We start from the raw sequence: 72,089 nt of genomic DNA on the forward strand, positions 1-72,089 counted from the left end.
CCCCGACGATGCTGTGGGCAGGGTGGAGAGACATAAATTAATCAGACAGCTGTACACATCAGTCACATGAGTCCAATCGACATAGGTAACATTGCATAGCCTGAAAAGGAAGATCCCTAACATCTTCAAAACAAGGTACCGATGTAGGGCATGAAACACACAGTTGGTTGAGCCACCATGCCACTGAAATACCATGGAGAGCATGAGACAATAGCTAAAGACAGGAAACGGAGTCTGACATAGCACCCAGGCCCTGGGGACAATCCAGCACTGCATCTGCACCACACAGCATTGGCGAAAATACCGATGACCAGGGACCATATCCATGAACTTGAGACACATGCTGCATAGGTAATGCTGCAAACATGCCCAACATGACTCGGTCACTGCACCTTGCGTGTGTATCCAGTAACATCACACACTGGCCAGACCCAGCAAGTAGAAATCCGGATTTGACACATAGGCATTGCCCGCCCCAACAAACCCCCACACGAGGCAAATTGTTGAGACACAGGTGGCACCAACATCTCATAGTCTGGGTGATAAACACAGGGGCAGGCAAAAAGCAAGATTGGACGCCAAACAGCCAAGGTGCGCCTGTACAAATAATGAGGTACCAGTTCCCATCCTCAGATGAGTATAACAAGACACACAGGCACTGCCAACTGTGAGTATGAAGAAGGACAATCAGGTCAGGCTGCACAGTGGACACCTGTACATAATAGCACGTCTATATACATGGTGACAGGGGACAATGGCACAGAGCACAACCTACGCTGTAGACAGTGAGAGTGTCCACGTGTGTTGGACCTGGCCCTTTTTGAAGGGTCATCCCTAAACTTTTTGCCTTCCTCCTGTATTTTTTCTGACCTGGTGTTGGCTGATTTATGACTCTGGGCACCTTACCACTGCTGACCAGTGCTAAGGTGCATATGCTCTCCCTATGGTAAAATGTATACATTGATTGGTGTCCATGATTGGTTTATTTGGTTTACTGTCAGCCCCTAGTAAAGTGCACCAGGAGTGCCAGGGCTTGTAAATACAAATGCTGCTGGTGGGCTTGCAGCACTGGTTGTGCCACCCACAGAAGCGGCCTAGTAAAATGTGTCTAGGATCTGCCACTGCAGAACCTGCGCGCAGTCTGGTACTGTCGCGCTGACTGCGCAAGTGCACCCACTTGCCAGTCGCTAAACCTTCCCTTAACTACATATTAGTCACCCCTCTGGTAGGCCCAAGGGCAGGGTGCATTATAGGCATAAGGTAGGACATGCCCTGATGTGTGTGGCATGTCTTAATAGTGAATTACAGCCATTTTCGTTTTTCACTATTGAAGGCTACCTGCTCTCCATAGGCCAGAATGGGCTACTGGAATTACTACACCCTGTAATCCCAGTGGACTCATAGAGCATGGTAGAAAGTTATGTTTAGTATGCCTGAACTCAGAATAATAAAATACTTCTTTTAGTAAAGTTTATTTTAATATCCTGCGTTTGTAAATACTACTTTTAGAAAGTTAGTATTTACTGATCTGACCATTCAGTCCGCCTCTGCGCTGTGTGTGTGTGTGTTCTGCCTAGCAACAGTAAGGAGCAGGGTTGGGGAAACCCCAGAGACAGGTTGGCTGCCAGGTGGTGGGTAGAGAGATTACACCAGGATGGGTGGGAGGAGTACACCCTGACTCTTGAATAGACCTGTGCTCTGCCAGCACAAAGCCGGCGCCGCCCCCTGTGGAGCGGCTGATGTCTCTGCCCTGCTGCTGAAAGGAAAGCGCAGAGTCATCCACAACACAGTGCTCCAAAAACTGGACTGAGCCAGGCCCAGGCCCCCTGGCGCTAAAGAACAAAAGAATTGGTGTATAAAAGTAGGAGCCTGGCTCCTAAGAAATCAGATCCTGTTGACGCCAAGACGAACCTCTGCCTGAAGGAGAAGGACCTGGAGAAGCTGAAGGAGGAATACTGTCTCTCTGCCTAAGAGACTGGCCTGCAGTGGGTGCCTGCTGCTGGAAGGAGAGGAAGAAAAGACTACAGAAAAGACTTTTAATCAACTTGTGCTGAAAACAATCTCCAAGGGCTTGCTAGTGAACTTGCCCCCTGATCTGCGCCCCAGGAACAGTGGGCGCTACCTTCCTGAAGAAGAGGAGAAGTGCCAAGGAGTGATTCTGCCAGCTGACCCCTGAGAACCTGAGCATCCCCTGACCCCACTGAGCAATGCGACTTCTGCTGCTGGTGTGGCTGCAAACAAAGTAAAGGCCTGACAGCCTGAGCACCGTGAACAGCTGCCCCCTCGAGCCGTAGCTCACAAAGTAAGGAGGAGAGTCCTGCGTCTGAGCGCCGAGCCCCCTGTGACCCCGCCGGGTTGTGGAGGCTCTTGTGAGGACCGTGCCCTGGTTCGCCGTGCGAAGCTGACAGCGCGCTGCGCTGTGAAATCACCCCCGAGACTGCCCTCCTGCTTCTGACCCCCCTTCGCGGCGACCTGCATCCTGCCCGAGCGCCCCACGAAGCTCCGCTGTCCCCTGGACACTTGGGACGCCAGCGCGACGTGGGACACCCCTGGACTGGACCGCGAGGCCGCCACGCACCTTTGCCGTGAATTCTACAAGGTATTGTGCCAGCGCGTGAAAAGTAGTACCCGTACTTGCTTTCGTACGGACCGTACCGATCGTCCCAGGGTTGAGTCCAAGTGTTAGTTTGAAGCGTACTGCCTTTAAGTTTGAGCGTATTTACTGCCTGGAAGCAAGTTTGCACCGTACTGACGCCGGGAATCACCTGGTTCGCCTCGTACATTTGCCCCGTACTGACTGTACCAATATCCTGGTTCGCGCTGTAATAATAGCTTGGTTCGCACTGTACTGCCTTTTGACCCGCTCTGAGTTCGCACCTTACTGAGGAAGCCGTGTTCGCACCGTACCGGTGCTTCCCTCCAGGTACGGAGCGTCCCTGACAGTCCGAACCGTACCCGCATAGAAAACCATTGCCGGTGCTCACGCGAGAAGCGTGAGGTACGGCAAGCGTACTCGTGCTCACGCGAGAAGCGTGAGAAACGGCAAGGTACTGACAAAAACCTTGCCCAGAGCATCCCAAAGGCGCTACGAAGTGCGCAGAAGACCCAAAGAACTGATTTTAATTATAACTGTGCCATTTTTACAACTGTGGACTGCCCTTAAAGCATTTTGAGAGTAACTGGATTATTTTACCAAGAGAACTGTATTTATGCAACCTGCCTGAAAGAAAACCTTTTATATAAAGAATCATATTTTTGATAAATACAGCCTTGTGTCTTTGTGTGGTGGGGAGGTGATTATTGTGTGGGACAATTTGAACGCTTAACCTATATGCCCTCTGGAAGTTTAGCCTGACTGCTCGCGCCACGTTACCTAGAGGGTGAGCAGGGGTTATTTTTAAAGAGGTGATCCTTTGCCCTGACTTAGAGGAAAGGGTCCCTGCTTGTCGCAAGTGCATACCTGCGCCAACCAGAGACCCCGGATTCTAACATTGGTGGCAGCGGTGCGGATTTACGGATTTGCGTTCTTATTGTCTGCGCAGTGATTGCTAACCATTGCACAGTGGACAGTCCAGTAGCTTAAGCCACAGAACTTTTAGAATTTGAATTTCACTTGCCAAAGATCCCTTGCGTTTGAAGCCATGCCGGGCTCAAACAGCATAGAGAAAACCGCGTCTGAAGCCTCGGAGGCTGGAGAGGTTGAATGGGATGAGTCAAAACTGGATAGCTACAAGAGAACTGAACTCAAGTACTTCTGCAGGAAGCTCAAGGTTCCACATGCAGGATGCAAGAACAGATCAGATCTCTACAAGGCGCTCAAAGCCTGGATTGATTCAAGGGGTGCAACTAAGGAAGTTACACCATGGAAACCAGCGGAAAGCGTTCGCAGTTTTGGCAGAGGCCTGTCGCCAGAGGAGCTGGCAGACAGACAGGCCGCCCGGGATCATGAATTGAAGTTGGCAGAGCTGGAAGTAAATGTCCAATTGGAGCTAGAAAGCAAGAAGCTGGCTCTGGAAGAAAAGAAAATGCAAATGAAGCATGACTTCCTAATGAAGAAATATGACATGGAGCTCGAGAGGCTTGAGGCCATGAGTGTCTCAGCCCAGCAGCAAGAAAGGTGCGTAGCTCAGAGGTTGAGCTTTTCTGAGTGGGAGGAGGAACCCAGCTCAGATGGTGGCAGCAATAGTGAATATTTTAGTGCTGAAAGAGTAGTACGCACACCCAGAGATGTGGCGCCTGACTTGAAGGAGGGGGTTAATATACACCAGGAGGTTCAAGGGCATGAGGTAGCTGCAGTAGTGCGCAGTATCCCTGAAGGGAATAGGGTGACTGGCGCAGGGGTTCATGGTCCTAGTGGCGGGAGGGACACTCTACTGACTCTAGATGAGAGGTGCAGGGAGAGGGGTTCCCCCAAAATTGAAGTCCTGGTAGGTGAGTGTGAAGACCGCCCAGAAGAGTGTGGGTTGTGTGAAAGAGACAGTCAGATACTGTCTTGCCAGTCTCAGGAGAGTGGTGTGGAGTACGTGTGTGAGGCACTGGATGGTAAGGTGAAGGCTAGTTTGGTTAACCCTGCTAGGGGGCTGTGTGATCCAATTGTGGGAGAGCATATTTTAAGTCCCTGTTTTCCAGAGCTATGTCAACGCCTGTTGGGGAGTGAGTTCTCTGACCGCAGAGAACTAACATTGGAGGCAGACCTTTTGGTGGATTCCAGAGGGTCTGGAGAGGCATTGGGGAGTGACCCCGTGGGGAGTGGCTCAGGTATCTTCCAACCCAGAGTGGTGGAAGTGGTGCAGAGTAGCCCAGCTAGGTCCCATGGTAGTGGGAGGGATGTAGGGCCTCACGTCCTGTCTCAGTGGAGAAGGAGTGAGTGTGGGGCTGCGGGCCCCCAGGTGCCCGAAACCCGGTCTCAGAGCCTGGATGGTTCTTTAAGAGAACACCAGGCAGGGAGCCTAGGCTGTCCTGATGGGCCGCCCGTCGAGGTGGATCCCCTAGTGGCTGGTGAACAGGGAGTGTCTGTAAGCCGGCCTCCCTCGGTTCTGGTGTCTGGCAGTACCGCTCCAGTAGGGAGGGTGCAGAGGTCCAGATTGAGGGGTGAGAGGGGGAAAGAGTCCCCAGTGGAAGAACCAGTGGGTCAGGGGCCAGCCAGAAGGGCTGCGTCACCAGTGAATGACCATGGTGAAACCACTTCTGTCCTGGGGGATCTTCAGGCACTGTCAGATGGACAGGGGTCGGGAGATCAGCGCCAGGCAGACTGTCACACGACACATGAGTTATGTGTCACCCTCAGGGGGGGAATGCATGCTCCCCGGGAAGTCCTGGTGCGCCAGGCGAGTGTTCAACCGCATGGGTTGGTCCCAGGGTTGGGAAGCCAGGTTCAGGTGTTGTCTGACCTGGAGGGTGGGACTACTGTAATCAGTGTCCTGACCCATGTTGCTTCTGGGGGTACCACGCCAGTTGGGAGTGGGCAGTACTCTGGAAGGGGGTGCAGAGGGAGGGAGTCCTCGCCTCTGACCCCGGCTCAACTGAAGGGTTTAGACCCTAGGTTGGAGGGCCAGGTTCAGGGTGTCCCCCCTGACCTGGACGCCCAGTTGCAGGATAGAACACCTGAACTGGTGGGCGAATTGCGCAGGACACCTGCCCCAGGTGCCCTGGCAATTCTGGAAGGGGGTACCACTCCAGGTGGGAGGGTACAGAGCCCCAAGGAGAAGGACCGGGTGTGGGAGAGGCCACCCCAGTCTTGGGTCCAGCCGCCGGGTACAGTCCTGGGGCTGGTGGGTCAGTGCCAGTATGTCATACCTGACCTGACAAGGGGGAGAATGGACAAAGGGTGCCAAGCACCTGGGGCTACTGCCCCCCGCTCCCTGGCGCCACAGAGGATTGAGAGCCCTGAGAGGCATACGGCCTGGGTCTCATCCCTGACTACTGTCAGTGGCCACTGTAGTATTTTGCTGTCTGTCTGTTGGGACACCCCTGTGGGCCAGTTAAGGTTAGGTGCTGCACAGGTGGTGTCCACAGGTGAGGAAAAGGGTTCCCCATGGATTGGTTTGGTGGGCCCTGAGAGTATGGACAGAGGGAGTCCAATAGGTTCAGATTGGCATAGAACTGGAGTCTGCCCCTGCAGTTGCGGGCCAGGTCCTTGTTCTATCGCCCCAAGCAGGGAAGACCATCACGGTGGTGATTGGTCTACCCTGCGTTTTGGCTGGAAGGGGGTTGTGTTGGACCTGGCCCTTTTTGAAGGGTCATCCCTAAACTTTTTGCCTTCCTCCTGTATTTTTTCTGACCTGGTGTTGGCTGATTTATGACTCTGGGCACCTTACCACTGCTGACCAGTGCTAAGGTGCATATGCTCTCCCTATGGTAAAATGTATACATTGATTGGTGTCCATGATTGGTTTATTTGGTTTACTGTCAGCCCCTAGTAAAGTGAACCAGGAGTGCCAGGGCTTGTAAATACAAATGCTGCTGGTGGGCTTGCAGCACTGGTTGTGCCACCCACAGAAGCGGCCTAGTAAAATGTGTCTAGGATCTGCCACTGCAGAACCTGCGCGCAGTCTGGTACTGTCGCGCTGACTGCGCAAGTGCACCCACTTGCCAGTCGCTAAACCTTCCCTTAACTACATATTAGTCACCCCTCTGGTAGGCCCAAGGGCAGGGTGCATTATAGGCATAAGGTAGGACATGCCCTGATGTGTGTGGCATGTCTTAATAGTGAATTACAGCCATTTTCGTTTTTCACTATTGAAGGCTACCTGCTCTCCATAGGCCAGAATGGGCTACTGGAATTACTACACCCTGTAATCCCAGTGGACTCATAGAGCATGGTAGAAAGTTATGTTTAGTATGCCTGAACTCAGAATAATAAAATACTTCTTTTAGTAAAGTTTATTTTAATATCCTGCGTTTGTAAATACTACTTTTAGAAAGTTAGTATTTACTGATCTGGCCATTCAGTCCGCCTCTGCGCTGTGTGTGTGTGTGTTCTGCCTAGCAACAGTAAGGAGCAGGGTTGGGGAAACCCCAGAGACAGGTTGGCTGCCAGGTGGTGGGTAGAGAGATTACACCAGGATGGGTGGGAGGAGTACACCCTGACTCTTGAATAGACCTATGCTCTGCCAGCACAAAGCCGGCGCCGCCCCCTGTGGAGCGGCTGATGTCTCTGCCCTGCTGCTGAAAGGAAAGCGCAGAGTCATCCACAACACAGTGCTCCAAAAACTGGACTGAGCCAGGCCCAGGCCCCCTGGCGCTAAAGAACAAAAGAATTGGTGTATAAAAGTAGGAGCCTGGCTCCTAAGAAATCAGATCCTGTTGACGCCAAGACGAACCTCTGCCTGAAGGAGAAGGACCTGGAGAAGCTGAAGGAGGAATACTGTCTCTCTGCCTAAGAGACTGGCCTGCAGTGGGTGCCTGCTGCTGGAAGGAGAGGAAGAAAAGACTACAGAAAAGACTTTTAATCAACTTGTGCTGAAAACAATCTCCAAGGGCTTGCTAGTGAACTTGCCCCCTGATCTGCGCCCCAGGAACAGTGGGCGCTACCTTCCTGAAGAAGAGGAGAAGTGCCAAGGAGTGATTCTGCCAGCTGACCCCTGAGAACCTGAGCATCCCCTGACCCCACTGAGCAATGCGACTTCTGCTGCTGGTGTGGCTGCAAACAAAGTAAAGGCCTGACAGCCCGAGCACCGTGAACAGCTGCCCCCTCGAGCCGTAGCTCGCAAAGTAAGGAGGAGAGTCCTGCGTCTGAGCGCCGAGCCCCCTGTGACCCCGCCGGGTTGTGGAGGCTCTTGTGAGGACCGTGCCCTGGTTCGCCGTGCGAAGCTGACAGCGCGCTGCGCTGTGAAATCACCCCCGAGACTGCCCTCCTGCTTCTGACCCCCCTTCGCGGCGACCTGCATCCTGCCCGAGCGCCCCACGAAGCTCCGCTGTCCCCTGGACACTTGGGACGCCAGCGCGACGTGGGACACCCCTGGACTGGACCGCGAGGCCGCCACGCACCTTTGCCGTGAATTCTACAAGGTATTGTGCCAGCGCGTGAAAAGTAGTACCCGTACTTGCTTTCATACGGACCGTACCGATCGTCCCAGGGTTGAGTCCAAGTGTTAGTTTGAAGCGTACTGCCTTTTAAGTTTGAGCGTATTTACTGCCTGGAAGCAAGTTTGCACCGTACTGACGCCGGGAATCACCTGGTTCGCCTCGTACATTTGCCCCGTACTGACTGTACCAATATCCTGGTTCGCGCTGTAATAATAGCTTGGTTCGCACTGTACTGCCTTTTGACCCGCTCTGAGTTCGCACCGTACTGAGGAAGCCGTGTTCGCACCGTACCGGTGCTTCCCTCCAGGTACGGAGCGTCCCTGACAGTCCGAACCGTACCCGCATAGAAAACCATTGCCGGTGCTCACGCGAGAAGCGTGAGGTACGGCAAGCGTACTCGTGCTCACGCGAGAAGCGTGAGAAACGGCAAGGTACTGACAAAAACCTTGCCCAGAGCATCCCAAAGGCGCTACGAAGTGCGCAGAAGACCCAAAGAACTGATTTTAATTATAACTGTGCCATTTTTACAACTGTGGACTGCCCTTAAAGCATTTTGAGAGTAACTGGATTATTTTACCAAGAGAACTGTATTTATGCAACCTGCCTGAAAGAAAACCTTTTATATAAAGAATCATATTTTTGATAAATACAGCCTTGTGTCTTTGTGTGGTGGGGAGGTGATTATTGTGTGGGACAATTTGAACGCTTCACCTATATGCCCTCTGGAAGTTTAGCCTGACTGCTCGCGCCACGTTACCTAGAGGGTGAGCAGGGGTTATTTTTAAAGAGGTGATCCTTTGCCCTGACTTAGAGGAAAGGGTCCCTGCTTGTCGCAAGTGCATACCTGCGCCAACCAGAGACCCCGGATTCTAACAACGTTGATGATGACACATACAACACTGAGGATAAGGTGCCCCAGGGGACAGTAGTGGGCACGCAACTACATGCTACTGAATGGTAATGACTGCAACACACGTCACCATCCCTGCACTATGCGTATCGCACACTCATGCACATCATGTCACAGGCCACTACATAGGACATGCGCGCTGTGAGGCATGACACATGAGAGACCAACTCCCATGTCTGGAGTCAGCATCAGTGCCAACTGACATGGAACCCACATGCAGTGAACTTGACAGTGCACAGCCAAGGTCCCACAACCTGTTACACACCACCCCCAGACATGATGCTACAGTCATTGTTCTCGTGGACAAAGCGCCAGCCTACATTACCTTGTGAAGGAGTGACTATACACAGACCAGGGAACACAATGCAAGGAGGGGAAGGGTGGCAGGGGCGCAGCGCTATACTGGGGCAAACTGGATCTGCACAGCACCTTTAAACCCTGCCAGTGAATTCATGCCACTGTGCCCTTACAAATGCCGGTGACACACAACAAACGCACATGTACCTACCCCCTTCCGGCTGCTGCATCGCCTGTAAGCGCCTCTCCAGGTCTGGAAAGACCACCGGCAGCACACGCCTGTGGAGGTGGCTCAGACGGCGGCGGCCGCGGTTCTTGTGGCTCTCAGGTGAGTCCCCCAGCAGGAGCCGTGCAATCCTCCGCGTCCAGCACCGGATATCCTGCCAGCGTTTCCTCACCTGGGACAGGCTCCGCCTCCGACCATCCACACCCCTCACGGCACTGACGGCGGTCAGCCAGATCTGCTCCTTGTCAGTGGCACCTACCTGTGAGGAAGAACAAGTGACACCACATCAATACACCAGCCACATGTCACAGAAAGACATATGAGAACAAATTAGCTGGTTACAACAAGGCATGTCATGCAGCCAACGCATTGCACCTTTGTCATATGGACATCATCCTCTGGTGAGGGAAAAGGCAGTACGTGCAATAGTGGGTACACAGGTGGAATGATGGCAATGTCACAATCAATGATCAAGGCTCACACTGTGCATCACACCCACCCCTCCTGTCTCTGGGCACTGCTGTTAGTGATAGGCACACACCCCTCCTGTCTCAGGGCACTGCTGTGAGGACTCCACACCCACCCCTCCTGTCTCAGGGCACTGCTGGGAGGACTCCACACCCACCCCTCCTGTCTCAGGGCACTGCTGGGAGGACTCCACACCCACCCCTCCTGTCTCAGGGCACTGCTGTGAGGACTCCACACCCACCCCTCCTGTCTCAGGGCACTGCTGGGAGGACTCCACACCCACCCCTCCTGTCTCAGGGCACTGCTGGTAGTGATAGGCACACACCCCTCCTGTCTCAGGGCACTGCTGGTAGTGATAGGCACACACCCCTCCTGTATCAGGGCACTGCTGGGAGACATCAGGCATCCCCCCCCTGGGACCCCCCCTACAGTACATGGCATGTGTGTCACACCAGGACACAATGCCTGAAGTCACAGTCACAACATAGGGACAGTCTGTGGCAGTGGCCTATGCACTCACCTGATACCCTGGTCGCCCATACAGCATGGAGTACTGTGGGAGGATCACATCCAGCAGAGCCATGTTCTCCTCCAGGGTGAATGGCTGTGTCCTCTCCACAGCCCTTGACATGGTTCCAGGGAATCAGTAGCAGCAGCTTGGTCGACAAATGCAAAGATGTGCAGGCAAGTACTCCCTCATGGGACCTGGCTGCCTTATATGTGCCCTTCTGCCCAGTCTCATGCACAGGAGTACAGAGTGATTGGTCACTCACATTTGCATCCTATGTTTCCACCAATCCCTTCAAACCTAGCAGTCTGTGGGTTCTCTATCGGTTTCATTCTCCTGCATGATGTCAGCCCCACAAACACATTGCAACAAAGTAGAAGAATTCCAACTGACTTCTGCTGTGCACCTTCCAGAACAATTTCGAAATTTGAACTTGGTCGCCATGACAACCAGCATGCATGTAGGCCTTAATACTTGTCCCCTATGTAATTTGGAGAATCACACACAGGTACGGTGCGTTTCGGGGCCCTAGGGCACCCCAAATGCATGGCAACGGCCCGTACATGCATGCCTACGTTCACTATCACTATGGGTCTGCACGCGTATGCGTACCCGTAGTGGTACGGACCGTACACACGCATGTACGCTCACTATCACTATGGGTCTGCACGCTTATGCGTACACGTAGTGGTACGGACCGTACACTCGCATGTACGCTCACTATCACTACGAGTACGCATACGCGTGCAGACCCATAGTGATAGTGAGCGTACATGCGTGTGTACGGTCCGTACCACTACGGGTACGCATACGCGTGCAGACCCATAGTGATAGTGAGCGTACATGCGTGTGTACGGTCCGTACCACTACGGGTACGCATACGCGTGCAGACCCATAGTGATAGTGAGCGTACATGCGTGTGTACGGTCCGTACCACTACGGGTACGCATACGCGTGCAGACCCATAGTGATAGTGAGCGTACATGCGTGTGTACGGTCCGTACCACTACGGGTACGCATAAACGTGCAGACCCATAGTGATAGTGAGTGTACATGCGTGTGTACGGCCCTATCACTATGGGTCTGCACGCGTATGCGTACTCGTAGTGGTACGGACCGTACAAATGCCTGTACGCTCGCCATCACAATGGGTACACATACGGCAGCACTCCCACAGTGATTTGGGAACATACACAGCCCCTCTTAGCAGCAGTACGGCGGTTTTTACACATCACTGTGGTGATAGGCGACACACAGGTAGGAATAGGGCGGACATACTTGTCCATGGATGGACATACTTGTCCAGGAATGGACATCAAGGCATCGTCTGTGCATTACTACATGTGTGGGGCACAGGTGTGACAGGCTGTGATGTGGAACATGCCTCCTGAGTGGAGAAGGCACCAGATGTATGATGAGATGTGTACAGGTGTACTGTGTGAGGGTGCAATGTGTGCCAGGCATGCCCTTGACTCCTTTGACATGTGTGCATGTCGGACTGCGCACTTGGGGTGAGCGTCACTGGCATGGCACGGACACCAACACACGGAAGTGTCCCATGATGCCCGGTACAGGGGTCATGACACATGACTTGTCACTACCTACAGTGCACAATGTGACTATGTCATTTATGTGTCCGGGATTTACATCAGGTTGATGTTGTAGCACCCTCAAAAGCTGCAGCTGTTGCAGCAACCAACATGTGTCTGTGTGTAGATTGTCATTGCACACTGTTACGCACACCATGCCACATGTGTTATCGGATGTGAGGTGCACATGTATGCATGGGACACGGAGTACCGTGACAAGGCCATGTCAGCATCCTCACAAGGAATGTGTGGTGAGTCATGACATGTGCACCTTCATGGCAAGGTGTGTGGGCTGGACTAGTGTAATGTCATGTGACCTGTGGCTCCAGTGTTCCGCTACCAGTCTCTGCAATCGGCATCCCACTTCTGCTGATGTGTGGGTGTATGTCACTCCTGTCTTGCGTCGGGCTGTTCACTTGCACTGGGACACAGCTATTCCCATGGCGTGGCATGGGGAGGTTCTAGATCACCGTGTGTAGCTGGGTCTTGGAAGGAGTGTCACCTTGCATCCATACGTGTCCTGGGCATGTAGCACATACCTGACTCCATATGTAGCATATGTGTATTGACAGATTAACATGTGCTCAGTACATATGAATTGTTGTCGTAGTGCACTCACTCTTCCTTGTCACTTCCTCATTACTGCAGAGCACCGCCTCTTGCCCGGATAATTCCAGACTTGGCTGCCATGCAGGAGAATGACAGCATCCGGCTCTACCGCTTCACCCAACCGTTGATTCTGGAGTTGACGGCGAGACTGACACCACACCTGCAACCGCTGCACAGGTATCCCACGGCACTGACACCCCAGCTGAAGGTAATGGCTGCCCTACATTTCCTTGCCACGGGTACCTTTCAATATACCATAGCTCATGTTGGTGGCATGTCCCAGAGCATGTTCAGCGGTGTGCTGCATGATTTCTTAGAGGCCATGTTGATTCACCTGGATGACTTCATCAAGTTCCCAACCTCTGAACAGATGACAGAGGTCAAGCGTGGATTCTATGCCCTGGGAGGGATGCCCCATGTCATTGGGTCCATAGATGGGACACATGTAGCTTTGGTACCACCACACGCACGGGAGGTGGCGTACCGAAATCGGAAGCACTACCACTCCATCAATGCCCTTGTGGTGTGTCTGTCCAACATGGTGATTTCACATGTCTGTGCTCGTTTCCCAGGATCAGCACACGATGCCTACATCATGAGGCGTAGCGGGATGCCTGATATGATGATGCAGCTGCGCAACGAACGGGCATGTGTTGTTGGTGGGTACAGTCTGTCTGTCCTGTATTCTGTTTGGCCGAGCAGCACGACCGCTTCGCCAGTTCTAACGATATCCATGTGCTTTCCATGTAGGGGACGCTGGCTATCCCAACATGCCTTGGCTGCTGACACCTCTCCGCAACCCCATCACGCCGGCCCAGCTCCGCTACAACACCGCCCATGGCCGGACAAGGCGAGTGATAGAGAGGACGTTTGGCATGCTGAAGAGCCGATTCCGGTGCCTCCACAAGACCGGCGGCGCACTCCCATATGCCCCGGCGAAGGTTTGCAAGATCTTCATGGTCTGCTGCATGCTGCACAACATGGCAGTTGAAAGAGCTGTGCCACTCATCCTGAATCAACATGACGAGGACCATCCACCCGTGGAGGACGAAGGGCTTGGCAATGGGGCTAGTGATGTGGAGGATGTGGAGCCGCAAGAGGACATCCGGACTCGGCTCATACGCGACTTCTTTGCTTAGTGGTGAGTACCAGTGTCTGAGTGTGCACGCCTCGGTCCCCGTGTGGCATGTGTTGTGATGTGTGTCTCCACCTGCATGTATGGCACGTGAGTCAGAGGTGTGTGTGGGTGTGTCACTGGAGTGATGGTGGCAGTGATGGTAGTATTTCCCCACTCATAATTGTGACCTAGCATGTTGTCATCCATACATGTGTCGAGTCAATGCACATGCAAGTGGCTGTGCTTTTTGTGGCTGACTTCTTGTGTGTCTCTCTTCCCCAGGTACCTGCGCATGCCATCTTCTGGTTGCATTGTTGTGGCACTGCTATTCCTCATGGACATGGCATCGTGGGCTGACTCAGCGTTACAGGCACGGACACGTTTGGAAGTCTCCATGGGGTAAGGGATGCATCTGGGGTGTATTGGGTGTGGCAGTTGTTCACGATGTGTGCACACTGCCCCGGTCGGGGTTTGGTTCCTCTGCAGACATGTGGCATCCCCATGGGACACGACATGCAGCTGGGTACACCTGGATAGATGGGCTGCCTGGTTGTCAGTCATCAGTGATGGGATAGTGGATTGTGATGATGGCATCAATGTGTGTGACACTGCCCTCGGACACATACGGTTAACATTGGCTTGACATGGCGTGGGACTTCCACATCAGCGGATCTATGGTGTATGGCAGGCTCTCCGTGTGCAGCTGTGGGTATTTAGCTGTTAGCCGACGCTTGTGTGCCAGTACCATGGCTATCACGCATTTGTGCTGCAGAAGGGGGGTGCCAGTGTTGGACCCACATGTTACTCCACATGTGTTCATGTGTACTTCAAGTTGCCTCTGCAATCCCAAAAACATGACTAATAAAGGTGTCCCTATGCCTCCAAGGTGCCTCTTCTCAGTCAATGCTGGTGTGTTGGCACGGTGCATCCTGCATGTCTGGCATGGTATTCCCTGATTGTGGCTATGTGTCAATGTGTCGAGTGGCAAGATGCAAGCTGTGTGTGTGTGCTGAGACTGTGTATTGGGCATGATGTCCATGACTGTGTTGGTATTGTGACATGTGCCATCCCCATGCATCCAACGTTGTCCATGACCCCATTCTCTGCATCCACCGGACTCAAGCTTGCAGGACATGGTTCTGCCACCTGTCTACACATACCTGGGTGCCCCCCAGGACACTGGCCAGGATCCCTGACCTCTGCGCATGACTGTTGCTGTACTCAATGTGTCTGTCAGCACGGTTGTTCGGCCACCCCCTCAGCTGGTTGTGCCCATCACGGGTGTGTATGGTGCTCCATGTCTGTCTTGCCTAATAAACTGTGACCCATGTGTCCTGTGCCAGACTCAGGCCCCAGGGTGTGGATGGTTGAAGAGAACAGATGACTCAGGCATGTTTAGACTGTACAAGACACATGTTAGGTAATAATGCTACCAGCAGGCATCTACTCTTAATAGTGTGATTTATTATTGGGGGGGGGGGACAAAGTGAGGGGCTTTCCGGGATTAGGGAATCCAAAGTTCAGTAGGGGAGTTGGTGTCCTTGCCATTGGAAATCCTCAGAGTCCATGCCACAGTCTTTGTCAACATTGGTCAGCCAGTGACCAGCAGGGCCATGTGGCAGAGAATGTCTCTTGATGCTGTGATGCTGTTGCTCCAGTGGGCCAGGTGCCAGGCCAGGTGTCCTGGGAGATGGTGATGTAGCAGCCACCCTCACGGTCCTTTCCGTGGACGACCCGGCTTCCTGCGGGGAACCTCAGCAGCAGGCCGTGACGACGTCTGGGATGCTCCGTCGGATGTTTCCTCCTCCTCCTCCTGATCCCTCCCTGTGGGTGGTGATGTTCTCCGCCTTCTGGCACAGGGAGGGTCGGCCATGGTGTCGGCCATCCGACGGAGTGTAGCGTGAATCCCCTGGAACGCCGTCACTTGCTCAGCCTGTCTGTCCTCCATCCTCCGTTGGTGTACCAGTAGACAGGCTATTAGCTCCGCATGTTGCTGGGCCTGCTGGACCTTGATCCCCTCGAGGACGGACACAACCTGGGCCATGCCCGTGGTGTCCTGCCGGTATGAGTCCAGGATGTTACGGACATGGGAAAATACCGGATCCCCAGCCAACTGGTCAGGCTCGCGCCTCCGCCGTCCTCCACTCCCACCACCCCTGCCCACTTGCGCCTGGCCTGCACTTGTGGGCACATCGGGTCTCCGGGACCCCTGAGGGGTGGCATTGGCGTTGTCGCCTGCATCCTCCTGGATGCCCGGGACACCGTGTCCCTCCTGGCGAGCCTGGCTGCATTGTGGTGTTGGGGCAGGGATCCTGGGTGTCTCCTGGGATGTGGCAGGAGTGGGGGTGGTGGTTGGCACGGTTGTACCTGACGCAGGTGCTGCAGGTGGTTGGACACCAGAGGGGCCAGGTCGGTCGGGGTCGTTCGCAGAGTGGTGAGAGTGGTTGCTGCCGGTGGGATCGGTCTCCTGCAGATCCGGGTCCTGTGAGTGTTCCCCCCCAGTGTTGGGGGGTGCAGCACGACGTTGACCTGTGTGTGAGAGAGACAATGTTAATTTTGGTCCATGCAACATCCATGTTTCATCCGTTTCAAAGTTGGCACATTTCCTCTTGGAATTAGGATCTGTCTTGCATTCCACTCACAGTGCACTTGTGCATTGGTGTGTCCCTTGGGCACCAATTTGGCCCCTTTAACTATGTGTGGCACAGTCTTACTTGTTGCGTCAAGTGTGACTGCAGTCAGCAGTGGAGTGTGCAGGTGTGGCGAGCCATGCATTTGCGCCTTCCTTGTAGCACTGTACATGTGCACATGGAGTGGTTCCACACACTTATATGATGCAGGTAGCTGTCCTTGTGCTCGTGTACAGGTTGTGACATGGCCCTGCGTTTTGCCATGATGAAGAGGGGGGGTTCTGGCACTGGCCACCCTTGTCTACATGCACGCAGTCCACCTGCTGACGAGCAGACATTCCCACACACCAAAGGACTGATTTGCTCTCCCTGTGTCTCCCTCCTTCTCTGTCCCCCTCTCCCTCCCTCTCTGTCCCCCTCTCCCTCCCTCTCTGTCCCCCTCTCCCTCCCTCTGTGTGTCAGCCTCCTCCCTCTGTCCGTCTTCCTGTGTCTCCCTCCCTCTCTGTCCCCCTCTCCCTCCCTCTGTGTGTAAGCCTCCTCCCTCTGTCCGTCTTCCTGTGTCTCCCTCCCTCTCTGTCCCCCTCTCCCTCCCTCTCTGTCCCCCTCTCCCTCCCTCTGTGTGTCAGCCTCCTCCCTCTGTCCGTCTTCCTGTGTCTCCCTCCCTCTCTGTCCCCCTCTCCCTCCCTCTCTGTCCCCCTCTCCCTCCCTCTGTGTCCCCCTCTCCCTCCCTCCGTGTGTCAGCCTCCTCCCTCTGTCCGTCTCCCTCCCTCTCAGTCCCCCTCTCCCTCCCTCTGTGTCCCCCTCTCCCTCCCTCCGTGTGTCAGCCTCCTCCCTCTGTCCGTCTCCCTCCCTCTCAGTCCCCCTCTCCCTCCCTCTGTGTCCCCCTGTTAGAAAAGGTAGACGGACCGGGAGGGCCGGCCGGGGTCAGGGGGAGAGGTCTCCGGGGAGAGCCGTCTCCAGCGATCGTACAGACAAGTAACTTTCCCCCCCACAGACAGGAATCACACACGGATAAGGTTCAGTGTTCTTTATAGGTACTTAGTTATGATACGGTAGAATGGTACAAGGAGGTCTGGACGCCGGGGTCCCCTCGATTAGAGTCTCGTAAGGTAGGGAAGGGGGTAGCGGGTCAGTCTATTTACCAATCAAGTAGTTCGGATGAGATGATGATGAGCTCACAATCCTCGAGCTTGGTGTTTAGGTGGTACGGTCCGCGGCAGCGCCAGCAGGTCCCGGTAAGGATGGTTGATACAACGGGCCGCGGCAGCGCCAGCAGGTCCCCGGAAGATGTACGGTCCGCGGCAGCGCCAGCAGGTCCCGGTGAGGATGGTCGTTACAACGGGCCGCGGCAGCGCCAGCAGGTCCCAGGAAGATGACGGTCCGCGGCAGCGCCAGCAGGTCCCGGTGAGGATGGTCGTTACAACGGGCCGCGGCAGCGCCAGCAGGTCCCAGGAAGATGAAGGTAGCAGAAGGCCGCGGCAGCGCCAGCAGGCAGGACGATGGTTCACAAGAGCGGGCTACGGCAGCGCCAGTAGACCATCAGGGTTGAGTTCACTCGGTGTCTCTCGACTCCAGGATACAACTGCCTTCCTGCTCCGGAGCTGTCTTAGTTATAGGGCTGGTGCCCTTTGATGTCCGGACCCTCGCGCTTGGAGGTCGGAGGGTCCGGGATGAAGGTGTCCAGACACCCAGCAGGGGGTGGAGCCAGCGCCTGGGGGCTGCTGGAGGCGATCGGCACCTGGCGGGGGAAGAGCTCTTGACGCTTCGTTCTCCCATTGACCTGCCAAGTGGTCCGCTCACCTCCTGGGTGGATGGTGGTGCCGGGATGTCGGGGCCGGCCAGGCCCGGGGTTAGGGTCGAGGTGAGGCCACGCGGCCGCGTGGTGCAGGGCCCAAGATGGCGGCTTGACCCGGCCGGGGAAGCCGGTGGGGCTGGACCCCGTGATGAGTAGGGGTCCGAGGGCAGAGGGTCCGTCGGGAGACGGAGTACAGGGGCTTGTCACGGGGGTATGCCGGGTGGGCCGGAGCTCGGGCCCTGTCGTGCGGGGGGGGGAGCAAGCCCTCTGGGTGGCCTGTCCAACATGCGTCCCCCCCAGCTGAAGGCGGGGAGAGTCACCCATCTCCTTGGGGACTCTCTTCGTCGAGGCGGAAAAAGCGGGACAGGCCGTCCGCGTTGGCGTGGTCTTGGCCTGGCCGGTGCTCCACAGTGAAGTCCATTCCCTGCAGGGAAATGGACCAGCGCAAGAGTTTTGGGTTCTCCCCCCGCATCTGCATCAGCCATTGCAGGGGTCGATGGTCGGTTTGTACCCGGAAGTGGGTATCGAAGAGATAGGGTCGGAGCTTTTTGAGGGCCCACACTACTGCAAATGCCTCCCTCTCGATTGTGCTCCAACGCTGTTCTCGGGCCAGGAGACGTCGACTGATGAAGGCCACCGGCTGGTCATGACCTTCGGGGTTCAGCTGAGAGAGGACGGCCCCGATGCCGTGGTCGGAGGCGTCGGTCTGCACTACAAATTCCCGACTGTAATCGGGGGCCTGGAGCACCGGGGCGGTGCACAGGGCGGCCTTCAGCTCCTCGAAGGCCGCTTGACAATCAGGAGTCCAGTGGACCCGCTTCGGTTGATTCTTGGATGTGAGTCCCGTGAGGGGCCCCACGATGCTGCCGTAGTCCTTCACGAACCGCCGGTAGTAGCCGGTGAGCCCCAAGAAGGCTCGGACCTCGGTCTGGGTGACGGGGGGCTGCCAGGACTGGATGGCAGCAATCTTAAGTTGTAGTGGGGCCACCAGCCCGCTTCCCACTTGGTGCCCAAGGTAGGTCACAGACCCTTGGCCAATTTGGCACTTGCCGGCTTTAATGGTGAGGCCGGCCCGCTGGAGGGCTTGGAGGACCTCTTGGAGGTGACGGAGGTGGTCGGACCAGTGGCAGCTGTATACAGCGATATCGTCCAGGTAGGCAGCGCTGAATTCTTCGAGCCCTGCCAAGACCTGGTTCACAAGACGTTGGAATGTGGCGGGGGCATTCTTCATGCCAAAGGGCATGACCTTAAATTGATAGTGGCCATCGGGGGTGGAGAAGGCTGACCGTTCCTGAGCCCTGGGTGTGAGGCCGATCTGCCAGTAGCCCGCCGTTAGGTCGAAGATACTAAGGTAGCGGGCGGCCCCCAGCCGGTCGATCAGCTCGTCTGCTCGGGGGATGGGATGAGCGTCGGTCCGGGTGACAGCGTTCAAGCCCCGGTAGTCGACGCAGAATCTCAGTTCAGGGGCGGTGCCGGGGGCAGCGGCCTTGGGAACTAGTACAACCGGACTGGCCCAGGGACTGTCCGAGGGCTCGATGACCCCGATCGTGAGCATCTTGGCCACTTCCTCCTGTATGCAGGCCCGTACCCGATCTGGTACGCGGTAGGCCCGGTGCCGGACAGGGGGACTGTCCCCGGTGTCTACGTCGTGCAAACACCAAGGGGTGACCCCGGGGGTGAGGGAGAACAGGGCAGCAAACTGCAGCAGGAGGTCCCGGCAGTCCTGGCGTTGCTCCGAAGTGAGGGCGTCGGAGAGCCGGACCCCATCCACGGAGCCGTCCTTCTCCTGAGTCTTTAAGAGATCCGGGAGGGGCTCGGAGTCTTCTTCTGTACCACTGTCGGTCGCCATCAGGAGGCTTAGTTCGGAGCGCACAAAGTGTGGTTTGAGCCGGTTGGTGTGGAGGACCCGCAGGGGGTTCCGGGTGGACCCCATGTCGATGAGGTAAGTGACGGGGCTTTTACGCTCGACCACTTTGAAGGGCCCCGTCCACTTGTCTTGCAGGGCACATGGTTCGGTGGGGGACATCACCCATACTTGCTGCCCAGGCTCGAACTCAACGGAGGAGGCATTGTGATCATACCACCTTTTCATGTCCTCCTGACTGGCCTCGAGGTTCGCCTTGGCCATCTCCCTGAAGCGCCGGGTCTGGTTTCGTAGGGCCAGGATGTATTTGAAGACGTCGGGAGGGGTCGTTAAGGGGGCCATCTCCCAACCTTCCTTGACTAGGCTGAGGGGCCCTCGCACAGGGTGCCCGTACAAGAGTTCGAAAGGGCTAAAGCCGAGGGACTTCTGGGGGACTTCTCGGTAGGCGAAGAGGAGGCACGGGAGCAGCACATCCCACTGGCGACGGAGAGGCTCTTCCAATCCCCCAATCATCCCCTTGAGAGTGCGGTTAAAATGCTCCACTAGTCCGTTCCCTTGGGGGTGATAGGGGGTCGTGAATCTGTAGGTGACCCCGCATTGTTGCCAGAGGGACTTCATGTATTTAGATATGAAATTCGTACCTCGGTCGCTGACGACTTCTCGGGGGAAGCCTACCCTGGAGAAGATCCCCATCAGGGTCCGGCCAACCACCGGGGCTGTCACTGTCCGTAGGGGCACCGCCTCGGGGTAGCGGGTGGCATGGTCCACTAGTACCAAGATGAACCTGTGTCCTTGTGCCGTGCGGGGGTCCAGAGGCCCCACAATGTCTATCCCCACCCTCTCGAACGGGGTGGTGACCACCGGGAAGGGTTGCAGAGGGGCCTTCAGCTTCCGACCACTCTTCCCGCTGGCTTGGCACGTGGGGCAAGATCGGCAGTGGTTCAGGACGTCATTCCTCATTTTTGGCCAGAAAAAGTGGGTCACCAGGCGACTGTATGTTTTGTCCTGGCCCAGGTGTCCAGCCAGGGGGACATCGTGGGCCAGGTTGAGCAGAAAGTCTCGGAAGCGGAGCGGTACCACCAGAACTCGCCCGGCCCCCAGCTCGGCGATTCTTTGCTCGCTGTAGAGCAGGTCGTTGTCCCAGTAGACCCAGTGGGTTCCGGTGGTGTCCCCTGCGTTTTGGGTATCGGCTTGTTGGCGGAGTCCCTCGAGGGAGGGACAGGTCTTTTGTTCCTGGCGGAACTGTTCTTGGGTGGGCCCCCCCTCTTGACGCCACTGAGCCAGATCCGGAAGGTCCTGGTGTTGTGCGTCTGCTTCGATAGTCGGGTCCGGGAGGTCGGCCTCGCTGTTGTCCTCGACGGGGGCAACCGGGGGCGGAGGTGCCGGCCATTCGGTTTCTTCTGATCGGGGGGTGGCCCGGGCGGCCATGGATCGGGTGGTTATGCAGGCCCAGTCCGGGAGGCCCAGCATCCCCAGGTGCTCTCTTTTCTCGACGGTGGCCCACGGGGAACTCTCGAGGTCATTCCCCAGGAGGCAGTCCACGGGGGCATCGTCCCGGACCGTCACCTTCAGTAGGCCGGAGACCCCTCCCCATTCAAACGGGACGCAGGCCATCTTACACATGCTCTCAGAGTTATCTGCCGAGCGGACGGGGCAGAGAATGTTCGGCAGGATCTGCTCGGGCTTCACCAGATGACAGCGGACGGCCGTCACGCTGGCGCCGGTGTCACGCAAGGCCTCGGCTCTCTGTCCATTAATGGTCACCCACTGACCGTATTTTCTGGTGTTGGCGGGTAGGGGAGCCCGCGGAACCATGTCTCTTCCCCCTAGGCATGCCAGGACCATGGCGGCCGGTTCCCACCCTTGCTGGGCCGGCTCGTACTCTTCGGGTCCCTCCGAGGATTGCTCTTCCCCTAGGGCAGCGGCCGCTACCTGGCGGGGCTTGGGTGTTTGATTTAGCGGGCAGTTCGGGTCATTGGCGTAGTGGCCTAGTCGCTGGCACCGGTGGCACGTGACGTTGGCTCGGTACCCAGGCCGCAACGGGGGGTTGCCCCGGCCGGCCGGAGGCGGGGTGCTGGCCACGGGTGTTGTTGGTAAGGCGTCTCTCCCTCGCCCCTGGCCCCCTCCTCCTCCCCGAGGACGGTGCTGGCCTTGGTTGCCTCTGTTCTGGTCGTGGGGCCCCCTCCGGCCCACTCGGGTGCTTTCCCACCGGTCAGCTTCGGCGGCGAGCTGCCGGGGGTCGGTCAGCTTACTGTCGAGTAGGTGCTGCCGGAGCTCGACGAAACAGTTGTTTGACAGGTGCTCCCATACCATAAGGTTGAAGAGTTGTTCGTAAGTGGTGACCTGACTTCCCTTGATCCACCCTTCGAATGCCCGGCTGAAATAGTTCACGTATTCTACCCACGTTGTACCTGGGATCCGGGTGCAATCTCTGAACCTCTGGCGGTACATCTCGGGCGTGAGGCCGTAGCGGGTGAGGAGGGCAGCCTTCATGTGGTCGTAGGACGACATTTGGTGATCGGGGAGCTGCAGCAGGGCATCGCGACCCTCGTTGATAAATCTCCCCCAAAGTCCGGCTCCCCAATCACTCCGGTCGATTCGGTGGGAGGTCATTGCGATCTCATAGGCTTTAAACCACTGTTGTATGTCGTCTTCTCGGACATATTCGCGGACAACATCCTTGGGGATGTGAACTTTTTTCTCACTTGGCCCCGGGGTGTGTGGTCGCTCAGGCACCCCCAGTTCCTTATTCTGTTTGCGCAGTTCTATTTCCGCTAGTCGGCGCTCGTGCTCGAGTGTTATTTTTTTCTCTTCCAGCTCTCTCTGTCTCTGCTTTTCTTCTCGTTCCTCTCGAAGCCGCATATGCTCGAGGTTAAGTTTCTGTTCAGCTAACTTGAGTTCCCCATCCATCTTGAGTCGTGCCATCTCCAACTCGTGTAATCTGACTCTGTCTCTTTCTCGGATCTCCTCTTGCGGAAGGCCCGTTCCCCGCTCCTCGGGAGCCGTGGCGTTCCCCTCTGGTGTGATGCTGGTTTGGTCTGGGGTGACGCTGCTTTGGTCGGAGGGTCCTGTGACCCCCGTTTCTGTCCATGACTCCAGAGCGCGCTTTAGATCATCCTTGGTACTCAGGCCGGTGGTAGCAATGCCAAGTTCTATGCAAAATTGTCTCAGTTCGCGGTGGTTGTATTCTTCTAATTTCTCCATTTGGAATTTCTCGGTGGAGCTGCTATCTTTGGTCGACATCGTGTTTTTGTCGTGGGGTGAGCTACTCTCTGTACGCTTACGCGTTGATTCGGATCGCGCCGCTGGCCACCAATGTTAGAAAAGGTAGACGGACCGGGAGGGCCGGCCGGGGTCAGGGGGAGAGGTCTCCGGGGAGAGCCGTCTCCAGCGATCGTACAGACAAGTAACTTTCCCCCCCACAGACAGGAATCACACACGGATAAGGTTCAGTGTTCTTTATAGGTACTTAGTTATGATACGGTAGAATGGTACAAGGAGGTCTGGACGCCGGGGTCCCCTCGATTAGAGTCTCGTAAGGTAGGGAAGGGGGTAGCGGGTCAGTCTATTTACCAATCAGGTAGTTCGGATGAGATGATGATGAGCTCACAATCCTCGAGCTTGGTGTTTAGGTGGTACGGTCCGCGGCAGCGCCAGCAGGTCCCGGTAAGGATGGTTGATACAACGGGCCGCGGCAGCGCCAGCAGGTCCCCGGAAGATGTACGGTCCGCGGCAGCGCCAGCAGGTCCCGGTGAGGATGGTCGTTACAACGGGCCGCGGCAGCGCCAGCAGGTCCCAGGAAGATGACGGTCCGCGGCAGCGCCAGCAGGTCCCGGTGAGGATGGTCGTTACAACGGGCCGCGGCAGCGCCAGCAGGTCCCAGGAAGATGAAGGTAGCAGAAGGCCGCGGCAGCGCCAGCAGGCAGGACGATGGTTCACAAGAGCGGGCTACGGCAGCGCCAGTAGACCGTCAGGGTTGAGTTCACTCGGTGTCTCTCGACTCCAGGATACAACTGCCTTCCTGCTCCGGAGCTGTCTTAGTTATAGGGCTGGTGCCCTTTGATGTCCGGACCCTCGCGCTTGGAGGTCGGAGGGTCCGGGATGAAGGTGTCCAGACACCCAGCAGGGGGTGGAGCCAGCGCCTGGGGGCTGCTGGAGGCGATCGGCACCTGGCGGGGGAAGAGCTCTTGACGCTTCGTTCTCCCATTGACCTGCCAAGTGGTCCGCTCACCTCCTGGGTGGATGGTGGTGCCGGGATGTCGGGGCCGGCCAGGCCCGGGGTTAGGGTCGAGGTGAGGCCACACGGCCGCGTGGTGCAGGGCCCAAGATGGCGGCTTGACCCGGCCGGGGAAGCCGGTGGGGCTGGACCCCGTGATGAGTAGGGGTCCGAGGGCAGAGGGTCCGTCGGGAGACGGAGTACAGGGGCTTGTCACGGGGGTATGCCGGGTGGGCCGGAGCTCGGGCCCTGTCGTGCGGGGGGGGAGCAAGCCCTCTGGGTGGCCTGTCCAACACCCCCTCTCCCTCCCTCCGTGTGTCACCCTCTGTCACCTTGGCCCAGCTTCCTGGGCACACACTGTTAGCAGATCTTTGAGTGGCCCTTGGCCTGTTGATGTGAGTTTGTTTCTGATCTCCAGGCACCCATTTGGTGTGATGTGTGTCTGTGCGCTGCTGCTGTGGTGGTGTGTGCTGCCACTCTTTCACAATGTTGGCTGTTCATTAGCTGCTGTCATGTGCAAAACAGTGCCTTCACCCCCATGTGTTGATGCAAGGCGTCCGCCATTTGCTGGCAAGTCATTCCTGTGTTGGGACACACTGTTTGTCTGGCTGTGACCTAGGCCATATGGGCAGAGGGCATTGTTGTCTGCTTTGGAGTCGCACTATGTGATTTTTGGTGCCCAGCCTCCTGCCATCCGGGTTACCGTGTCATGTGTTGTTGTCTTCTGTGGCCTGTGACTTGACATTGTCCAGCTGGGTGCATGGGGCATGGTGGCAGCAGTGGCATGTGCCTGCTCATGGAGTGTGGTTGAGTCATGCGATGGCTTGTGGTGGTTGCGTGCCTGTTAGTAATTTTGGTTGTGGTTGCAGTTCCCCCCATGTGAGGTGCGTTGTTTGTGGACTCACCCGGGTCTCGGAGTCCTTCTAATCCTTCAACTGCCTCCACCGGCAGTATGGCCATCACCCTCTCCTCCCAGGGATGGTACTGTACGGCTCTGCGGGAGGGCCCTCCTCCGGTGGCGTTGGCCTGGTCGTGTTCCTCCTGCCTCTTGGCTCTGACCCTCCTCCGCAGATGGTACCACCTGTTCTGGCAATCCTGCTTGGTCCTCCTGGTGTCCGCAACGGCATTCACAGCATCGACGATGGTCTGCCACATGGCTGTTTTGGCTGCCTGGCTGGTGCTTCTGACCAATGTTCCAAAGATCTGTGGCTCGACTCTGAGGATTTGATCAACAAGGACCTCCAACTCTCGGTGACTGAACTTTGGATTCTTGGTAGTGGGCATGGTGAGGGGTGTGGGTGGGGATGGTGTGGGTGTGGGGGGTGTGTGGATGTTGGGGGGGGGTGTGGATGGTTGTGTGTGTGTGTGAATGTGATGAGAGGGTGTTTGTGAGGGTGGTCGTGTGAAGGTGTGCAAGTGTAAGGTGTGGTGTAGCTTGTAGTCTGGTTCTGTGGTGTCTGGCAGCAGTGAGTCTGTTGCAAAGGCTCATGGTTTGTGTGTGTGGGCCCTTTTTATTGGTCCATGGGTGGGTGTGGCAGTGTTTGAAGTTTGGGTGGGTGTGTTATAAGGAGTGGTGGTGTATTGGGCCTCTGTTTGTTTTTGGCAGTTGCAGGTCAGTGATTGTGTTATTTTAGTGGTTGTTGGCCATGTTTAGTGGCTTTGTGCCTTTCGAATGGTGTATTCTTGTGTTGTTTTGTTTTGTCCTGGTTGTGTACGTGCGTTTTGAGCGTGTGTACGGTGTGTACATGGGCCATTTGGTTGTACGATGATGTCCTTGTGTGTGGCTTTGTACGACTCGTACATGCGGTTGTGATGTTGGGGCATGGGGTGCGCTCCGTACTTAGGAGGTTGTGTTGGGGGTGCGCCAGGAACTACTGGGGTGTACATAGACGGTGGTACGACACGTACAGGGGTGGGGGGGTGTACATTGACGGTGTTATGACACGTACTGGGGTGGGGGTACGACTGGAACGTACTGGGGTGTAGGTACACGGGGCTATGACACGTACTGGGGTGGGGGTGGGGCTCGAACGTACTGGGGTGTACATAGACGGTGGTACGACACGTACTGGGGTGGGGGTACGACTGGAACGTACTGGGGTGTAGGTACACGGGGGTATGACACGTACTGGGGTGGGGGTACGACTGGAACGTACTGGGGTGTAGGTACACGGGGGGTACGACACGTACTGGGGTGGGGGTACGACTGGAACGTACTGGGGTGTAGGTACACGGGGGGTATGACACGTACTGGGGTGGGGGTGGGGCTCGAACATACTGGGGTGTAGGTACACGGGGCTATGACACGTACTGGGGTGGGGGTGGGGCTCGAACGTACTGGGGTGTACATAGACGGTGGTACGACACGTACAGGGGTGGGGGGGTGTACATTGACGGTGGTACGACACGTACTGGGGTGGGGGTACGACTGGAACGTACTGGGGTGTAGGTACACGGGGCTATGACACGTACTGGGGTGGGGGTGGGGCTCGAACGTACTGGGGTGTACATAGACGGTGGTACGACATGTACAGGGGTGGGGGGGTGTACATTGACGGTGGTACGACACGTACTGGGGTTGGGGGGTGTACATTGACGGTGGTACGACACGTACTGGGGTGGGGGTACAACTGGAACGTACTGGGGTGTAGGTAGACGGGGCTATGACACGTACTGGGGTGGGGGTACGACTGGAACGTACTGGGGTGTAGGTAGACGGGGCTATGACACGTACTGGGGTGGGGGTACGACTGGAACGTACTGGGGTGTAGGTACACGGGGGGTATGACACGTACTGGGGTGGGGGTGGGGCTCGAACGTACTGGGGTGTACATTGACGGTGGTACGACACGTACAGGGGTGGGGGGGTGTACATTGACGGTGGTACGACACGTACTGGGGTGGGGGTACGACTGGAACGTACTGGGGTGTAGGTACACGGGGCTATGACACGTACTGGGGTGGGGGTGGGGCTCGAACGTACTGGGGTGTACATAGACGGTGGTACGACACGTACAGGGGTGGGTGGGTGTACATTGACGGTGGTACGACACGTACTGGGGTGGGGGTACGACTGGAACGTACTGGGGTGTAGGTACACAGGGCTATGACACGTACTGGGGTGGGGGTGGGGCTCGAACGTACTGGGGTGTACATAGACGGTGGTACGACACGTACAGGGGTGGGGGGGTGTACATTGACGGTGGTACGACACGTACTGGGGTGGGGGGGTGTACATTGACGGTGGTACGACACGTACTGGGGTGGGGGTACGACTGGAACGTATTGGGGTGTAGGTAGACGGGGCTATGACACGTACTGGGGTGGGGGTACGACTGGAACGTACTGGGGTGTAGGTAGACGGGGCTATGACACGTACTGGGGTGGGGGTACGACTGGAACGTACTGGGGTGTAGGTACACGGGGGGTATGACACGTACTGGGGTGGGGGTGGGGCTCGAACGTACTGGGGTGTACATTGACGGTGGTACGACACGTACAGGGGTGGGGGGTGTACATTGACGGTGGTACGACACGTACTGGGGTGGGGGTACGACTGGAACGTACTGGGGTGTAGGTACACGGGGCTATGACACGTACTGGGGTGGGGGTGGGGCTCGAACGTACTGGGGTGTACATAGACGGTGGTACGACACGTACAGGGGTGGGTGGGTGTACATTGACGGTGGTACGACACGTACTGGGGTGGGGGTACGACTGGAACGTACTGGGGTGTAGGTACACGGGGCTATGACACGTACTGGGGTGGGGCTCGAACGTACTGGGGTGTACATAGACGGTGGTACGACACGTACTGGGGTGGGGGTACGACTGGAACGTACTGGGGTGTAGGTACACGGGGGTATGACACGTACTGGGGTGGGGGTATGACTGGAACGTACTGGGGTGTAGGTACATGGGGGGTACGACACGTACTGGGGTGGGGGTACGACTGGAACGTACTGGGGTGTAGGTACACGGGGGGTACGACACGTACTGGGGTGGGGGTATGACTGGAACGTACTGGGGTGTAGGTACACGGGGGGTATGACACGTACTGGGGTGGGGGTGGGGCTCGAACGTACTGGGGTGTACATTGACGGTGGTACGACACGTACTGGGGTGGGGGTACGACTTGAACGTACTGGGGTGTACCTAGACGGGTGGGGGTATACATACACGGGGGTGCGTGTCGGACGTACGGGGGCTGGGGGGAGTGTTGGGCGCGTATGCGGGCACATGTCTCCATGGTTGCTATAGGAGTTCGGTGCGGACGGTGTTTTTTCCATACGGTTGTACGCTCGGACGCACGGGTTGGATCGTGATTCCTCGGTCGGACTTGGCTTTTCACGTTTGTAAGGTAAATCGTCCGAGGACGTGTCGGACACATTTTCCGACCCGAGGACGTGTGGGGAATGATTCCCAGTGCGGTTCGTATGGACTTTTTACCATGCGAATCGTGATTGCCAGTTCCTACGGCACTTGTACGATTCGTACGGTAAAAAGACCCGATACGAGTCGTACGGGGACATTTTTTACCGGATCGTGATCGGCACCATACTATTACTAACACCCTAACTTCTAAAACATCAATCCACACACACTTATTACAACATTACTACTTCCACAAAACACTTAAAACTATTTAATAATAAAGAAAATAACTCTTACCTTCTCAAACGCGAAACAGCTCCCGACCGCGACCTGGATTCTACCAAAATAACCCAAAACAACAGCGAGCGGTTACAAAATAAAAGACCCAAACAAACATAACAACTAAAAAAATACCAATAAATGCCCTAACTATTTATTTAACATTACACATTACTTTAAAAATTAGTAAAACATTAGAATAAAATACTCAAAAAGAATACCTATTTTTTTTATATATGTGAAAATTATTTAACTTATAAAAATAAATATAATAAAAACAATATATTTACTAATATAATAATAAAACTGTATATATTACCAAAAAAAATGTATGAACATAATATAATTAATATATTGTATCTACAACATACCAAAACTAAAAATAAAAAGAAATATTCTAAAATGTAAACATTTTCAATATTAATTATCTAATATAAATATTAATAATTAAAATATATTTATCATATATTTCAAAACATGCAATTTCTTATCAATTCAAATAAAGTCTAAAAATATTGAGAGTACACAATATAAATTTAAAAATATTAAACAGCTATAAAAATCAGAATTTTTTTTTTATTATTATTTTGTTTGTTCATATATTAATGTCCAAAATATACATTAAACAAATATATATCCATTATAAAAAAATTATTACAATAATACAAATGTTAAATATTAATTATTTTATTACTTGTTTATTTCAATGATTTAATTATTATAATATGCGTAATAATAAACAATATTTTCTCTGTAATTAATATACATTCCAACAACTATAAAACAAATCTTATTTTCCTTTCTACTATTTTATACAAAAATTTGGAATTTGCATTCTGATATAACTTCTATCTTTTATCCAACCAAAACTAAAATCTACAGATTTATTGTAAATTAAAACAAATTAATTTAACTGTTCCTATTCAACTCTATATTTAATTATAATAATTGCTATTTACCAAACTTAATTAACATACTACCCCCACTACAGACTGAACTTAATTAATTTACTATTCTCACTCCAAAATATATTTAATTTGGGTAGGTGCTAGACACTGAACTGAATTAATTTACTATTCCCACTCCAGTCTATATTTAATTAAGATAAGTGCTGGACACTGAACTTAATTAATTTACTATTCTCACTCCAACCTATATTAAATTAGAGTAGGTGCTGGACACTGAACTTAATTAATTTACTATTCCCACTCCAGTCTATATTTAATTAAGATAAGTGCTGGACACAGAACTTAATTAATTTACTATTCTCACTCCAACCTATATTAAATTAGAGTAGGTGCTGGAGACTGAACTGAATAAATTTACTATTCCCACTCCACTCTATATTTAATTAAGATAAGTGCTGGACACTGAACTTAATTAATTTACTATTCTCACTCCAACCTATATTTAATTAGAGTATGTGCTGGACACTGAACTTAATTAATTTACTATTCCCACTCCAGTCTATATTTAATTAAGATAAGTGCTGGACACTGAACTTAATTAATTTACTATTCTCACTCCAATCTATATTTAATTAGGGTAGGTGCTGGACACTGAACTTAATTAATTTACTATTCCCACTCCAGTCTATATTTAATTAAGATAAGTGCTGGACACTGAACATAATTAATTTACTATTCTCACTCCAACCTATATTAAATTAGAGTAGGTGCTGGACACTTAACTTAATAAATTTACTATTCCCACTCCAGTCTATATTTAATTAAGAGAAGTGCTGGACACTGAACTTATTAATTTACTATTCTCACTCCAAACTATATTAAATTAGGGTAGGTGCTGGACACTGAACTAAATCTATTTACTATTCCCACTCCAGTCTATATTTAATTAAGATAAGTGCTGGACACTGAACTTAATTAATTTACTATTCTCACTCCAACCTATATTTAATTAGAGTATGTGCTGGACACTGAACTGAATTAATTTACTATTCCCACTCCAGTCTATATTTAATTAAGATAAGTGCTGGACACTGAACTTAATTAATTTACTATTCTCACTCCAACCTATATTAAATTAGAGTAGCTGCTGGACACTGAACTTAATTAATTTACTATTCCCACTCCAGTCTATATTAAATTAAGATAAGTGCTGGACACTGAACTTAATAAATGTACTATTCTCACTCCAACCTATATTTAATTAGAGTATGTGCTGGAGACTGAACTGAATTAATTTACTATTCCCACTCCACTCTATATTTAATTAAGATAAGTGCTGGACACTGAACTTAATTAATTTACTATTCTCACTCCAACCTAAATTAAATTAGAGTAGGTGCTGGACACTGAACTTAATTAATTTACTATTCCCACTCCATTCTATATTTAATTAAGATAAGTGCTGGACACTGAACTTAATTAATTTACTATTCTCACTCCAACCTATATTTAATTAGAGTATGTGCTGGACACTGAACTTAATTAATTTACTATTCCCACTCCAGTCTATATTTAATTAAGATAAGTGCTGGACACTGAACTTAATTAATTTACTATTCTCACTCCAATCTATATTTAATTAGGGTAGGTGCTGGACACTGAACTTAATTAATTTACTATTCCCACTCCAGTCTATATTTAATTAAGATAACTGCTGGACACTGAACTTAATTAATTTACTATTCTCACTCCAACCTATATTAAATTAGGGTAGGTGCTGTACACTGAACTAAATTAATTTACTATTCCCACTCCAGTCTATATTAAATTAAGATAAGTGCTGGACACTGAACTTAATAAATGTACTATTCTCACTCCAACCTATATTTAATGATAGTATGTGCTGGACACTGAACTGAAGTAATTTACTATTCCCTCTCCAGTCTATATTTAATTAAGAGAAGTGCTGGACACTGAACTTAATTAATTTACTATTCTCACTCCAACCTATATTAAATTACAGTAGGTGCTGGACAATGAACTTAATTAATTTACTATTCCCACTCCAGTCTATATTTAATTAAGATAAGTGCTGGACACTGAACTTAATTAATTTACTATTCTCACTCAAATCTATATTTAATGATGGTAGGTGCAAAACACTAAACTTCATTAATTTAGTATTCCCACTCATAAATATATTTAATTACACTAGATCATGTATACTGATCTTAATTAATGTTATATTCCCACTCCAATATGTATTTAATTACAGTAATTGCAATACAAATATATAAATATAAATATATAAAAAAAAAATATGTTTTAATCATTATTAAAAATTTTACATAAAACAATACCCACACTTATCCTCTACAAATACAACTCCCCAATCTAAAATTTATCCCAAAATATTATATTATAATATATTTTTTTTAATATAAATTACTCAATATTACTAATTTAAAATAAATTTTTAAAACACTCCCCACCCTTATCCCCTATAAGCCAACATCCCAATCCCCAAAAATTTTTTTAATTGTACAATCAAAATCTAAATATTACCAACATTTTACACATTTTTATCAAACTCCACACCCTTATCCCCATAACACAACATCCCACTCCTAAAATTAAATATAACATTCGAAATTTTATTCTAATTTTCTAAATTTTGTATACAAATTATTCCTACATAAATCAACATTTTTAAAACACTCCCCACCCTCATCCCCTATAACCCAACATCCAACTCCTAAAAGATAATATAAAAAATATATTTTTATTCCAAATTTCAAATTAAATTTATTAAATATTCCAAATTAAAAAAAATTTTTTACAACACTTCCCACCCTTATCCCCTGTAACCCAACATCCCGCTCCTAAAATTAATTTTAAATTTCTAAATTAATTTTAAAATTTCTACATTAATTTTTTTTAACATTCTAAAATATATAAACATTTTTAAAACACTTCCCACCCTTATCCCCTATAACCCAACATCCCGCTCCTACAAATATTTGTAAAATTCTAAATTATATTTAAATTTTCTAAATAATTTTTTTTTTAAATTCAAAAATATATAAACATTTTTAAATCACTTCCCACCCTTATCCCCTATAACCCAACATCCCGCTCCTAAAATTATTTGTAAAATTCTAAATTTAATTTAAAATTTCTAAATAATTTTTTTTTAAATTCAAAAATATATAAACATTTTTAAAACACTTCCCACCCTTATCCCCTATAACCCAACATCCTGCTCCTAAAATTAATTTTAAAATTCTAAATTTAATTTAAAACTTCTAAATATTTTTTTTTTAAATTCTAAAATATATAAACATTTTTAAAACACTTCCCACCCTTATCCCCTATAACCCAACATCCCGCTCCTAAAAATAATTTTACAATTCTACATTTATTTTAAAATTTCTAAATACATTTTTGTAAAAATTCAAAAATATATAAACATTTTTAAAACACTTCCCACCCTTATCCCCTGTAACCCAACATCCCGCTCCTAAAATTAAATATACATTTCAAATTTGAAATAAAATTTACTAATTAAATTTTACAATATATTAAACAAAAAATTAACTTTTTTAAAACACTCCCCACCCTTATCCCCTACAACCCAACATCCCGCCCCTAAAACAATATAAATATTTCTCATATTATATACATTTTAACTATTTATACAAACAACTTCAAAATATTTACTAAACATACAATAACGATATTTTAACATGTCGATATTATTACTAACGATATTACTTACATCGACATATAATTAAAAAAAAAAATGATATTTTTCACATCGATATTATCTATTTCGATATTTTGTACTTTAGATATTTTTGACTCGATATTTATGTCCCTCGATATTAAAAAGTCGATATATAGACTGCTCACCATCTCTTCACATCTGTACATGTCCACTTTTTCTATTTGTCCACTTATTGTTTCTTCTGCTAAATCTATTTCTTCTTCTCCAACAAACACATTTCTATAGTACTCATTATTTTTTAACAGATACAATGACGCCTTTTGCACTTTTCTAACATCCACTAACTCTTGCCAAATTTTCTTATTCTTAGTAGGAACACCATTAACTAGAATGACTAGTGGATCATTTTCTGCATGGTCTACACCAATAGTTTCAATATTTTTCCTTAACACTAACGGTAAATACACAACTCTTCCTTTCAATCCTCTTTGCAACTCTGATGGAGGTAATTTACCTGTTTTGGGCTCCATACGAACAATAGCCTGAAACGGGTGAACACATTGTATGAGAATAGACTCCTACGTATTTAAATCTATCTGCTCTGGAGGAATAGCAACCAACTCTAGATTATTATGAACAGCTCTAGCAGGCATTTTATTCTCATCGAATTTGTTATAACAATATTTGCAAATACGCTGCTCAGATCCCAAATCAAAACAATCCTCTACCAACAAATAAGTTGCAAATTCCATCCACTTATCATTATCTTCTATTTCACTTTTTAAATACAGATTGACACCCCTAGTCTGATTTTTATAGTGACTTCGCCGACAACAAATACAAGAAACATTTGGGTGCCGATTAGGATCCTGGAGAAACCGGGTACGAACCGTCGGTCGGAGCATATTCTCCGTCCGACTCGTACCCGTTTGCAAAACTTTACAAACATGCAAGTACGATTCGCACGGAAACACTATTTCCGTACGAATCGTACAAAACACCAACCGAGGAAAATAAACATACAAATGACATCTGGAAAAGCGCCGACGTGACGTCGGGACGCATGCAGCCTGCGTTCCACGAACCAGGAAGTACGATTCGCACCGACGTCATCCCGCGTGGAGAATATTTTCCGGCAGCCAAAAACTGCCGGGAAATCAGGAAGACGCGCACAAGGAGCACCTGTACGCGACGGACAGACATGGACCCGAACCTACGTGTCATCCCGGCCCTCATAGCAGTCGACCTCCTCTACAGGTACCGACGCAGATGCCGCAGAAGGTCAGAACAGCACCCAGGGGCAAAGGGGGGGGGCAGGGGCAGGACACAAAACCCCCACCCAAGTCACACAGCACACATGCCCTGGACATACCTGACCTCCAGGCCCTGGTCACTTCGAGGGGGTGGGGGCGTGTCCAGCAACACCAGCGTCTGCCACAACGGAAGTGGGCGACGACGCGAACCGGCAACACAACAATACAGGTACGTATCGTACCCACGCCTTAAGAGCATGGGTACGAGTCGTACCACGCCCACACCCACATCACCCCAACAATGGCGGTACGGCCCGTACCCATGTGCCAAAGGCCTGGGTACAGGCCGCACAAGCACTCCACAGCGTGGGCACGGGTACGTATGGACCGTACCCCCACCCGCGTATGTATGGAGCGTACCCCCACCCCAACAGTGTATGTACGGCCCGTACCCTCACCCGCGTATGTATGGAGCGTACCCCCACCCCAACAGTGAATGTACGGCCCGTACCCCCACCTGCGTATGGATGGAGCGTACCCCCACCCCAACAGTGTATGTATGGACCATACCCCCACCCGCGTATGGATGGAGCGTACCCCCACCCGTGTATGTATGGAGCGTACCCCCACCCCAACAGTGTATGTACGGACCGTACCCCACCTGCGTATGGATGGAGCGTACCCCCACCCCAACAGTGTATGCATGGACCATACCCCCACCCGCGTATGGATGGAGCGTACCCCCACCCGTGTATGTATGGAGCGTACCCCCACCCCAACAGTGTATGTACGGACCGTACCCCCACCCCAACAGTGTATGTACGGACCGTACCCCCACCCGTGTATGAATGGACCGTACCCACACCCGCGTATGTATGGAGTGTACCCCCACCCCAACAGTGTATGTATGGACCTTACCCCCACCCACGTATGGATGGAGCGTACCCCCACCCCAACAGTGTACATATGGAGCGTACCCCCACCCGTGTATGTACGGACCATACCCCCACCCCAACAGTGTACATATGGAGCATACCCCCACCCATGTATGTACAGACCGTACCCCCACCCGCGTATGTATGGAGCGTACCCCCACCCCAACAGTGTATGTATGGAGCGTACATGCCCAGACGCAGGAGGGGTGGGTGTAGAGTCCTCCCAGCAGTGCCCAGACACAGGAGGGGTGGGGGCCTATCACTCCCAGCAGTGCCCAGACACAGGAGGGGTGGGTGCAGAGTCCTCCCAGCAGTGCCCAGACACAGGAGGGGTGGGTGTAGAGTCCTCCCAGCAGTGCCCAGACACAGGAGGGGTGGGTGCCTATCACTCCCAGCAGTGCCCAGATGCAGGAGGGGTGGGTGCCTATCACTCCCAGCAGTGCCCAGGCACAGGAGGGGTGGGTGCAGAGTCCTCCCAGCAGTGCCCAGACACAGGAGGGGTGGGTGTAGAGTCCTCCCAGCAGTGCCCAGACACAGGAGGGGTGGGTGTAGAGTCCTCCCAGCAGTGCCCAGACACAGGAGGGGTGGGTGCAGAGTCCTCCCAGCAGTGCCCAGACACAGGAGGGGTGGGTGTAGAGTCCTCCCAGCAGTGCCCAGACGCAGGAGGGGTGGGTGCAGAGTCCTCCCAGCAGTGCCCAGACACAGGAGGGGTGGGTGCAGAGTCCTCCCAGCAGTGCCCAGACACAGGAGGGGTGGGTGTAGAGTCCTCCCAGCAGTGCCCAGACACAGGAGGGGTGGGTGCCTATCACTCCCAGCAGTGCCCAGACACAGGAGGGGTGGGTGCCTATCACTCCCAGCAGTGCCCAGACACAGGAGGGGTGGGTGCAGAGTCCTCCCATCAGTGCCCAGACGCAGGAGGGGTGGGTGTAGAGTCCTCCCAGCAGTGCCCAGATGCAGGAGGGGTGGGTGCAAAGTCCTCCCAGCAGTGCCAAGACACAGGAGGGGTGGGTGCAGAGTCCTCCCAGCAGTGCCCAGATGCAGGAGGGGTGGGTGTAGAGTCCTCCCAGCAGTGCCCAGACACAGGAGGGGTGGGTGCAGAGTCCTCCCAGCAGTGCCCAGACCCAGGAGGGGTGGGTGCCTATCACTCCCAACAGTGCCCAGACACAGGAGGTTTGGGTGCAGAGTCCTCCCAGCAGTGCCCAGACGCAGGAGGGGTGGGTGTAGAGTCCTCCCAGCAGTGCCCAGACACAGGAGGGGTGGGTGCAGAGTCCTCCCAGCAGTGCCCAGACGCAGGAGGGGTGGGTGCTTATCACTCCCAGCAGTGCCCAGACACAGGAGGGGTGGGTGCAGAATCCTCCCAGCAGTGCCCAGACACAGGAGGGGTGGGTGCAGAGTCCTCCCAGCAGTGCCCATGGAATGCAAATGGTGGAGTAGCCACAGATGCAATGCCCACAAATGTCAGTCAGGTGCACAAAGACCCTGCAGTACATGTACCACATGTGTGCGAGGCTGGGAGTACACACATGCATAGCGCCTAAAAGAGAACATGTCCACATGAAGTCTTGTCAAGAGTCTACATACACAAGTACAGTGACCACCAAGGATGCCACGAATGATGCAGGTTGAGACATCGCTCAGCATGCATGTGCAAAGTTGAAGGAGTCTGTCACACCCCCAGCTGATGTAGACACAGCTCAGCACCACATAGTGGAAACACCCTGGAAGGAAGATGTCAGGTTACACAGAGGAAGGAACACACCTTGGGACGATGTCACCATGCAGTAACCGTTTACATGAACAAAGTAATTTAGCCAACAGCTTGTGATGGCACACAGATACCAGGGTCCATCCTATGACCAGCACAAGACTACATTTCCCACACACCCAAAACATTATCACCACCCAAAATCATGGAGCAGGTCCACCAACAGCAATACCAGATAAACAGTAGTGTTCAAAGGAAAAAACAAATTGCTTTATTCCGCAGGATGTAAGTAATAATCATCATAAATGTCAATATATACAAGGCCCATAGGGCAGTCCATGACTCCAATCCGGATGGGGGACACAGTGGTACGTGTGTCCCCTAGCTTGCCTGCACAGTCAGACTCCTTTGTCTTCCACAGGGGGGCGGGGCATCATGTTGGGGGAAGGACAAGGCACCGCAGGGACAGGAGGGGCAAGGGGAGGTGTTGTGGGTGCAGGGACGGATGACTCCAACACAGGGGGTGGGGCAGAGCCAAAGGTGGATTCGAGCACGGCGCTGCACACTACTGCCAGGTCGCTCAGTGTCTCCCCTGCACCCGAAGGAACCACAGGCCCCAAGGAGGGGGGGTCACAGGGATGGGTCGCAGCGCTACCCGGGGAGGGTGTGGACAGGAGGGGGACTCAACCACCCTGACCGGGGACTCCTTTGACCGCTTGCGGGGTGGTGTCACTGTGGGGCTCAGGGACAGAGCGGCCATGAAGGAGTCCTTGCTGGATTTGTGGCCAGGAGAGCTGAGGGGAGTGGATTTGGAGGGAGTGGATTTTGCAGAATGCGGACTCCCACTCTGGCTGCGTGTCTTACGTTTGCCCCCTGACCCAGTGGGTGTGCCTACTTCACCCTGTGTGTGCGTGCCAGGAGGTGTGTGCTTGTCCTTCCCTGCTGGTGTGGTGCCTGTGTCTGGTGGGGTGTGTGCATGCTGACGTCTGGGTGTACGTGGGCCAGACATGGGAGTGGGAAGTGTGGTTGGGGCATGGGTAGGGAGTTGGATGAAGTGCTGCAGGAGACCCACTGCTGCAGACCGTGTCGAGTCAATAGACCTCAGTAAGTTGCATTGGTCAGCCTGCGATGCTGAAATGCCCTCCAAGTATGCCTCCATGTTGGTGAGCACTTGGCTGTGGCCATGGAGGACATTAAGCATCGCAGCCTGACCAACCTGCAACTACCGCAGGATGTCCACAGAGTCGGCATTGGCGGCAGCAGTGGATACAGGGGCAGGGGGTGCGGTGCCTGGCAGGAAGGAGACACGTGGTGACCTAGCACGCCAGGAAGGGACACGAGCAAGTGGGAGGCCGGGGATGGCAATGGAGGGGGCGGGGAGAGATGTTGTGCTGCTGTCAGCTGTTGGAGCAGCCTCCGCCCCCTCGGAGTGCTCAGCCCCGGACCCGTCAGCTTCATAATCTGTGGTGGCAGTGGACAGGTCCTCCGGCTCACTCCCCTCGGCCTCAGTTCCACTCGATGAGCCAGCTAAGGTGTCACTGCTGGCACTGGTGCCCGGTCCCTCCGCACGGTCCGTGCCGGTGTCTCCATCCGAGTCCCCCGACGATGCTGTGGGCAAGGTGAATAAACAGGAATTAATCAGACACCTGTATACATATGTCACATAAGTCAAATCTACATAGGTTACAGTGCATAGCCTGAAATGAAAGATGAGTAATATCTACAATACAAGGTACATATATAGGCCCTGCAACACACAGTTGGTTCACCCACCATGCCACTGAGAAACTATGGAGAGCATGACACATTTGCAAATGACATGATATGGATTTGGACAGAGGAGCGAGGCTCTGGGGCCAATCCAGCACTGCATCTGCACCACACAGCGTTGCCGTAACTAGGGATGAGCAGGGACCATCTCCATGAACTTGAGGCACATGCTGCAAAGGTAATACTTAAAGACATGCCCAACCTGAATGGGACACTGCACCTTGAGTGTATGTCCAGACAAACATCACACACTGGCCAGACCGAGCAATGAGATTTCAGGTGTCGACATGTAGGCCTTGCCCGCACCAACCACCCCCTACATGAGACAATTTGATGAGACACAGGAAGCACTTGCATCTCTTAGTCTGGGAGAAATACACATGGGCTGCCAGAAACCCATATTGGACCCAAAATACCCCATGTGCGCCTGTACAACGATCTCATTTACAAATGGCCATCATCAGTAATTGTAACAAGACACACAGGCACTGGCCACCGTGAGTATGAACAAGGAAAATTAGGTCAGGCTGTACAGTGGACACTTGTAGAACACGTTACGTAAATATACATGGTGCCAGGGGACAATGGCACAGAGCACATCCTATGCTGTAGACACTGAGAGTGTCCACATATTGTGATGACACACATGATACCTAGCAAAATATGCCCCAGGGGACAGTAGTGGCAAAATATATTCCATGGTCCTGAATGGTAATGACTGCAACACAGGCCACCATCCCTGCACTCTGCGTATCGCACACTCATGCACATCATGTCACAGGCCACAACATAGGACATGCTTGCTGTAAGGCATTACACTTCAGAGACATACTCCTATGTCTGGACTCAGCATCAGTGCCAATTGACATGGACCCCACAAGTACTGAACTGGACAGGGCACAGGCAAGGTCCCAAAACCTGTTACACACCACCCCCACACATGATGCTGCAAGCATTGGTCACGTGGATAAACTGCCAGCCCAGATGACCTTGTGAAAGAGTGACTACACACAGACCAGGGAACACATGGCAAGGAGGGGAAGGGAGGAAGGACAGCACCGCTATACTGTGGATGACAGGACCTGCACCACACATTTAAACACTGGCAGTGTATCCATGCAACTACCCCCTTCCTGCTGCTGCTTCTCCCGTAAGCGCCTGTCCATGTCTGGAAAGACCACCACCAGCACACGCTTGTGGATGTGGGTCAGATGGCGACGCCCATGGTTCTTAGGGCCCACAGGTGAGTCCCCCAGCAGGACCTGTGCGATCCTCCGCGTCCAGCACCGGATATCCTGCCAGCGTTTTCTCACCTGGGCCAGGCGCCGCTTGCGACCCTCCGTCCTCCTCACGGCACTGACGGCGTCCCTCCAGATCTGCTCCTTGGCAGCGGCGCCTACCTGTGGGGTTGAAAAAGTGAGACTACATCAATACACCTGCCACATGTCACAGAGACACACATTAGTACAATTTTGCTGGTTTCAACAAGGCATAGTATGCAGCCAAAGCATTGCACCTTTGTCATAGGGACATTTTTCTCTGTGTAATGGCAAATGCACCACGTGCCATTGAAAGTACACAGGTGGCATGAGGGGTACGACACAATAAATGATCCAGACTCACACTGTGCATCAGAAGGTACACCAGGATTATGTGCAGCACCTCAAAGCAGTCACATGCCACAGGCCACTGACGCTACCTCAGCAGAGTACACAGACACACACAGGCACAGGACATTCACCTGCCATTGCCAAATGCAGCTACAAACCTCACTCTGCACATGTGCCACTAGACTGGGGGGCTCACAGGTGTGGGGCTGGCTCTGCACGTCAGACACACAGCACTGCTCCCTGCTCGCATCAGATGGGCAGGGTATATCCATCCCTCATGCAGCCTGGGTGCTACACTCCACATATGCACCCACCCACATGACAGGGGACTTACACACACACTGATGTCCAGGGTACGAACACATCATGTGGACACTCTCAGCACAGGTACACTGAACTAACAAACATCTGTGGGTACAGTCACCTGTCACACTGGGCTGACCACATAATCACATGAGGACTGTAGAAGCAACATTCCCAGGAGGATTAGACAGGCAGAATGTGGCATGCACCATGCAGTGATTGTCACAGTAAACACAATGCAAGGGAGGACGGCAGACATGCACCACAGCATGCTCTGGCTGGGAGACATCAGGCATTCCCCCTCTGGGACCCACTCTACAGTACAATGCATGTGTGTCACACCTGGACACAATGCCAGAAGTCCCAGTCACAAAAAAGGGACACAGTCTGTGCTAGTGGACTCTGCACTCACCTGAAACCCTGGTCGCCCATACAGAATGGGGTACTGTGGGAGGATCACATCCAGCAATGCCAGATTCTCCTCCAGGGTGAAAGGCTGGGCCCTCTCCACAGACCTTGACATGGTGCCAGGGAATCACGAGCAGCAGCAGTGTTGTAGAATCAAAAGATGTGCAGGCAAGTGCTCTCTCATGGGACCTGGCTGCCTTATATCTGCCTTGCTGGCCTGTTTCATGCACAGGAGTACAGAGTGATTGGTCACTCATATATGCATCCTATGTTTCCTCCAATCCCTTTAAACCTAACACAGTCCGTGGCTTTGCTCTTTTTTTTTCTTCAGCATGATGTAAACTCCACAACCACTTTGTATGGTTCATTCAAACCGACTTTTGCTGGGCACCTGATGAAAAAAATTCAAAATTTAAACTTGGTCTCCATGACAACCAGCATGCATGTAGGGCTTTATTATTGCCCCTCATGTGTCCCCTATGTAATTTGGAGATTCACACACAGGTTCACACACAGGTACGGTGCATTCCGGGGCCCTAGGGCATCCCAAATGCATAGCAACGGCCCGTACAGGCGTGTGTATGGTCCGTATCACTATGGGTACGCATACGCGAGCACACCCATAGTGATAGTGAGCGTACAGGCATGTGTACGGTCTGTATCACTATGGGTTTGCTCGCGTATGCGTACCCATAGTGATACGGACCGCACACACGAGTGTACGCTCACTATCACTATGGGTGTGCTCGCGTATGCGTACCCATAGTGATACGGACCGTACACACGCCTGTACGCTCACTATCACTATGGGTGTGCACGCGTATGCGTACCCATAGTGATACGGACCGTACACACGCGTGTACGCTCACTATCACTATAGGTGTGCTCGCGTATGCGTACCCATAGTGATACGGACCGTACACACGCCTGTACGCTCACTATCACTATGGGTTTGCTCGCGTATGTGTACCCATAGTGATACGGACCGTACACACGCGTGTACGCTCACTATCACTATGGGTGTGCTCGCGTATGCGTACCCATAGTGATACGGACCGTACACACGCCTGTATGCTCACTATCACTATGGGTTTGCTCGCGTATGCATACCCATAGTGATACGGACCGTACACACGCCTGTACGCTCACTATCACTATGGGTTTGCTCACGTATTGCGTACCCATAGTGCTACGGACCGTACACATGCCTGTACGCTCACTATCACTATGGGTGTGCACGCGTATGCGTGCCCATAGTGATACGGACCGTACACACGCCTGTACACTCACTATCACTATGGGTAGGCCTACGGCAGCACTCCCATAGTGATAGGGAACGTACACACACCCTCAGAGCGAATGCACGGTGCCTTACACACATAACAGTGGTGACAGGCAGCACACAGAAAGGAATAGAGCTGACATACTTGTCCATGGATGAACATCAAGGCATTGTCTGTGCAGTACTACATGTGTGGGGCACAGGTGTGAAAGGCTGTGATGTAGCACATTACTCCTGAGTTGTGAAGGCAATAGATGTATGATGAGATGTGTACAGATGTTATGTGTGACGGTGCACTATGTGCCAGACATGCCCTTCACTCCTTTGACATGTGTGCATGTTGTACAGCACACTTGAGATGAGCGTCACTGGCATGGCACAGTCAACAACACACGCAAGTGTCCCCTGATGCCCGCTACAGGGGTTGCCACACCTGACATGTGACTACCCACGTTGCACGATGTGACTATGTCATGTATGTGTGGTGTGTTCACATTAGCTTGATGTTGGTGTTCCCTCAAAAGCATCTGCTGTTGCTGCAACCAACATGTGGCTGTGTGTAGATGGCCATGGCACACTGTTACGCACACCAGGCCACATGTGGTATCGGATGTAAGGTGTGTATGTATGCATGGGACACGGAGTAGCGTAACAAGGACCTGTCTGCATCCTCTCAATGTATGTGTGGTCAGTCATGACATGTACACCTTCATGGCAAGGTGTGTGGGCTGTCCTAGTGTAATGTCATGTGACCTGTGGCTCTAGTGTTCCGCTACCTGTCTCTGCAATCAACATCCTACTTCTGCTGATATGTTGATGTATGTCACTCCTGTATTGCGTCTGGCTGTTCACTTACACTGGGACACAGCTAGTCCCATGCCATGGGATGTGGAGGTTCACAATCTCTGTGTGTAGCTGGGTCTTGGTAGGAGTGTCACCTGGCAGCCATACGTGTCCAGGGCATGTAGCACATACCTGACTCCGTATGTAGCATATGTGTATTGACAGATTAACATGTGCTCAGTACATATAAATTGTTGTTGTAGTGCACTCACTCTTCCTTGTCACTTCCAAATTACTGCAGAGCGCCGCCTCTTCCCCGACCAATTCCGGACTTGGCTGACATGCAGGAGAATGACTGTATACGCTGCTACCGCTTCCCCCAACCGTTGATTGAGGAGTTGACGGCAAGGCTGGCACCACACCTGCAACCGCTGCACAGGTATCCTACGGCACTGACACCCAAGCTGAAGGTAATGGCAGCCCTACATTTTCTTGCCACGGGTACCTTTCAATATACCATAGCTCATGTTGGTGGCATGTCCCAGAGCATGTTCAGCCATGTGCTGCATGATTTTTTAGAGGCCATGTTGCTTCACCTGGATGAGTTCATCCATTTCCCAACTCCTGAACAGTTGACTGGTGTCAAGCGTGGATTCTATGCCCTGGGAGGGATGCCCCATGTCATTGGGTCCATAGATGGGACACATGTGGCTTTGGTACCACCACAGGCACAGGAGGTGGCGTACAGGAATCGCAAGCACTACCACTCCATCAATGCCCTTGTGGTGTGTCTGTCCAACATGGTGATTTCACATGTCTGTGCTCGTTTTCCAGGATCAGCACACGATGCCTACATCATGAGGCGTAGCAGGGTGCCTGAAATGATGACGCAGCTGCACAACGAACGAGCATGTGTTGTTGGTGGGTACACTCTGTCTGTCCTGTATTTTGCGTAGACTTCCAGCCCGACCGCTTCTCCTGTCCTACTTATGTCCATGTGGTTTCCATGTAGGGGACGCTGGCTATCCCAACATGCCATGGCTGATCACACCTCTCCGCAACCCCAGCATGCCGGCCCAGCTCCGCTACAACATCGCCCATGGCCGGACAAGGCGAGTGATAGAGAGGACATTTGGCCTCCTGAAGAGCCGATTCAGGTGCCTACACAAGACCGGCGGCGCCCTCCCATATGCCCCGGCGAAGGTCTGCAAAATCTTCATGGTCTGCTGCATGCTGCACAACATGGCAGTTGAGAAAGCTGTGCCACTCATCCTGGATCAAGAGGATCAGGACCATCCACCCGTGGAGGACGAAGGGCTTGGCAATGGGGCTAGTGATGTGGAGGATGTGGTTCCGCAAGAGGACATCCGGAGTCGGCTCATACGCGACTTCTTTGCTTAGTGGTGAGTACCAGTGTCTGAGTGTGCACGCATTGGTCCCTGTGTGGCATGTGTTGCGATGTTTGTGTCCATCTGCATGTATGCCACGTGAGTCAGAGGTGTGTGTGGATGTGTCACTCGAGTGATGGTGCCAGTGATGAGTGTATTTCCACAGTCATAATTGTGACCTAGCATGTTGTCATCCTTACATGTGTCGAGTACATGCACATGCAAGTGGATGTGCTTTTTGTGGCTGACTTCTTGTGTGTCTCTCATCCCCAGGTACTTGTGCATGCCGTCTGCTGGTTGCATTGTTGTGGCACTGCTATTCCTCATGGACACTTCATCGTGTGCTGACTCAGCGTTACACGCACGGACAAGTTTGGAAGTCTCCTTAGGGTAAGGGATGCATCAGGGGTGTATTGGGTGTGGCAGTTGTTTACGATGTGTGCACACTGCCCCTGTCGATGTTTGGTTCCTCTGCAGACATGTCGCATCACCATGGGACACATGACATGTAGCTGGATACACCTGAATAGATGGTCAGACTTGTTGACAGTCATCTGTAATGGGATAGTGGATTGTGATGATGGTCTCAATGTGTGTAACACTGCCCTCGGACACATACGGTTTGCATTGGCTTGACATGGTGTGGGACTTCCACATCAGAGGATCAATGGTGTATGGCAGACTCTCCGTGAGCAGCAGGGGGTGTTTAGCTGTCACCCGACACTTGTGTGCCAGTTCCATGGATATCAAGCATTTGTGGTGCAGAAGGGGGGTGCCAGTGTTGGACCCACATGTTACTCCACATGACCTGTGTATGTGTACTCCGAGTTGCCTCTGCATTCCCGAATACATGACTAATAAAGGTGTCCCTATGCCTCCAAGGTGCCTCTTCTCAGTCAATGCTGGTGTGTTGCCACAGTGCATACGGCATGTCTGGCATGGTTTTCAGTGATAGTGGCTATGTGTCTATGTGTAGAGTAGCAAGATGCAAGCTGTTTGTCTGGGATTAGACTCTGTATTGTGCATGATGTCCATGACTGTGTGGGTATTGTGACATGTGCCATCCCCATGCATCCAACGTTGGCCAGGCCATCATTCTCTGCATCCACCTGACTCAAGCTTGCAGGACATGGTTCTGCCACCTGTCTGCACATACCTGGGTGCCCCCCAGGACACTCCACATGATCCCTGACCTCTGCGCATGACTGTTGCTGTACTCAATATGTCTGTCGGCACGGTTGTGCGGCCACCCCCTCAGCTGGTTGGGCCCATCACGGGTGTGTATGGTGCTCCATGTCTGTCTTGCCTAATACATTGTGACCCATGTGTGTCCTGTGCCAGACTCAGGCCCCAGTGTGTGGATGGCTGAAGTCATATGAGAACTCAGGCATGGTTAGACTTTACAAGACACATGTAAGGTAATAATGCAAAATGTAGGCATCATCTCTTGATCGTGTAAGTTTTTATTTGTGTTGGGGTACGTGTTGGGGGGGGTATGACAAGAGGGGCTTTCCGGGTGTGTGGAATCCAAAGTTCACTGGGGAAGTTGGTGTCCTTGCCATTGGAAATCATCAGAGTCCATGCCACAGTCTTTGTCAACATTGGTCAGACAGTGACCAGCAAGTCCATGTGGCAGAGAATGTCATTTGCTGATGTGCTGCTGTTGGGCCAGTGGGCCAGGTGCCAGGCCAGGTGTCCTGGGAGATGGTGCTGTTGCGCCGACCCTCACGGTCTTTTCCGTGGACGACCCGCCCTCCTGCGGGAACCCTCAGAAGCAGGCCGTGACGATGTTTGGGATGCTCCATCAGATGTATCCTCCTCCTGATCCCTCCCTGTGGGTGGTGATGTTCTTCGCCTGGTGGCACAGGGAGGGTTGCCCATGTTGTCGGCTATCCGACGGAGTGAACGGTTGATTCCCGTGAGCACCGTCACAAGCTCAGCCTGTCTGTCCTCCATCCGTCCTTGGTTTCGCAGTTGACAGGCATGTTGCTCCGCATGTTGCTGGGCCTGCTGGGTCTTGATCTCCTCGAGGGTCCCCTTCATCTCGTTGAGGGTGGACACAACCTGGCTCATGCCCGTGGTGTCCTGCCTTTATGTGTCCAGGATGTTTCTTACATGGGAATATACCGGTTCCGCAGCCAACTGGTCAGGCTCGCGCCTCCGCCGTCCTCCACTCCCACCACCCCTGCCCACTTGCACCTGGCCTGCCCTTGTGGGCACATCGGGTCTCCGGGACCCCTGAGGGGTGGCATTTGCGTTGTCGCCTGCCTCCTCCTCGGTGCCCGGTACACCGTGTTCCTCCTGGTCAGCCTGGCTGCGTTGTGGTGGTGGGGCAGGGATCCTGGGTGTCTCCTGGGATGTGGCAGGAGTGGGGGTGGTGGTTGGCCCAGTTGTACCTGACGCAGGTGCTGCAGGTGGTTGGACACCAGAGGGGCCAGGTTGGTCGGGGTCGTCCACAGAGTGGTGAGAGTCGTCGCTGCCGGTGGGATCGTCCTCCCGCAGAGCCAGGTCCTGTGAGTCTTCCCCCCCAGTGTTGGGGGGTGATCCACGACATTGACCTGTGTGTGAGAGAGACAATGTTATTTTTGTTCCATGCAACATCCATGTTTCATTTGTTTCAAAGTTGGCACATTTCCTCAGGGTATTTGGATATGTCTTGCATTCCACTCACAGTGCACTTGTGCATGGGTATGTACCTTGGCCACAGCTTTTGAGACTTTACCTATGTGTGACACAGTCTTACTTGCTGCGTCAATTGTGACTGCAGTCAGCAGTGGAGTGAGCAGGTGTGGCGAGCCATGCATTGGCGCGTTCCGTGTTGCACTGTACGTGGGCACATGGAGTTGTTCCACACACTTATATAATGCAGGTAGCTGGCGTTGGGCTCGTGCACAGGTTGAGACATGGCCCAGTGTTTTGCCATGGAGAAGAGGGGAGATTCAGGCACTGGCTACCCTTGTCTACATGCACGCAGTCCACCTGCTGATGAGCAGACATTCCCACCCCACCCAAGGCTGAATTGGTCTCCCTGTCTATCCCTTTCTCAATCCCTCTCTGTCCCCCTCTCCCTCCCTCCCTGTGTCAGCTTCCTCCCTCTGTCCGTCTCCCTGTGTCTCCCTCCCTCTCTCTCCCTCCCTCTGTGTGTCACCCTCTGTCACCTCAGCCCAGCTTCCTAGTCACATACTTTTTGCAGATCTTTGAATGGCCCTTGGCTTGTTCATGTGAGTTTGTTTCTGATCTCCAGGCACCCATTGGGTGTAGTGTCTGTGTCTGTGCTGCTGCTGTGGTGGTGTGTGTTTCCACTCTTTCACAGTGTTGGCTGTTCATTGGCTGCTGTCATGTGCAAAAAGTGCCTTCACCCCCATGTCTTCATGCAAGGCGTCCGCCATTTGCAGGCAAGTCTTTCCTGTGTGGGGACACACTGTTTGTCTGGCTGTGACCTAGGCCATATGGGCAGAGGGCATTGTTGTCTGCTTCTGAGTTGCACTATGTGATTTTTGAGGCCCACACTCTCGCCATCCGGGTTACCATGTCTTGTGTTGGTGTTTTCTGTGGCCTGTGACTTGGCATTGTCCAGCTGGGTGCAGGGGGCATGGTGGCGCTAGTGGCATGTGCGTGTTTATGGAGTGTGGTTGAAGCATGCGATAGCTTTGGGGTGGTTGCGTGCATGATTGTGAGTTTGGTTGTGGATGACGTTCCCCCCATGTGAGGTGAGTTGTTTGTGTACTCACCAGGCTCTCGAAGTCCTTCTACTCCCTCCACTGGCACCACCGGCAGTATGGCCATCACCTTCTCCTCCCAGGGATGGTATTGTACGCGTCTGCGGGCCGGCCCTCCTCCAGCGATGTTGGCCTGGATGTGGTTGTCGGCCATTTTGCTGCGGACCGTCCTCCGCAGATCGTACCACCTGGCTTGGCATTCATGCCTGGTCCTTCTGGTGGACGCAACAGCATTCACAGCATCGACAATCGTCTGCCACATGGCTGATTTTCGGAAATGCTGGTCTGTCTGACCAATGTTCCAAAGAGGTGTGGCTCGACTCTGAGGATTTCGTCGACAAGGACCTCCAACTCTTGGCTAATGAACTTTGGATTCTTGTTAGTGGGCATGGTGAGGGGTGTGGGTGTGGATGGTTGTGGGGGGTGTGGATGTTTGTGGGGGGTGTGGGTGTGGATGGTTGTGGGTGTGTGGGTGTGGTTGTGCAGGTGTGTGTGTGAATGTGATGAGGGGGTGTTTGTGAAGGTGGTTGTGTGAAGGTGTGCAGGTGTAAGGTGTAGTGGAGGTTGTAGTATGGTGCAGTTGTTTCTCTGTGTGGTCTGGCAGCAGTGGGTCTGTTGCAAAGGATCATGGTTTGTGTGTGTTGGGCCTTTTTATTGGTCCATTGGTGGGTGTGGCTGTGTTTGAACTTTGGGTGGGTGTGTCATAAGGAGTGGTTGTGTTTTGGGTCTCTGTTTGGGAGTTTGGCAGTTGCAGGTCAGTGAATAGGTTGTATTTGTGCTTGTTGGACATGTTTTGTGGCTTTGTGCGATTCGAATGGAGTCTTCTTGTGTTGTTTTGCTTTGTCCTGGTTGTGTACGTGTGTTTTTAGCGTCTGTACGGTGCGTACATCGGCCATTTTGTTGTACAGTGCTGTCCTTGTCTCTGGCTTGGTACGACTCGTACATGCGCGATGTTGGGAGAGGGTGCTGGGGCCTGGGGTGCGCTCTGTACTTAGACTGGTGGGGTGTGTGTTCGCTCTGTACATACACGGGTGGGGGTACGGTCCGTACATACACTGTTGGGGTGGGGGTACGCTCCATACATACGTGGGTGGGGGTACGGTCCGTACATACACTGTTGGGGTGGGGGTACGCTCCATACATACGCGGGTGGGGGTACGGTTCGTACATACACTGGTGTACATACACGGGTGGGGGTACGGTCCGTACATACACTGTTGGGGTGGGGGTACGCTCCATACATACGCGGGTGGGGGTACGGTCCGTACATCCACTGTTGGGGTGGGGGTACGCTCCATACATACGCGGGTGGGGGTACGGTTCGTACATACACTGGTGTACAAACACGGGTGGGGTACGGTCCGTACATACACTGTTTGGGTGGGGGTACGCTCCATACATACGCGGGTGGGGGTACGGTCCGTACATACACTGTTGGGGCGGGGGTACGCTCCATACATACGCGGCTGGGGGTACGGTCCGTACATCCACTGTTGGGTGGGGGTACGCTCCATACATATGCGGGTGAGGGTACGGGCCGTACATACACTGTTGGGGTGGGGGTACACTCCATACATACGCGGGTGGGGGTACGGTCCATACATCCACTGTTGGGGTGGGGGTACGCTCCATACATACGCGGGTGAGGGTACGGGCCGTACATACACTGTTGGGGTGGGGGTACGCTCCATCCATACGTGGGTGGGGGTATGGTCCGTACATACACTGTTGGGGTGGGGGTACGCTCCATACATACGCGGGTGAGGGTACGGGACGTACAAACACGGTTGGGGTGGGGGTACGCTCCATACATACGCGGGTGGGGGTACGTGCCGTACATACACTGTTGGGGTGGGGGTACGCTCCATACATACGCAGGTGTGGGTATGGTCCGTACATACACTGTTGGGGTGGGGGTACGCTCCATACATACGCGGGTGAGGGTACGGTCCGTACATACACTGTTGGGGTGGGGATACGCTCCATACATACGCGGGTGAGGGTACGGTCTGTACATACACTGTTGGGGTGGGGGTACGCTCCATATATACGCGGGTGAGGGTACGGGCCGTACATACACGGGTGTATATACACGGGTGGGTGTACGGTCCGTACGTACGGGGGTGTACATGCACGGGTGGGGGTTCGGCGCGTACATACGAGGGCTGGGAGGGTGTTGGGCGCGTATGCGGGCACATGTCTCCATGGTTGCTTTAGGAGTTCGGTGCGGACGGTGTTTTTTCCATCCGGTTGTAACATCGGACGCACGGGATGGATCGTACTTGCGCGGTCGGACTTCACTTTTCACATTTGTACGGTAAATCGTCTGGGGACGTGTCGGACACATTTTCCGACCCGAGGACTTGTGGGGAATTATTCCCAATGCGATTTGTATGGACTTTTTCCCATGCGAATCGTACTTGGCAGTTTGTACGGCACTTATACGATTCGTACGGTAAAAAGACCGGATACGAGTCGTACGGGGAATTTTTTTCCAGGATCCTAATCGGCACCCAAGTCTTTCACCTGAAATTACCTTAATCCTCAAATTTTTCTGTAATTACGGTTTGTACATTGTCTTTAACATTTTGTTCTACTAATGTGTCAGTTTCTTCACTCTCTTGCTGAGGACCAAAGTAACAAAACTCAATATCATCACAGACCTGCTTCACATCTGATACTGACCCACGGAAAAGAGCACTGTTCAACTCACTTAACTTTAGTGCTGGACTTTTTGCATAATACAACCTTCTCACTAACTTGCGCATTTGAGTATGATGTACTGCCAGCATTCTGAAATGGTGAAAAACACTTTGACAAACTTTCCTAGAAAGACAAGCCAGAGAATGAGCTTGCAAACCAGTATGTTTTCTCACTCTGCAAGGGTCTAGTCCTTGCAACAGCTTAATCTTTTTTTTTAGTATAGGCTCGTAAAAAACTACATAATTTTTCAATAGATTCCTGTCGTACACTGCAAGTACTACTGCAATCCCAAGTGCATACAGGATTTTTAGCACATCTCCCTAAAACTTCATCAGCTATCACTTCTTCTGCATTTCTTTCAACCATTTTCTCTTTCTATTTTGGTAAGGGAACTGCACACAATCTACATATTTCAGGACTGCACTTTTGTGTCAAAGTCTGACTCATTTAAGCAAAGACTGGCTTCTAATGCTACTAAAACTTGACAACATGACAGGTTTGAAAACAGTTATCTGTCAGAAAATACACGGTGTTACCAAATGCTTCTCTCACAGTGGTTCCCAAATGCACACAGACTCACAGTGTGATTCTAGACAAGCAACACTATCCCTAGCAGCTTACCAAAACTCATTCACTACTGTGCAAGGGGTAAAGAGACTACACACAATCTACATGTTAAAGTACAGCACATTAGTGTCAAAGCATGACTCATTTTATCAATGCATAAGCAAACACTGGCTTCTAATGCTACTAAAACTTGACAACATGACAGGTTTTAAAAGAGTTATCTGTCAGAAAATACATGATGTTACCAATTGCTTCTCTCACAATGGTTCCCAAAAGCACACACACTCACGGTATAATTCTAGACAAGCACCACTATCCCTAGGATTTTACCAAAACTCATTCACTACAGTGGAAGAGGTAAGGGGAATACACACAAACTACATATTTCAGAACTGCACTTTAGAGTCAAAAACTGCCTTCTAATGCTACTAAAACTTGACAACAAGACAGGTTTTAAAACAGTTATCTGTCAGCAAATACACGATGTTACCAAGTGGTTCCCAAATGCACACAGACTCACTGTGTGATTCTAGACAAACAACACTATCCCTTGCACTATACCAAAACACATTTCTTCATCTAGAAGGAGTACTACATTTTAGTGTAGAAACATAACTCCTTTCACAAATTCATAAACAATGACTGGTTTCTAATTCTACCAAAATATAAAAACAGCACAGTTATCTGTCTGCAACCACATGAAAAACACAAATGCTTATCACAGAATGGTTTCTACATGCACACACACTGTCAATAAGATTGTAGAGAAAAAAAGTACTCCCTACACTTTAGCAAGATAAATACATTAGTCTGATTAAAATCAAAATAGTCTACATACATCCCCTCACAATTAAATAACTCACCTTTCAAGTTGTTTTGTAGATTAAGAAGGATATCAGTCACACACCAGATATCAGTCACACACCAGATTTTCTTATATAGAATCTCTGCACTGTGCACCTGTCAGCAGAACCAAAGAATGGCAAAGTTTCCCTCTCATTTTCCCCACATATACGTGTAAACATCAAATCACATTCCTTCCCACATAAATTCAAAACCAAACACACATTTCTATTGGTTAAACATTTCAACCCTTTCCCAATGACATAAATTTGAACCCTTCCCCCAATCTGCCTTCTGCCTGTTACCATAGAAACAGGTCATGGAACACTGTACTAAGCACACAGGTCACAAGTTCAGCAAACAATGTTGCTAATCAAGACAGCAAGTGTGATTGACTTTTCAACATATCAGCTTATCATATATAATATTCCTTACAATCAGTTTTTGTTAACCAATAAGAATCATATGTTTAAAAAACAGAAATATGCACCCTACCTTTCAGTGTAGAAGGTTGTCAAACAACCAATGATTTCTTGTCTTTTTTCAAAACTGCATCTTAGCCACCATTTTAGAAAAATCTTACTTTCCAAACTGCCATTTCATATACAGAGACCATCTGAGTGCATCCAGACCTCCTTTCAAGATGCTTAGAGTGTAGATTGTGGGACACAGCTCTATTTTCTGGAGCCAAAGGTATGCAGAAAACAAAGGCATTCACAAAGACCTAGGTTTGCCAAATGAAGACATTAAATGGATTGGACAGAGAGGGTTAAAGTGGCACCAATTGATGCCATTGGTGAAATCGTTCATGCAGATCCAACACCCTGACCTCATAATAGTGCACTGTGGTGGCAATGACCTAGGCACTTTGACTGGGGTAGGTCTGGAAATGCTTATGAAGGACACCTTTGCAGAACTGATTTCACTTTTTCCCAAAACTGCCCTTGTGTATTCTAACATATGCCAAAGGCAGAAATGGAACTGGTCCGATCATTTTTGTCCACAAATTGAGAAAGCTAGGAAACATGTGAATAAATCTGTTTCTGCTTTTCTCTGAGATTATAGAATGGGGTCCATTTACAATAACAATCTGCGCTTTCATATGCAAGACTCTGTATAGGTACTTACCTATAAGTACCAAAAACTCTCAATGAACACAACGGCTCTTTTTAGAGCCACTCAAGAACAAAACACTTAAGCTTGATGTTTATCTCCCCAAAAATTTTCCCTTGGATCCGCGCACCCAACTTGTTAGGAACCGCGCACCCAACGCGTAAGAATTCGTGCACCCAACACGATAGAATGCGCGCACCCTGCGTCCATTTCGCCATTTTTTTTTTTTTTTAAAAGGGGCCCCAGGGGGTCCTTCTGGGACCCCCTAAGCACCTCTAGAGGGTCAGAGTATTTCCACTCTGCCCCATTTATATGTTTTACACACTTATTCCCCTTGCTTTTTCAGCCTTGCTTCTACCGAGGCAGAAAATGGCCGCCAACAGTTCCTGGTTTCGAATGTAGACAGACACTCGACAGCCAATTAGCATTCAGCGCACGATCGGGAGGGTGCGCGCTCGGTTCGGGGAGGGTGCGCTTACGGTGCGGGTAGGGTCCGCGGATCCTCCCCGGCCATAGATATCACTAACTTTTTTACCCTCATTTTCTCAGGAACTACTTAAAAGATTCACACCATTTATGCAAAAGGCACGAGTCTGAACTGAGGACTACCTCTTTGCCAAATTTGGCGTCATTCCGTTTAGCGGTTCGGGCTGTAGCTGCGACAACAGATCCTATGGTAAATTGCATGGGGAAAACGCGTTTTGGGACCCCCCTTTTTTCTCGGCCACCGCTTGACGGATCACCGCGAAACTTTCAGGGTAGGAGTGGAGCGGAGCTGGCCAAAAGTTTGGAAAATTTTGCGAGGATTCATCAACCGGCGCCAGACTTATTGGGAATAGAATGTTGCGGATTTCCTATGGAAAATAGGTCCTAACTATAACTATCTACTGGCGACCGTCAGTAGATAATATATATATATATATATTCACAGAAAAACCATAGGTTTCAGGGGTGTTATAGTTAGCTGGCCATTTCACTCGTACAAAACCATAGAAATTCCACCGTTATAGTTAGTTCTGCTAACTATAACTCGCGCGACCGCAATGCACTGCTGATGAAGTCACATATTGCATCATTCATGACATGGTCACTGACATCACTGATGACATCACTGATGACATCTCAAATTACATCACTGATGACATCATCCATGTGACAATCTGATACACCTCATCTTACACTAGTCTTAACGTTCATCACTCATTGTGAAATACAGAGTACCATATTTGAAACCATTGACACACCAATACCAGTTACTACATACCCACTCACTGATTCCTAAGTCTACACACACAACTACCCATTCAACAACAGAATCATTTATACATGCAGTCACTAATTAATAGAACACTATCAAATGCACTTATACACATATATAGACATTGACACATCAGCAGTCATCTTAGTCGGTTATGCAGTCATCCTACTCACTCATGAAAAAAATTAATCACACTTACATTTACTCACTTACACAATTATCCAACAACACCTCATTTATTCAAACACATAGTAACTCATAGTTAATATATTAAAAAAGCACCATTACAATTATACACTCATTCATATAGTTACTCTCACAATCACTGACTCTTACACATCATTATTTATATACACGAACTCTCACATACAATGCCTTTTATTTTTTTACTTTCTTTAGGATGTACAACTAAAACATATATTCGCTCACCAACACACAAATAAATACACTCAGTCACCCAAACAACTGTTTCCACATGCACTCTTAAACCTATACACCTAGTCAATCAACCATCCACACATCTATGCATAGAGTTACACACACCCCATCCAACCACACACAAACTCAGTGTCCCATACAAATACTCACCCAACTAATCAATAACTAATATACACACTCATGTAATTAGTGACCAACTGATTCAGCATGTTATACAACAACAGAGACAGTGATGCACACATTCACATAGTTTAGTACTAATCCATGTATTAAGTGAGACACTTTTAATTACTCACTTAAACAGACAGTCAGACAGCTACTAAATCCTCCATCCAGACAGTTATATATCCACTCAATCTTCAATACAGATTGGTATATATATAATACATATTTAAATTTCAAACTAAACCACATTCACTGGATGATTTCATCAGTGATGTCATCAGTGATGTCATTTGAGATGTCATCAGTGATGTCAACAGTGATGTCACTGACCATGTCATGAATGGTGCAATATGTGACATCATCAGCAGTGCATTGCGGGTGCGCGAGTTATAGTTAGCAGAAGTAACTATAACAGAGGAATTTCTATGGTTTTGTACGAGTGAAATGGCCAGCTAACTATAACACCCCTGAAACCTATGTTTTTTTCTGTGAATTTCTAAGGTTTTTTAAATGCTAATTTCTAACTATAACGTCTCTGAAACCTATAGTTTTTTCTGTGAATTTCTAAGGTTTTTTAAATGCTAATTTATAACTATAACGTCTCTGAAACCTATGGTTTTTTCAGTGAATTTCAAAGGTTTTTTTAAATGCTAATTTCTAACTATAACGTCTATGAAACCTATGGTTTTTTCAGTGAATTTCAAAGGTTTTTTTAAATGCTAATTTTTAAGTGTGATAGTAGTTATACCTATTCTTTTGTACTGATTTTCTACAGTTTTTTAACTGTTTATTTATAAATAGTTTATTCATTAAATAACATTATATATTTTTCTGAAAATTGCACACAAAAAATTAAAAAACATTCAAACTGAAATATTGATAAATTTTTTTGTTTTCATTTGTTGTTTTAATATATTTATATTATTTTCTTTAAAAAAAAAAGTTCCAATTTTTTTTCGGAGTCGCGCACTCAAAGCGTACACATCACGGTGGGTGCGTGGATTCTAGCCGCCATTTTAGAAAAGTTGTGAAGGATCCCCGTACGGTGTGCGACAGCTGTGTGTTTTTCAGTTACATCATATACATTTAATATTACGTGATGTGCGCGATTGGTATGCGACCAGTCCGCGACTCCTGCTCCTGTGCATTCGCGAAACATGTGCATTACCGTACCAGATGCTTGCACGGTGGCGTGTCCCGCGTGACGTCATAGACATGCTTGGGCGCACTGGGTGAGTGGCTCCCGCAAAAAAAATGTATGTTCCAAAATTATATGTATGTGTCTTTAATATACATATTAGGGCAAGAGATTATCTAAGATATTCATAAAAATAATATATTTGTACTTATAATAAACTTATATTATTTTTAAATATATTTTCGCGAAGTTGGGTGCGTGCATCGTGAGCACTGAGAACCAGGTCAGCAGAGCTGCTGTAGAGCCAGAGAAACCAAGTCAGCAGAGCCGTTGAAGAGCCATAGAACCAGGTCAGCAGAGCTGCTCTAGAGCCTAAGAAGCAGGTCAGCAGAGCTGTTCTAGAACCAGAGACACAGGTCAGCAGAGCTGCTCTAGAGCCAGAGACCCAGGTCAGCAGAGTTGCTCTAGAGGCAGAGAACCAGGTCAGCAGAACTGCTTTAGAGCCAGAGAACCAGATCAGCAGAGCCCTTTAGAGGGAGAGAACCAGGTCAGCAGAGCTGCTTTAGAGCCAGAGAACCAGGTCAGCAGAGCTGCTCTAGAGGCAGAGAACCAGGTCAGCAGAGCTGCTTTAGAGCCATAGAACCAGGTCAGCAGAGCAGCTTTAGAACCAGAGAACCAGGTCAGAAGAGCTGCTCTAGAGCCAGAGAAACCAGGTCAGCAGAGCTGCTTTAGCGGGAGAGAACCAGGTCAGCAGAGCTGCTTTAGAGCCACAGAACCAGGTCAGCAGAGCTGCTCTAGAGCCAGAGAACCAGGGCAGCAGAGCTGCTTTAGAGCCATAGAACCAGGTCAGCAGAGCTACTCTAGAGGGAGAGAACCGGGTCAGCAGAGCTTATTTAGAGGGAGAGAACCAGGTCAGCAGAGTTGCTTTAGAGCCAGAGAACCAGGTCAGCAGAGCTGCTTTAGAGCCATAGAACCAGGTTAGCAGAGCTGCTTTAGAGCCAGAGAACCAGGTCAGCAGAGCTGCTCTACAGCCTAAGAACCAGGTCATCAGAGCTGCTCTAGAGCCAGAGAACCAGGTCATCAGAGCTGCTGTAGAGCCAGAAAAACCAGGTCAGTAGAGCTACTTTAGAGCAAGAGAACCAGGTCAGCAGAACTGCTTTAGAGCCTTAGAACCTGGCCAGCAGCGCTGCTTTAGAGCCAGAGAACCAGGTCAGCAGAGCTGTTGTAGAGCCAGAGAACCAGGTCAGCAAAGCTGCTCTAGATCCTAAGAACTAGGTCAGCAGAGCTGCCCTAGAGCCAGAGAATCAGGTCAGCAGAGTTGCTGTAGAGCCAGAGAAAACAGGTCAGCAGAGCTGCTTTAGAGGGAGAGAACCAGGTCAGCAGAGCTGCTTTAGAGCGAGCAAACCAGGTCAGCAGAGTTGCTTTAGAGCGAGAGAACCAGGTCAGCAGAGCTGCTCTAGAGACAGAGAACCAAGTCAGCAGAGCTGCTTTAGAGCCATAGAACCAGGTCAGCAGAGATGATTTAGAGCCAGTGAACCAGGTCAGCAGAGCTGCTCTAGAGCCTAAGAACCAGGTCAGCAGAGCTGATCTAGAGCCAGAGAACCAGGTCAGCAGAGCTGCTGTAGAGCCAGAGAAACCAGGTCAGTAGAGCTGCTTTAGAGGGAGAGAAGCAGGTCAGCAGAGCTGCTCTAGAGGGCGAGAACCAGGTCAGTAGAGCTGCTTTAGAGTCAGAGAACCAGGTCAGCAGAGTTGCTCTAGACGCCGAGAAGCAGGTCAGCAGAGCTGCTGTAGAGCCAGAGAAACCAGGTCAGCAGAGCTGCTTTAGAGGGAGAGAACCAGGTCAGCAGAGATGCTTTAGAGCCAGAGAACCTGGCCAGCTGCTTTAGAGCCAGAGAACCTGGTCAGCAGAGCTGCTTTAGAGCCAGAGAACCAGGTCAGCAGAGCTGCTCTAGAGCCAGCGAACCAGGTCAGCAGAGCTGCTCTAGAGCCTAAGAACCAGGTCAGCAGAGCTGATCTAGAGCCAGAGAACTAGGTCAGCAGAGCTGTTGTAGAGCCAGAGAAACAAGGTCAGTAGAGCTGCTTTAGAGCCATAGAACCGGGTCAGCAGAGCTGCTTTAGAGCCAGAGAACCAGGTCAGCAGAGCTATTGTAGAGCCAGAGAACCAGATCAGCAGAGCTGCTCTGTAGCCTAATAACTAGGTCAGCAGAGCAGCTCTAGAGCCATAGAACCAGGTCAGCAGACCTGCTGTAGAGCCAGAGAAACCAGATCAGCAGACCTGCTGTAGAGCCAGAGAAACCAGGTCAGCAAAGCTGCTTTAGAGCCAGAGAACCAGGTCGGCAGAGCTGCTCTAGCTGACACTGACTGACTGACACAGACTGATTGACACTGACTGACACTGATTGACTGACATTGACACTGACTGACACTGACACTGACTGACGCTGATTGACTGACACTGATTGACTGACACTGACTGACACTGATTGACTGACACTGACTGACACTGACTGACACTGATTGACTGACACAGACTGATTGATACTGAATAACACTGATTGACTGACACTGACTGACTAACTAACACAGACTGACTGACACTGACACTGACTGACTGACACTGACTGACTGACACTGACTGACTGACTGACACTGACTGACACAGACTGACATTGACTGACTACTCTCTACTACTCTTTCTCTACTACTCACACTCAACTACTCACGCTCAACTACTCTCTACCACTCACCCTCTACTACTCTACTACTCACTCTCTACTACTCTCTATCTACTATTCACTCTCTACTACTCACTCTACTACTCTCTACTACTCACTCTCCACTACTCACTCTCTATTATTCGCTCTCAACTACTCTCTACTACTCACTCTACTACTCAATCTCTACTACTCTACTACTCTCTGCTACTCTCTCTACTTCTCACTCTCTACTACTCTCTCTACTACTAACTCTCTACTACTCTCTATTACTCACTCTCTACTACACACTCTCTACTACTTGCTCTCTACTACTTGCTCTCTACTACTCTCTACTACTCACTCTACTACTCACTCTCTACTACTCTCTACTACTCACTCTACTACTCACTCTCTACTACTCTCTACTACTCACTCTCTACAACTCCACTACTCTCTACTACTCCCTCTCTATTACTCACTCTCTACTACTTTACTACTCTCTACTACTCTCTCTCTACTACTCACTCTCTACTACTCACTCTCTACTACTCTCTCTCTACCACTCTCTACTACTCACTCTCTACTACTCACTCTACTATTCACTCTCTACTACTCACTCTCTACTAGTCTCTACTACTCTCTCTCTACTACGCTCTATTACTCACTCTACTACTCACTCTCTACTACTCTCTACTACTCTCTCTCTGCTACTCACTCTCTACTACTCACTCTCTACTACTCACTCTCTACTACTCTCTACTACCCACTCTCTACTACTCTCTACTACTCACTCGACTACTCACTCTCTACTACTCTCAACTTCTCCCTACTACTCACTCTCTACTACTCACTCTCTACTATCACTTTCTACTACTCTCTACTACTCACTCTCTACTACTCACTCTCTGCTACTCTCTCTACTACTCTCTACTACTCTATACTACTATCTACTACTCACTCTTTACTCTCTACCTCTCTACCTCTCTCAACCTCTCTCTACTACTCTCTACCTCTCAACACCTCGACCTCTCTACACCTCTACCTCTCTACCGCTACCTCTCTACCTCTACACCTCTAACTCTACACCTCTACCTCTCTACCTCTACCTCTCTACCTCTCTCTACCTCTGCCTACATGCACACATATGCACATATATATATGCATATATATGCATATGCATTTATATATGTATGTATGTGTATATATAAACATACATATATAAACATGTACATAATCTGCATATCTATATAAATACAAATATAAATGCATACACACATCTACATATATGCATACATATGCATGAAAGTTTGAAAATCCCTAATACAAGCAAAGCTAAAAAGCCACTTAATTACAAACAGAATTGCTTTAACTTAAACGAGGGCGAGATATATTGCATTTTCAATGCTTGTTTACTTTGGTTCCATCAAGAAGGCATTCAGATGTGTCACACATTTGCCATAAATTCTGAATGTTAGCACTCTAGTTGCTCATTAGATCACTATAGTAAAGGTTGTGCTCACCAGCGAAGTCTGCTGCTGGTATTCAAAGTGCATGTTTCAGTCTGCATGTCAGAATTTTTTAATGAAATAGAAGAGGATTTGAGAAGTCAAAATGTGTCCTAATTTTTCTTTCTGCAGCACTAATCATACTTTCTATGGCAAAATAAACCCCCTCATTTTGTTCCTTTGCAAATTAAATGATTTAAGTGTTACCACTTTATTCCAATCAAGATGGCTTCAGGTGTGACATACTTTTGTCATAAGTAAAACTGTTAGCGCTCTAGTTGTTCTTTAGAACACTCTGGGACATTCTGTCATTGGGCTATACTTGGGCTACATCTGGGTGATATTTGTGCTACATTTGGGCTCTTTTGTCTCTGGGGGCCATCTTGGGAAACTTATTTGTTATGAAGTTTCCTAATTTCCTCATTTACTACAGTCTCCTCAGTAGGAAATACTTTCAGTTTTTTACTTTGATTCCATCAAGAAGGCATTCAGATATGTCACACATTTGCCATAAATTCGGAACGTTAGAACTCTAGGTGCTTATTAGATCACTGTAGTAAAGCTACTGCTCACCAGGGAAGTCTGCTGCTGGTATTGAAAGTGCATGTTTCAGTCTGCATGTCAGAATCTTTTATTGAAATAGAAGAGTATTGGAGAAGTCAATCAAAATGTGCCCTATTTTGTCTTTTTTCCGCACTAATCAAAATTTCTATGGCAAAATGAACCCCCTCATTGTGTTCCTTTTAAATTAAACTACTCACTCTCTACTACTCACTCTCTACTACTGCCTCTCTCCTACTTTCTACTGCTCTCCTACTACTTTCTACTACTCACACTCTACTACTCATTCTCTACTACTCAGTCTACTACTCTATACTACTCTCTACCACTCACTCTCTACTACTCTACTACTCACTCTCTACTACTCTCTCTCTACTACTCTCTCTCTACTACTCCCTCACTACTACTCAATCTACTACTCTCTACTACTCACTCTCTACTACTCACTCTCTACTATTCACTCTACTACTCACTCTCTACTACTCTACTACTCTCTACTACTCTCTCTCTACTACTCACTCTCTACTACTCTCTACTACTCACTCTCTACTACTCTCTTTCTACTACTCTCTATTACTACTACTCACTCTCTACTACTTACTCTACTACTCACTCTCTACTACTAACTCTCTACTACTCTCTACTACTCTCTCTCTACTACTCTCTACTACTCACTCTACTACTCACTCTCTACTACTCTCTACTACCCTCTCTCTGCTACTCACTCTCTACTACTCACTCTCTACTACTCTCTACTACCCTCTACTACTCACTCTACTACTCACTCTCTACTACTCTCTACTTCTCCCTACTACTCACTCTCTACTACTCACTCTCTACTATCCCTCTCTACTGCTCTCTACTACTCACTCTCTACTACTCACTCTCTAATACTCACTCTACTACTCTCTACTACTAACTCTCTGCTACTCTCTCTACTACTCTCTACTACTCAATCTTTACTCTCTACCTCTACCTCTCTCTACCTCTCTCTCTACTACTCTCTACCTCTCTACACCTATACCTCTCTACAACTCTACCTCTCTACCTCTCTACCTCTACCTCACTACCTCTACACCTCTACCTCTACACCTCTACCTCTCTACCTCTACCTCTCTACCTGTCTCTACCTCTCTATACACGCACACATATGCACATATATATGCATATATATGCATATGCATTTATATATATATATATGCATGTGTATATATACATACATATATAAACATATACATAATCTACCTATCTATATAAATACAAATATAAATGCATGCATACATATACATATATGCATACATATGCATGTTATGTACATGAAAGTTTGAAAATCACTAATACAAGCAAAGCTAAAAAGCCACTTAATTACAAACAGAATTGCTTTAACTTAAACGAGGGCGAGACCTATTGCATTTTCAATGCTTGTTTACTTTGGTTCCATCAAGAAGTCATTCAGATGTGTCACACATTTTCCATAAATTCTGAATGTTAGCACTCTAGTTGCTCATTAGATCACTGTAGTAAAGCTACTGCTCACCAGGGAAGTCTGCTGCTGGTATTTAAAGTGCATGTTTCAGTCTGCATGTCAGAATTTTTTAATGAAATAGAAGCGGATTTGAGAAGTCAAAATGTGCCCTAATTTTTCTTTCTGCAGAACTAATCATAATTTCTATGGCAAAATGAACCCCCTCATTTTGTTCCTTTGCAAATTAAATGTTTTAAAGTGTTACCACTTTATTCCAATCAAGATGGCTTCAGGTGTGACATACTTTTGTCATAAGTAAGACTGTTAGTGCTCTAGTTGTTCTTTAGAACACTCTGGGACATTCTGTCATTGGGCTATACTTGGGATTCATCTGGGTGATATCTGTGCTACATTTGGGCTCTTTTGTCTCTGGTGGCCATCTTGGGAGACTTATTTGTTATGAAGTTTCCTAATTTCCTCATTTACTACAGTCTCCTCAGTAGGAAATACTTTCAGTTTATTACTTTGATTCCATCAAGAAGGCATTCAGATGTGTCACACATTTGCCATAAATTCGGAATGTTAGCACTCTAGTTGCTCATTAGATCACTGTACTAAAGCTACTGCTCACCAGGGAAGTCTGCTGCTGGTATTGAAAGTGCATGTTTCAGTCTGCATGTCAGAATTGTTTAATGAAATAGAAGAGGATTTGAGAAGTCACTCAAAATGTGCCCTAATTTTTCTTTCTGCAGCACTAATCATTCTTTCTATGGCAAAATGTACCCCCTCATTTTGTTCCTTTTTAAATTAAATGTTTTAAGAGTTACCACTGTATTCCAATCAAGATGGCTTCAGGTGTGCCATACGTTTGTCATAAGTAGGACTGTTAGTGCTCTAGTTGTTCTTTAGAACACTCTGGGAAGCTGCAGTTGAACACAAAGGAATCAACTGACAGTTTCTGCCCTTGTTGGATGTACACGTTTTACTGAGAATGTCAGACTTCATTCTCACATGACTGAGAAAGATAATGTGAATTTACAGAAAATATGCTCTCAGTTTAGCTTATAGATCACCTTCCATACCTCTGTGGGAAAAGCATGAGACAATAGTTTTCTCTCAAACATGATTCATGATATCCCAGCAGAAGGATTTCCACGTGGTAAAATCACCTTAGAACACACCACAATTCCTAAAATGAGTATGGTGCCATCAACAAATGATTTATAATGTAACTAAATTCTTAAAACCTTCTATTAACTGCAATGCTTTTTAATGAGGTGCTATCATGTATATTGGTCTCAAGATGGCTGCCAACACTTCTTGGATGAAATGCTGACAGCCAATCAGATCTTACGAAGATATGTGTGGTTAGGCTCCGCCCAGATATATCTATGATTTTACTTTTGATTTTCTCAGCAACTACTGAACGGATTTACACCATTTAACCAAAAGACACGAGTGTGAACCAAGGGCTACCTCTTTGCCAAATTTCGTGTAATTCCGTTCTGCAGTTCGGGCTGCAGCTGTGATTAATGGTTCCTATGAAAAATTGCATGGGTAAAACACGTTTTGGGACCCCCCTTTTTCACGAAGATTCGTCAACCGGCGCCAAAGTTATTCCAAATAGAATGTTGTGGATTTCCTATGGATAATAGGTCCTAACTGTAACTACCTACTGGTGACCGCCAGTAGGTAATATATATATATATATATATATATATATATATATATATATATATATATATATATATATATATATATATACATATATATATATATATCCCTGTTGGTGGGGTTAAAGCAGTAGGTTTCTTTCTGGAAAGTGAAGCCATTGAGATGTATAAGCATGGGAAAATGATCTTAGAGACAATAGATTTCTGTTTGCATAACAACTTCTTTTTATTTATCAAGGAGGTCTATCAGCAAACAAGAGGTGTTGCCATGGGAGCCTGCTCCCCCCTCCAGCTATGCGTGTTTACACGTAGGATGGTGGGAGAAGCAGGTACTCAGGGTTATACACAAAGTGGTGTGGGACAAGCATATTACTTGCTGGATACGATTTATAGATGAGGTTTTTATGGTATGGAATGGTTCCAAACAACATGCTATTGCCTTTATTGACGATATTAATCACAATGTTTTAAATTTGCAATTTACTGCAGAGATAGACAACAAAGCAATAGATTTTCTTGATGTACATGTCCAGGTCATCAACAATAAACTGGAAACAATACTACATAGAAAGACCACTGCAGAAAATTCCACCCTCCATGCTTCCAGCTTCCATCCCCATCATTTGATTAAAAGTATTCCCTATGTGGAGTATCTTAGACTTCGGAGAATTTGTAGCACTGATCAGACATTTGAGGATTGTGCAAGAGAAGCAACCAGCAGATTCATTCAGTCAGCTCTAGAGAAAGTTAGGAAAGTCCCAGGGCAAAACATACTATGTACCAGCCATTCTAGACCCTCAAGGCAACCCAGCAATGAGGAAAACACCAATTTAAACAGTCAGGAAACTATACTTATAACCACCTATAGCAGTCAGCACAAACAAATAAGAGCCATCATCAATTCTAACTGACCTATCATAAGAACTGACATGATTTTAGGAGATCTTTTTCCACTTGAACCTTCTTTGACTTTTAGGAAAGCTAAATCTATGCACAATGCATTGGTCAGAAGCAGCCCAGAATTACCATTTGGGGAGTGTAAATCTAAAAAAACATGGCTAGCTTTGAAATACGGGTTTTATAAGTGCAGTTCATGCAGAGCGTGCAGGTTTGGCATTAATATAACCCAGTATTCTTCCATGTACGGTCCCACCATGAACCAACTCAAAGGGATATACAACTGCCGCACGGAATTTGCAGTATATGTTTCAACATGTACCTGCAGTCTGCAATTCGTGGGTATCGCAAAATTGCAGGTACATGTGCAAATTCTCCAACATCTCAAGGCAATTGTGAATTCCAATATGTCCTACCCCATGGCTAGGCACTTGAAGACTGTCCACCACAAGGACCTGAATAGTCTGAGGTACTTTGTCATAGGGGCAGTACCCCCCTTAGAAGAGGAGGGAATAGAGAGAAACTCTTGAGGAGGTTGGAGTCCAAATTCATCTTGGAGCTGGACACACGAACACCCAATAGACTCAACAATGGCAAGGAATTACACAATTACCTTTAGAATGAGGGAGAAGACCATCTAGCTCCCTATTCCCCACTGTGTTTAAACTGAGCTTTATATACAGCTGCAGGAAATTTCATAATAGATCTCTCGAATATGAGGGAAGAGGCTTTCCGCATGCATCCTTTTAGCTATACATCCATCACACGCTCTTCACTTTATTCTCCTGATGATGTGGGAGCTCAATGAAATTTCAGTCACCTAGAAATCTACTAGTCAAACAGAGTTAGCAGGGAGCTTCATTTCAGACTAGGCTCATCCCTAGTAAAACATTATCGCTGCTACCCTTCCTGGACCCTTGTAGATATGGGTTTTTCATTTTTAGCACTTAAGCACTTTTTGGGAACACTATAGCACTTTTTTGTTTACTATTCCTGGAACTATGTATCAGGAGCACGCAGGCTAATCATCACATTTCAGATTTGTCTCATCAGCTCTTATACAGGATGAATGTTATTATTACCAACATATTATACAGATCTGGACTCAACACTATTTAAGGAACAACATGGCACTATTGAATACATAGATACCGTATTCCTGCACTAAGCACTTTAATATTTCTACAATATGCTTGATATACTAAGTCTACCCAGGAAATATATGTATTTTGCATTATTACATGATCCGATTAGGTGATGTGTACTACAGTAAAAGTAGCCAATGAATAGGTATATGGAGCATCAGCAAGAAGCAAGGTCAAGATAAATATGAAAATGCATTTAAGCAAGTATTAAGTTTAAAAATATGCACAAGACCAGCAGTTTCTAGAATTCTGTATCAGAATGTGCTTTCTCAAATCAAATTCTTGAATAATATTTTTTATGTCGATCTATGTAAAGTTTTTTACTTACATTTACAGCCAAGCTGATTAATCATGACAGTCTGTTTTCCATGACTATGCCTGTTTTCAATCACGTGGTGTTTATTGCACTTTAAATATCAAAACTGGAGTGTGCCTCATTATGTGAGCAAGCCCAGTGAGGGGGGCGAAACGCTTCATCCTGCCATATTATCTATAGTAAATATATTCAAACAGCACAAAGTGGAGTCCGTGTCCCCGTTTCCTGTGAAGCAGCACTGTAGGGATTCACTATTTACATATATATTATCTACTGGTGGTCGCCAGTAGATAGTTATAGTTACAACCTAGTTTCCATAGGAAATCTCAAAATTCTATTTTGAATAACTTTGGCGCCGGTTGACGAATCCTCGCGAAATTTTCAAAACTAATGGGGCGCTCCGTTCAGCTCCTACCCTAAAAGTCTCGGTGTGATTCGTAAAGCGGGGGCCGAGAAAAAGGGGGGGTCCCAAAACACGTTTTCCCCATGCATTTTTCCATAGGACCTTTAGTCGCAGCTACAGCCCGAACGGCTGAACAGAATTACGTGAAATTTGGCAGAGAGGTAGCCATGCGGTCAAGGAAGTGCCTTTTGCAGGTCTGGTTTAAATCTGTTCAGTATTTCCTGAGAAAATAGCATTTAAAAGCATATCAATATCTATACGCGCGCACCGTGCACGCAGTGTGCGCGCACCCTGCCGTGCGCGAGCGCAATTCTGATTGGTTGTTAGTTGTCGGTAAACATTCGAATCGGTCGAAACCAGGAAGTATCGGCCGCCATTTTGTCTCTTGCAGTCTGAGGGGGTGAAAAAAAAGGTGGAGAATGTGAAAAGGGGGCAGAGTGGACAGTTCCTGACCCCATAGCCTTGGTCAGGGGGTCACAGAAGGACCCCCAAGGGCGAAAAAAACAAATTTCTTTTTTATAAAAAATCGCGAGGTGCGTGCACGTTGCGCGCACGCCGAACCGTGGGTACTCTGTGCACAAAGCGCTCCGAGCGCCCACAGCGCGCTCACGGTGCGCGAAGCGTACCGAGCGCGCACGGTCTGCGCACGGTGAAAAATCTGAAAAAAATAAAATAAATAAATACATCACTTAGCATTTAAAAAACCGTACAAATTCACTGAAAAAACCATAGGTTTCACACACGTTATAGTTACGAATTAGCATTTAAATAACCTTGCAAATTCACTTAAAAAACCATAGGTTTCACACATGTTATAGTTATCTGGACATTTTACTCGTAAAAAACCAATGAAATTCCCCCGTTATAGTTAGTGCAGGCAACTATAACTCACGCGACCGCAATCCTCTGCTGATGACGTCAGATATTACATCACTGATGACATATGTGTCTTTATGAAAAATAAATATTTGTAATATATGTATAGCTAAAGATTAATGGAAGAAGACATGGGTAAATAGGTGTCTAAATACAGTGATTTAATATCTGACGTCATCAGCAGAGGATTGCGGTTGCGTGAGTTATAGTTGCCTGCACTAACTATAACGGGGGAATTTCATTGTTTTTTTAAGAGGGAAATGTCCAGCTAACTATAACATGTGTGAAACCTATGGTTTTTTAAGTCGCCAGTAGGTAGTTATAGTTAGGACCGTGTTTCCATAGGAAATCTCAAAATTCTATTTTGAATAACTTTGGCGCCGGTTGACGAATCCACGTGAAATTTTCAAAACTAATGGGGCGCTCCGCTCAGTTCCTACCCTGAAAGTTTCGGGGTGATTCGTCAAGCGGGGGCCGAGAAAAAAGGGGGGTCCCAAAACGTGTTTTCCCCATGCATTTTTCCATAGGGACTTTAGTCGCAGCTACAGCCCGAACGGCTGAACAGAATTATGTGAAATTTGGCAGAGAGGTAGCCATAAGGTCCATGAAGTGTCTTTTGCAGGTCTGGTGTAAATCTGTTCAGTATTTCCTGAGAAATTAGCATTTAAATCAATATATATATCTGTAAGCGCGCAGCGTGCGCGCACTGAGCAAGTCCTGTGCGCGCACCTTGCCGTGCGCGAGCGCACTTCTGATTGGTTGTTAGATGTCAGTAAACATTCGAATCGGTGGAAATCAGGAAGCGGCGGCCGCCATTTTGTCTCTCGCATAAAAAGGGGGTGAGAAACAAAGGGGGAGAACTTGAAAAGGGGGCAGAGTGGGGAGATATTGACCCACTAGGCATTGTAAGGGGGTCACAGTAGGACCTTGTAGGGGGAAAAAAAAAAGATTTATATTTTGGAAAAAAATCTCGCCGAGTGCGCGCAATCAGCGCGCACCCGAAAATTTTTTAAAAACAAAAATTTTTTAAAAAAATCGCAATTAAGTATAAAGATATAAGGTGGCTCTAAAAAGAGCCCTTGTGTTTATTGTGTGTTTTTCGGTACCTACAAGTAAGTACCGATGCAGAGTCTAAAGTTCAAGAGGGAGACTCTGTTGTCTTCATCAGTGAAGTGTACACCATCTCCTCTATAAATGTCTTGCATGTTGTAAGGCAAGTTGTTGTGGTATATAGAACCCATACCAAAGTGTCTGAGGAAAGCAGAAATAGATTTGTTGACGTGCTTCCTTGCCTTGTCAATCTGCGGACAATGTTGGTTGGGCCAGTTCCACTTTTGCCTTTGGCATATGTTAGAAAATACAAAGGCAGAATGAGGAAAAAGCGACATCAATTGCACAAAGGTGTCCTTAATAAGCATTTCCAGACCTACCCCAGTTAAAGTGCCTAGGTCATTTCCACCACAGTGCACAATAATAAGGTTAGGCTGTGGGAGATGTAGAAAGGTTTTCACCAAAGGCATTAATTGGTGCCACTTTAATCCTCTCTGACCAATCCATTTAGGTGCCAATTCCGATCCGGTAAAAACCGGGTACGAACCGTCGGACGGAGCCTTTTCTCCGTCCGACTCGTACCCGGTGCGAAATCCATCCGAAAATGCAAGTACGATTCATACGGAAACACCATTTCCGTACGATTCGAACAAAACACCGACCGAACAGAAACTAAACACAATTCCGATCCTGAAAGGAGCCGACGTGACGTCGGTACGCATCCAGCCTACGTTTCACGAACCAGGAAGTACGATTCGAACCGACGTCATCCCGCACGGAAAATATTTACCGGCTGCCAAAAACTGCCGGGAAATCAGGACGACACACGCAAGGAGCAGCTGGACGCGACGAACAGACATGGACCCGAACCTACGTGCCATCCCTGCCCTCCTAGCAGTCCACCTGGCGTACAGGAACCGACGCAGACGCCGCAGAAGGTCAGCACAACAACCAGGGGCAAAGGGGGGGGCAGGGGCAGGACACACAACACCAACACATGGTACCAAATCACACATGGCCTGGACATACCTGACCATCAGGGCCTGGTCACTTCCAGGGGGTGGGGGCAAGGCCAGCAACGCAAGCGTCCGCCACAACGGAAGTGGATGGTCACGCGAACCGGTACGTACCCTACCCAGGCCGCAAGAGCGTGGGTACGGAACGTACCACGCGTCCCCCTACGTCACTCCAACAATAGCGGTACGGCCCGTACCCACGTCAGAAAGGCCTTGGTACAGCTCGTACCAGCATTGCTGGGGTCATGTAGGGGTACGCGTGGTACGACCCGTAGCCACGCCCCCAAGGCCTGTGTACGGTGCGGACCCCACGGCCCGCAACAATGGTGGGACGCACCGTACCCACACACCAAAGGCATGGGTACGGCCCGTACCCAGGCACGCAGAGCGTGGGCAGGGGTATGTACGGACCGTACCCCCACCCGTGGAAGTACGGCCCGTACCCCCACCCGTGCATGTACGCCCCGAACCCCCACTCGTGTATGTACGCCCCGAACCCCCACCCGTGTATGTACGCCCCGAACCGCCACCCGTGTATGTACGCACCCAAGCGCCACCCGTGTATGTACGCCCCGAACCCCCACCCCACCCTGGTATGTACGCCCCGAACCCCCACCCGTGTATGTACGCACCCAAGCGCCACCCGTGCATGTACGCCCCGAACCCCCACCCCACCCTGGTATGTACGCCCCGAACCCCCAGCCGTGTATGTACGCACCAAACCCCCACCCGTGTATGTACGCACCAAACCACCACACCAGCCGTGTATGTACGCACCAAACCCCCACCCCAGCCGTGTATGTACGCACCGAACCACCACCCGTGTATGTACGCACCGAACCACCACCCGTGTATGTACGCCCCCGAACCCCCACCCCAGCAGAGTATGTACGCCCCGAACCCCCACCCGTGTATGTACGGACCGAACCCCCACCCCAGCCGTGTATGTACGCACCAAACCACCACCCGTGTATGTACGCCCCCTAACCCCCCCCAGCCGTGTATGTACGCACCGAACCACCAGCCGTGTATGTACGCACCAAACCCCCACCCGTGTATGTACGCACCTAACACACACCCCAGCAGAGTATGTACGCCCCGAACCCCCACCCGTGTATGTACGGACCGAACCCCCACCCCAGCAGAGTATGTACGCCCCGAACCCCCACCCGTGTATGTACGGACCGAACCCCCACCCCAGCCGTGTATGTACGCACCGAACCACCAGCCGTGTATGTACGCACCAAACCCCCACCCCAGCCGTGTATGTACGCACCGAACCACCAGCCGTGTATGTACGCACCAAACCCCCACCCCAGCCGTGTATGTACGCACCGAACCACCACCCGTGTATGTACGGACCGAACCCCCACCCCAGCAGAGTATGTACGCCCCGAACCCCCACCCGTGTATGTACGGACCGAAACCCCACCCCAGCCGTGTATGTACGCACCAAACCACCACCCGTGTATGTACGCACCAAACCACCACCCCAGCCGTGTATGTACGCACCAAACCACCACCCGTGTATGTACGCACCAAACGCCCACCCGTGTATGT

Source organism: Triturus cristatus, chromosome 4_1 (assembly GCF_964204655.1).
Source record: "Triturus cristatus chromosome 4_1, aTriCri1.1, whole genome shotgun sequence".
Classification (NCBI taxonomy): Eukaryota; Metazoa; Chordata; class Amphibia; order Caudata; family Salamandridae; genus Triturus; species Triturus cristatus.